The sequence below is a fragment of the Poecilia reticulata genome, linkage group LG7, assembly GCF_000633615.1.
Source record: "Poecilia reticulata strain Guanapo linkage group LG7, Guppy_female_1.0+MT, whole genome shotgun sequence".
NCBI lineage: Eukaryota > Metazoa > Chordata > Actinopteri > Cyprinodontiformes > Poeciliidae > Poecilia > Poecilia reticulata.
Genome location: NC_024337.1, coordinates 14,224,950 through 14,276,230, shown reverse-complemented (window position 1 = coordinate 14,276,230; position 51,281 = coordinate 14,224,950). Strand labels below are relative to the sequence as shown.

At 38.5% G+C, this 51,281-nt stretch overlaps 1 protein-coding gene across 3 annotated transcripts; it reads left to right on the top strand.

The window, feature by feature from the left end:
• The first annotated feature begins 999 nt into the window (after positions 1–999).
• On the top strand, positions 1,000–31,287 carry nfatc2a (nuclear factor of activated T cells 2a). 3 transcript variants are annotated; one of them, XM_008414569.2, is made up of 10 exons: positions 1,000–1,397; positions 5,786–6,707; positions 6,788–6,956; positions 11,245–11,447; positions 11,532–11,704; positions 13,800–13,940; positions 17,928–17,983; positions 18,182–18,314; positions 18,394–19,113; positions 28,611–31,287. In XM_008414569.2, the coding sequence occupies exons 1-10, from the start codon at positions 1,340–1,342 to the stop codon at positions 28,664–28,666; spliced, it is 2,631 nt and encodes an 876-aa protein (XP_008412791.1). In that variant the 5' UTR covers positions 1,000–1,339; the 3' UTR covers positions 28,667–31,287. The 3 variants fall into 3 exon arrangements, with proteins under 3 accessions (XP_008412791.1, XP_008412790.1, XP_008412789.1); XM_008414568.2 differs by lacking the exon at positions 1,000–1,397 and adding an exon at positions 3,038–4,617 and having other exon boundaries at positions 18,394–19,107; XM_008414567.2 differs by lacking the exon at positions 1,000–1,397 and adding an exon at positions 3,038–4,617.
• The last annotated feature ends 19,994 nt before the right edge of the window (positions 31,288–51,281 follow it).

Genomic DNA, 51,281 nt, shown 5'->3' with positions numbered 1-51,281 from the left:
GATAGATAGATAGATAGATAGATAGATAGATAGATAGATAGATAGATAGATAGATAGATAGATAGATAGATAGATAGATAGATAGATAGATAGATCGATCAATAACGTTCTCTTGTGGCCTTCAAAAGAATAATTTATACAGAGATATAAATCACATAAAAGTTCACTTTGTTTGTTAATTAGATGACTTATGAAAAATAAATATTTTATTTTGGGGTATCAAAGTAAAAGGGGGCTGAAAACAATGTACAGGATATTGCAGAATTGTATTTGTGAACGTGTAATATTCCTTCAGTTTCAGAATAATGTGTTGCTCTGGAGTATATGTATCTGATTAGGTGGAAAATTAAAAGAAATGTCACGTTAGGTGTGTTTGTTTGCAGCACTAAGCAGCTACGTTTTAAATCAAATGAAAAAAACACGGGCAAAACCTCCAGCTCAATCGGAAATGCCTTCATTCCCATTGAAAATCGGATTATACAACATTTTTTATGTGTCCTCTTCCTGGCTGGGGTCAGGTCTTGTTCAGGTTTTATTCCAGTCCAATTATTAAGATGATGTCCAACACGGTCATGGAAAAAAACCCATAAGTTTTTCCTTGAATGGAAACAATCCAAAGCTTGTTGCTCAGACTTTGCTTTTATTCAACATTTCAGTTCTGTTTGGACTTTTACTTTCACAAAAGGAAAAAAAAAAAAGAAGGAACAGAACTCCTAAAACTTTGTGATGATTTTATATCGTACGTTCCGTAATCAAACTTCTTTTTTTATTCTCTTTCCTTCAGTGTCCTAACAGTAATTTCTTCATCTCCTACAATGAAGTTCTTGTGTGCTACTGTCTGAGAGAAGCCGCAGAAATGCCTTGGCGCGGGAGCAGGAGACGTCATGGATTCCTGAGTGTGGGGCTTTGCAGGAAAGCCCTGAGTCTCGGACATGGACCGGCTCCAGGTTTCCATGGCAAACGCGCACAAACAGGAGGAAACACTGAGGGAATCCCGTTATTTTACAGCATGGGAGCATTATAAACACCCAGAGCGAGGAAGGAAGCCGCTCTCGATGCTTAAGTAATCCTCACAGAGTTCGAGGAAAGGGGGGACCTCAGAGCAGAACCGCTGCTGAAGCCGAGGCGGACGCACGCTCTTTAACTCTGAAAGGGAGTTTTGCGCCGCTTTAAGTTTTTAAACAACAAACGAAGATTTTTCTTTCCTTCTTTCTCTCCTCGAAACATCTAACCGAAGAACGTCTTCTGTGCTATGCTTTTTCAAGGAGAGTAATTTTTTTAACTGCTTATATATACCTTTTTTTAGTATTTTTCCTTTTTTTTCCGCTTTCTTCTCCAGATGTTTAGAGAGAATTGGAGGCTGGCGCAGTACCACATGATGAGGTCCATGGATCAAGGTACTGCTGAAGTGTTGTGATTATCTGGTAATCAATCAATTTGATTTTTTTTTTAAATCGTAAATGCCGCTTAGCATGACTGAAGTGATGAACTGGAATTTGTTTGTTGTATGAACAGTTTAAGGTTTAAAGACAGATTTTCTGCTTTTAACTGACTTTGGAGATAAGTTTCGCTTTGAATTGCTCTTGTTTTTGCACAAAATGCTTCAAAATAAACCAAAATAAAAATGAATGAGAATATTAAATATAAGTATATTCACAGATAGGAGTTATTGCTGACAGAGCACATACCTCTGCAGCCATGGGTGTAAGGGGTGTAGCTGCGTTGTTGCGTCGTGCGTAAATCCGGGGATACCCCGAGGAGAACCCGGGGTTCTCCTCTGTCAACAAGGAGCGTCTGACTAGGAAATCCAATCCAAACGAAGACATTCATGTTTGGAAAAGTTAAGAAACTGAAAAGTTTTAAGGTTATGACTATATTTGTGGGTTGTAATTCCCTTACAGACGTCTTTTTAGTTGTGCAACAGGTGAATGACACGCGATAAGCTCCGCTGATTGCCGCTGCAACCCGTCAGACACCCGGGGGCAGCACCAGGCCGTGCGTCAAACGGCGCAGATCGCTCCTCTGGTGACCAGAGGTGTTAATTCGCTTCCTGGTGTTCTGTGTCGAGCAGAGTTCAATCGTTCAACCTTTTCCCCACCAACCCGACTCTGCCGACAAAGTCCTTGCCCATCTAGACGATGTTTTATGACTCCACGCAGCAAAGGCATGGTGCATTCAAGTACACCTTGCACATAATAAATTCAAAAATAGTTCTAAAATGGTTTGATCGACTTTTATTACCAATCTCAACAAGGTCTCAGACAAGCTTTTTAACATTCTTGATCTTTTTCAGGTAGTTTTACTGCTGTGGATTGGCTTAATAAAATAAAATCTGAAACATCAATCAGTTCTATGCTTTTAAAAAAATCTTTTTTTATTGCTTTTTACTGTAAAAGCAAAATGTAAAAATGAAATCAGAGTTATCAGAAAACTCCCAATTAAGAAATCCTATATAAACATTAAATGAAAGCACATATAAATTGAGCAAGTCAATGTTTTTGTTGCATTTCTGTTTAAAAGTATGAAGATTTATGTGGCTCTATTTTACCATGTTGGCAAAGCTTAAGTTTTATTTATAGGAAGAAAAAATATCATGACATAAGAAGCAAATCAGCAGATCACATTACATTTTCAGTAATATTCAGTGTTTTTGTTTCAGACACACAATATATTAGGGTAGGTGTCCATTCTAAATCAATGTGATGGACCGAGTTAAAAACAGGAGGAGTCACAAGATATTAATTAGAAAAATAGGGTTTTTTATTTTAACCCAAAGATTATAAAATGACAAAAAGATGAACTGAGCTCATAAAAGAGGTCAAAGAAACAAAACTGAACTCAGGCAAAAATGTAAACAAACTGGCTGCACAAACAAACATAACTGACCTAACAAAGAAATGACACACAGGGGTTTATATACTGGCTGATCAGACCGATTAAGACACAATAGGGGTAACGAAACAGAATACAATTACAAACACAAAAACAAATAACAGTACAGCTAAGTTTGGCTAAACTAAAGACTCACAAAATGAAAATCAAAAATATTCAAGTTTAAATACTAATATTTACTTAAATACAAAACTTATCTAAACAAAGAAACTACAAATTTCCCCTGCCAGCAGGAACTAGTGGTGTAGTCCAATCAGCATTTAAGCCTGCTGAGCCCCGGCCCCCATTTTTTGTCTGGCCACTCCAAGGCAGGTAAGTACCGGCAAAACACAAACAAAAGATCAGTCTCAAGCAACAAATTAAACTTAAGTTGATATAAATACACATGCTAACTAAATGTATGCGCCAACATAAAGAACAAATGTATCCAAATCAACTAATAAATGTTTTACTGAAACTAAAGTGTTGTGTTTGAATGAAAAAATAAATTGTGCATAAAAGAGTTACTGACTTCAGAGTGTGGCCATGGATTTGGTCATCACAATCAAAAAAGCAACACTACTGGCAACAATAGTTGCTCAAGTTTTAAAACTTTGCTTAAAGCGGTGTAGATTACAAACATGTTAAGAGTTATTATGCAGTATTTCAAGTGTAATTGATTTTAAACAGTGACCTAAATAGACAGTATGACCGCTCAAAGTGCTTCACATGAGAAGCCATTGGTATGAGGAACACATTCTGCCAAGGACCTATGAGTGCAGAAACCCTCTGATGGAATGCAAAGAGCTCTCCTAGTAAATTAAATACAATTTAATTGCACTCCAAAATTAACAGGAAGTCATATGTCAAAACTTGTGGGAATTTAGTTGGAAGCCTGGCAGCAGCATTTGGATCAAAATGTTAAGTTTTACTTCAACACGTGCATTGTAGTAACCCAATAGTGGAGAAAAACAAAAGTATGAATAATTATTTCCAGCTTCCTGCTTGAGATAGCAGAGCGTTTGGTAATATGTTTCAAGAACGAATCAGAGACTTGAAATGTGCCTTTATAGTACGATTAGAACAAGATCCAAGAGTGTTACGTAAGATGTGCTGAATACCATTCAATTATATTTCATTATGTGAAACGACGTTCAATCATTTTTAAGGCGTTTTAATGTAGAGTCCCCCAATGTCCGGCTTACTTTGAATGCACCATCTCTTTAAATACTGCCGTAAATCACAGAATAGACGCGCATTTCGACAGGGAAGGGGAAGTCGACGCGACACACCTGTTTGCACTTTTGCTCTTTGCTGCTCGACGCATCTTCTGAGGCGGGGGTGGCGTGATAGGGGCCGCGGTGATGCACTGAAACTTAAAAAAAAAAAAAAAAAAAACTCACACTCTGTTGCTCAGTTCGTAAATAGACCCGCCTTCCTTCTGAAAATAACCGCGGAGAACTGAAACAGGAAACTTGTGCGCTGCTTCACCTTATTACAGCTCACCCGATGCGGGATTTGACGCTCAAACACCGAATTGGCATCAGCCGCGCACATCCCTAGCTCTGCTCCCGGAGGAGTCGGTAGATAATAAAAAAAAAAAAATCAGACAGATGACCTCCTTCTACGACGAAAAGGATCTGGAGGAAGACCTCAGTCGAGCCAATTGCCCTGATGAGGATTTGCAGTTTGAGTACTTGTTTGAATATGAGCCGCCTTGCAGCGACTTTGCAGGAGGAGATCAAGGTTTGTCCGATGGTTTTTGTTGACCTGAACTGACCTCTGCTTCTTCTGGGTTTGTTTTGCTTGAAGCTGATTACCATATGGCCTGAAAAGTCTGTTCATTAGAATATAAAAATAGACCAGGAAGCAAATTTGACACGCTTGTTGTTGATGTGGGATCAGATAAGAAGCCATGTGAGAGAAAATGCCAGAAAGTTCTCGTGCTTTCAGCTAATAAGTACACATTCATGTATTTACTTTTTGTTTAGTTGGAGAGGAAGAAATATTATATTTTTTGGTTTTTCAGAAAAGTAGTTTGTTTTGGAAAATATATAGTATTTGGAAAACATGAAATAACATCTTCCTCACGACTCTTTTTTTTCTCCATCACTATAATCCTCCCATCACGCTTCCTGACATTTAGCATCTTATTCACAAAGATGAAGTATCAGCTGGCCAAATTTACTGTTGGCAAGCAGAGTCTGAATGCACACATTAAATGTATTAGTTACCGTAGACGGCATGAGACAGGCCAATACATCGAGATATTACTCATTAAGGCAGCAACTAACGATTTTTTTAGGAACCGAGTATTAATCGGATAAAAAAAAAACGGGCACAACTGCAGATTTTTCACTTAACTGCTTGAGCTTATTTTGTACAATATCAGTAAAAATACAACTAAAGAAATATGTCAATTCATTTTTAAAATAAGAAAGTGAACATTTTATATCCTAAAAGGCAATAACTCAGCATTCCTTTAGTGTATGCTTGATCATTTGAAGCAAAGGATGCGTCTACAGCTAAAATATCTTTTGGATTAACTGCTTAATAATTTGATAGCAAAAGGTGTTTAATGGGTGATTAAAAAATTAACCAGGTGAAGCTAAAACTATGCCACTTGCATTTTGCATTTATCTTATCTGCATAATTTATATATTGTTTTATATTTTCATATAATTTTGGATTAATTACTGCTCTGAGCGTGTTGTTCTTTGAGAAGTTGACTTTTTAATGAGTCTGTAATATGAGTAGTTAACAATTTCAAGAATTGATTCATCACCATAAATTGTTTCAACCCTATTGCGCATTTTAATTTTGCAGTGAAGATTGAGATTCAATAAATTGTACAGCTCTAATCTGATATTTGTTTCTGAATGTTCTTAATATCTTGTGATCCTTTTTTCTCCAGATGACCCTGGCCTTGCCACTCACAAGGTCCTCAGTCCTGAATCTGAACAAGTTTTCCCTTTGGATGAGCAGTACAGGATCAAGTCCTGCAACTCCCCTTACTCCAACCTCAACCCCGAAGTTCTTTCAGGGTACGAAAACCAGGAGGCCAGAAACTACCTGGACAACACCCGGCCCCCAGGTCTGGCCCTGAGCCCCCGGATCGAGATCACCCCGTCCCGAGAGCACTACAGTCATGGCCGGGACTCGCTGCCGAACCAGCACCTGAACCTCAGCCCCAGACCCACCCTCACTGTGCCCGGCCATGAGAACCTCGCCTACCGTGAGCCCCAGTGCCTGAGTCCTGCCAGCAGCAACTCCTCCACCAGCTGGCACTCTGAGAGCTACTCGCCCTGGGCGTCCCCCTGTGTTTCACCCAGTAGCGGCCCAAATCCAGCAGATCTCTGCCCCCGCATGCAGAACATCCACACCGGCTCCCCGCGCACCTCCCCGGGTACCTCCCCTCACACCAGCCTCGGAGAAGACGGCGGCCTGGGAGCACGCTCGCCCTCGCCCCGGCCACGCTCCACCTCCCCGCAGGGCAAGCGCACCTACGAAATGTACCGGAATCCGGGACTGATGCTTGGGCAGCGGTCCCGCAGTCCATCCCCGCACAGCGGCCAAGAGGACCCCAACACGGGCGCTCATTTCACACACGCCGGCCTTGTTGAGGGCGTGAATGGATTTGGCAGCAGTCAGCCAGGCATGGTGCCCACCAAAATAGTCAAGACCTCCAACCAACTTTATGCTTTAATCCCAGAGAATCACGGAGACGGGAACTACTTGGTGTCCTGTGATCAGGACATTAAAACCAAACCTGCTGCAGAGCCTTTCTATGTCATCCCATCAATCTGGCCCAAGCCGCTGGTTCCCAATCTCTGCAAGTAAGTTGGTGGAAAAACCAGGAACTTTTGAAGCTCATGTCTTTCAGCATGAATAACTAATCATCTTTGTCCATTTGCAGCCTCCCATTGGCTACAGCCCCACCACTGGAGTGGCCCCTTCCCAGGCGCACAGACCAGTATGAGCTCCACATTGAGGTGCAGCCCAAGCCGCACCACAGGGCTCACTATGAGACGGAGGGAAGCAGGGGCGCAGTTAAAGCCCCCACAGGAGGACATCCAGTGGTGCAGGTATGTCCCAAAGCTTGAGTACACCAATACAACTCCATTTAGCAGAAAATGTTCATTGTGAAAGTTTTTTTTGCTCTTATTTGAAGTAAAAGGACAATTATTTTTTAGATTTTTATTTCAGATTCTGTAACCTGTAATTTAAAAATCAAACAGTTCTTTGAGCAAAGCTTTATCATGGAGACCAAGCAGACAAGTCAGGGAGAAAGTTTACACCAGGGTCAGGTTTTAAAGCAGTATCCCAAGCTTTGAACATTTTGTATATCGCTATCAATTCTTCCGTCCGAAAGTGAAAACCAATGCAAACATACCAAGACATTGGGTGTGTCCAAATTCAAGGCCTTTTGTTAACCGCGAAGACCAGGAGTTGGAAATTTGACTGTCTGGACTTCAGATTTATTCATGCCCCTACCCCCAGTGTATGTCCCGTTGCCTAGCAACGATGGTGGTGCTAAATACAAGGTGGTAAAAATGGATCTTGAAATCTTGCTGAGTGTTTTTATGGCTGGTTTAATCTTTTTAATTGTACAGGCGATATTATGTATTTTCCAGACACATAGTCCCATTCTGTAGCACAATCAAGTACCATCAAGTTACCTTCAGTTCTTATAAAAATACTATATGCATCAAAAAAATTTAAAGCAAATTTGACCTTGCAAGGTAACACCTTGAAATTGGCTTCTGTCTCTTTAAGAAGCTTCGTCTTTTATAGACACTCTTCGACTTTTTCCGTTTTGTTGAGAACGGAGCTTGTATGATAAGCTCAGCAGATTCGCAGTTCCACCAGGTGTTTGCAACTTGCTGCTGCCGCTAGTCTGGAGGAGCTGAGTGAGGATGGGGTGCTCTGTGGGACAGAAGTTTGGTTTGGGGACTGCAGCTCAGAGGAGGGACTTTGTGGAAGTGGGTGGAGCTTTGTGAGAGCAAGCGTGGAAACTCCTTCCCAAAATGGTTGCCATGGGAGACTCGAAGATTTCTCAAACATGCATCAAAGAATCAAAGCAACACTCCCTTTTTATTCTTGAAGGGATCATTTTACATAATACCGCTGCAACCTTTAATTAAATGAATTAATTGATTATTTAAAAAAAACTAAATAAAACATCTATTAAAATGACAAAAGCAAAATGGCGTTAAGCTTTTCATTTTTGCATCGCTGTACTTTAGTATGTTATAATCTGTAGTCCTCGCCTGTGCTATCTCCTGCTTCCTCCGCCATTTTTACAAGAACAAAAATCTACCATTCATCCCTCAATGTATCTTGGGACAGGGTGGGCAGCAAAGGTCACACCAGACCTGACCTTCAGGTCTGTGTGTCTGTGGAGGACCCTTCGAATTTGGAAAGCCATCCTCGCCGTGGCGAAATGAGTTTCAAATGCGACCGTCGAAGGATGCAGCCCCTGAATTTGTATACAACCATGGCAACCTAAACTGGCAGCCTGGACAAGGAGAGCATTTATCAGAGAAGAAGCCACGAGACCCACGGTCTCTCTGGAAGAGCTGCAGAGCTCCAGCCCAGGGGGAAGAGTTTGTTGACTTTACCTTCATTAGTCATGCACTCCACAAGGTTGGCCACCATGCAAGAGTGGCAAGATTGTTGAATTGTTGAAAGAAAGCCATACAAGTTTCTGTTCCCTGCAGTTTACCATTAGTAGTGGATACAGCAAACATGTGGAAGAAGGTGTTCTGTTCCGATGTGAGCAAAATTAAACTTAACGACCTGTGCAGGAAAGTTACCAGTGCACGTCACCTTGAGCACATGAGCCCCGACATTAAACATGGTGGCACTATTATGCTGTGATGATGCCTGTATGCAGCAGGGAAGACTTCAAAGGAGGTTCACCTTCCAGCAGGATGATTATCCCAAAACCTACAGCCAGAGCTGAAATGTAATTACCTAAACTAAAGCTTATGCATGTGTTAAACTGGCCTAGTCAAAAATCCAGACAAGAAATCTTATTGTTTACGGTTGTTTTTTATTCAGTCTGACTAAGCTTGAGCTGTTTTAAATGAAGAACAAGTAAAGGTTTCAGTCTGTGAATGTTCAAAGCTGGTAGAGGCATAAACTCTAAAAGATGTGCTGCTTTAACCGCAGCTAGATGGTTCTACCAAGTGTCGGATCAGGAGGGCTGAGTACAAATGCAAAAACATTTTAATGTTTCCCTCCACTTTGCGGCTATGTGTTACTCCTTGGTCTAAAATCTAAAAGAATCAACTAAGGTTTCTGTTTCTAACCTGTCAAATTCTGAACAAATTTAAAGGAGTTTCATCTTTTTTCAAGTTTTCAAGTTGCACAACTCTTTGATTCAGTGTGTCGTTACTTCCTACTTCATGATGTGGTGTGTGTGTTTGTGTGTTTATTGAAATGTATGAGCAATGTGCGACTCAGGCAGCGTTGCTGTGGCAACTCGTTATGCATCAGTATTGCCCAGCTGTATGAAAACACAAGACGCCATTTCTCACTTCCTTAAACAAATCATATATGGACGCTCTAACCTCAGATACACAGTATGACACATAGTAACCAACTCAGGACAACCCTGAAGACTGAACCAAGACTCTGTTCCTCGCTGACCTGCTTTCTCTTTTTTTTCTACTTTCCAGCCTAAAATAGCCGTCTGTGTTGCATCCTCGTCTCATGGGTTTTAACCACACACACGGATCTGTGTTTATGTAGTTCTGAGTTCCTCTTCCACACTGTTTCGTTTACTGTGCAGCTCTTGTATTAGGAAGCAAAGTTGAGGTACTGGAAAGCTGTCGAGGCATGAGAAAATAAAAAAAGAAGAAAAAAAATACAGAAACAGTTCCTGTCGTTAGGGTAATTGCAGTTCAAGAGGAAAGAAAAAGTTTTCTTAATGTCGGTCACGGTCCTAATGCTGAAGGAAAACACAAATTGGTTGTGGCACAGTTTCAGCCGGCCGTAGTGGCCGTAAATAGTTTCAGCTTCCTTCTTCTTTGCGTTACTGTGGCAACTTTTTTATACTGTTTTGCTCCTTTTCCATTTTCTGCCCAGTCCCTGAAGAACTCGCCTGAGGTCAGAGCTGCCAGGTTTGCCAGAACAGCCGGACCTGGCTATCCGTGGCCGTTCACTTTGCCTAAACTTTCCTTTACCTCTCTCCCACTCCCTCTGCTGCCTTTTTCTCTGAGCAGTTCACTTTACTTTTCCTCCACTCGCTCGCTGCCGTGACTCACTGCTCCTGCCGTTGCCATGCCAACCGGCCGACTCCTGCACGCCGTGTTGTGTGTCCACCTGGAGATGGAGGGAATGTGCGCTTTCACGTTGCCATAGTTTCTGCAGACACTGAGCCCCTCTTTGAAGTTTCATGGTTACAACCTCCAGAGCAAATGGTAGTTTGGAGAGATTGTTTCTAAAATTAAGAGAACTTGAAATAAAACTTTTCGTTTTGGTTTGATGACATTTTTCTTGTAAGGCAGCGTTGCTTCAACATTTAGAATCTAGTTCACACGTTCTTTCTGCACCAAGGGTCATGCTCTATACAGTTTGCACAAAAACAGCATTCTGATGCAAGTTGACACCTTGTGGTTTTTGCAGGTTTCCTCAGAAAATACTCAGGTTAAAAGTAGCATCTTTGTCAGTACGGCGTTATCTACTTTACCAAGTCTGCAAGTTAGGCATGGTTATGATAAAGATTATGATCTCGTTACATCTTCCATCCAGTGTAAATTACTTGAATGTAAGGTTGGAATCAAAGTACAAACGCAAGTGTAATTTCTTGCTCTTCTTAAATTTTAATAAACATCGCAACATGAATAATTTAGGTAAAAGAACAGGTAGTGATCAGGTACAGATTAAATGCATTGACTAGTAAATCCCTAATTAGAGTTAAAACCTTTGTAAAAGCATGAATTATAGCAGTCTAACACAATGCAATAACCTCAGATCAGTTTCAAAAAGTTGTATGGCGTCACCTCATACCAAATGTCAGGCATGGTGGTCGATGGATGGGTTTTTTTGAGCTTGTTTTGTACTGACAGGACTTCGAAATCTCACAACTATTAAGCAAATCATAAAATACCATGTATAGAGAATTACCCAGTAAATTGTGAGGCCATCTGACAGCTGCAGTTTGATGCAAAATTGGTCATCAAGAAGTCACAAATATCAAACATAACAACAGATCTGCTTCTCTTTATTGACAAAGGCTTGCTATCTAATCATAAGAGGAAAAAGAGCAATCAGGCTCAGATGTTTTCTTATTACTGTTGAGTTTCATCAGTTAACAAAAGAAGTGGCAACGGTTTAGTGTTGACTGTGTGTGTTCTGTGTCTGTAGTTGCACGGCTACAGAGGCAAAGATCCAGTTGGCCTCCAGATTTTTATTGGTACCGCAGACGAGCGCATCCTGAAGCCTCACGCCTTTTATCAAGTTCACCGGATCACCGGCAAGACGGTCACCACCAACAGCTACGAGAGGATCATCAACGGCACCAAAGTCCTGGAGATCCCGCTGGAGCCAAAGAACAACATGAAAGCCATGTGAGATGAACCCAACAGTATCGGTATTAAAATGCCTCTCCCAGGTTTTCTCACAATGGCGTCGTTTCATTTTCCCTCCCACAGAATCGACTGCGCTGGCATCCTGAAGCTCAGGAACGCCGACATCGAGCTGAGGAAAGGCGAGACGGATGTCGGCCGGAAAAACACCCGGGTCCGACTTGTGTTTCGCGTGCACATATTTCAGCCTGGAGGTCAGGATGTCTGTCTGCAAGTGGCCTCTCATCCCATCGAGTGTTGTAAGTTATCAATAAATGTATTATTTATGCTTTAATGGGTTTTCTGCTGGTTCTTAAAACCTGCCCAGTGAGGTATAGCTAAAACTCAAAAGTAAACCTCATTACCTGCATTCAGATGAAGTTGGATTGGGGCTGATAGCCCAGGATCCTGAGAGTAAAACCTCTCTTTATGCAGCCAGGGCTTCCATCCAGCTGGTGGTGGCTGCAGGTACCTGTTTGTATTTACTCAGTTCTGAAGTCTGTGTTTGGGTACATTAATGCATGTGTACACAGAGTTATTAAGGTGCTGGATGTAATATCAACTCAAACAAAAAGGTCCCCTTATCCACCTTTGGTCAACAACTTGTCAGGTGTGATGAACTGCCTGCGATGTGCTTCTGTTACTGACAAAAGTCATGACTCAAAAATCTCTTTGCACTGCTTGCGTCTCATTTCGTGGAACAATTGTTGCAATGCTGTGTTTTCTGCAAAACAGATGAGGAGTGATGGAGCTGCTTGAGTCTGGCAGATAAACACACCGAGTCAGAGCAAGCCCGCCCGTGTCATCTTCTTTGTTTTTTGTAACATTGTAAGGGGAACAAATTTATTCAAAGATCACATGGTTGTCACTAAATACAACTTCCTTTAAAGAGTATGAAGTTTCGCTATGTAACCAGGTAATAAAGTCTGAATGGACTTTTCGGATACTGTGGATTTAAAAACTGTGTAATGCTCAGCGTAGCGTAAGAGAAAAAAAAAAAGAAAACTTGTAGTGTTTTCTTCTGTTGAAACTATTCTATTTTTTATTTAAATGTATGGCTGGACTCGGTGTAGTGCTGGAAGATGAAACCCTGCTTCACCTCACAAGCAGTTTGAATTTAAAGAAACGGGAAACGGTGCTGCCACCACCATGTTTTACAACGGCCTTGGGCTTTATTTAGTGATGTTCCATATTATTTTTGCTGCATATTAACTTTTTGTCAACTCCAGGCCACCTTCTTCTTTGTACCTTTGTTCATTGAGATCGCTTGTAGCTTCTCTTCAGATTTAGATTTTTTTGCTAAATAATATCAGGAAAATCCACTGAATCTTTTTATATCAGACTAATCAAATAATCTATAAATGATAGTGACACAAAGAAAATGTACTAGTTCATAGAATTAGCTTGGGGAATGGCTGTTTTCAACTTTGTCATTTAAGATGAACAGAATATTTTTACATTAACTGTAGAAATAGTTTTAAGAGGATTTGTTTTTTTCTCACTGAACAAGACTGTCAGAGGTTAAATATAAAGAACATAAAGTTTCTATACTAGAAGCTAGAGCTAGTTAAATATATAGCTATAGCTTATCTAGCTGTACCTAAGCTAACCCTAATTAAGCTAGCTCTAGCTAGTTTACATTTATCAGATTTACAAAATACTTCTGCAGATTATTAGCTTATGTGGGGCTTTTTCATTTAAGATTTTCATTTTATTTTCATCTGAGTTGTACAAACTATTTGTGACATTAACTGTTCTTTTTGTTAAAAGGATTTATTTTTCCTCACTGGGTAACCATGACTAGGTTAAAGAATATAGACAAGTGTTTTGTGTGGCGTGTTTAGACTTTTTAAAAAGACTTGTCAGACTTTCTTTAGCCCCTTCCTATAAAACAGTTCAACATCTAAACTGCAGACTCCTCTTGATAAGCTGCACAAGTTATGATTTGACTCATTTAAATTGCTACTAACAGTAACAGCGATGGCTTTGATTATTGAATGACTCAGCATAATCTCTTTATTGTAAACCACCACCACTTCTGGGTAAATCTGTAGATAGAAACCAGCATTGAACATGTTAAAATACTGTCACTCAGATCACTATATAGAGTATTTTAATCAATAGTTTATGCTTARATTAGTTTTTAATGCACTGCATATTAGTGTGGTCAAAATTAATAAAATAAAAATGCTTTGTTCAGATGTGCTCTCATGTTTGATCTGTCCGCAGACATGAATGATATCTAATATGCAGTCGTATAAATCAGGGAAGCAAAGGAAATCCTCCCACTGGAGAAAGTGACTGTAGTGGAAAGGCAGTAAAAGTTCCACACCACCCCTCTGTGTGTCCCTGCAGCTCAGCGTTCTGCACACGAGCTTCCCATGGTGGAGAAGCAGGACATGGACAGCTGCTCCGTCCTGGGCGGCCAGCAGATGATCCTGACTGGGCAGAACTTCAGCTCCGACTCAAAGGTCATCTTTCTGGAGAAGACCCACGGTGAGTGTCCGAGAAAAACCAGCTCCATGGCGGAGTCTGTAAAATCTTTACGGCCCTTCTCTGTGCTAGTTACACAACGTTGTGTCACAGTAACGCCGCAGCCAGCAAGCATAATTAACGAGTCATTGCGTTTGTGCAATAAGTTCCTCGCTGTTGCATTTCTTTTCATACCCGTCGTTGTGTAAAGGATAGCATCAGTTATTTGCATGATCAAGAGGATGATGCTGCAGCCTCGCTTCCCACTACCCTTCAATGACTTCCATGATGTCTTATCACTCAAAGGGGCCTTTTGTTGCACGGTTCGTGATTCTGTGTCATGTAAAACCCGCCACCTACATTTCTGATGAAAAGGATTTCAGTTGGTTTTTATGAGCAGCGAAGATCAGTCGTAATGTCGTTGTTCCCTTTACTCTAACGAGCACCAGCATATGTTTTGAACTTTGTTTAGAATTAGGTTTCCTTGTTTCAGCTTGCATTGCTCTGGGCTGTGTCTCTATTTAGCACAGTCTGTTTACCTTTAGGTGACAATAGAACAATTTGCAGGTCTGAACAGGAGTTTACATATGTTGATCATTGCTTTGATTGTCAAATTAATATTGGTATTTTTTTTTACAATATATTTCTCATGTTCTTGTTTAAAAGGACATAATTTTCTATGGTTTTAGTTGTAAATATAAGAATTTGATGAGCAGGTTTAAATTAATCTTGATTCAGTTCCAGACTCTCTCAAACCTAAACCCTACCCAAGCAAGTTGCACCTTGATTGCAAACTTTGTACCCATAGTCAAGCTTTTGAAAAAGTYCTGGCTCAAAAGCTAAGAATAAGCAGCACTGGTAGGTTATTGAAATGTGATTCCATATTTTAAGCATAATTGACACATTTTCAGTCGAGTTAAGGTCAGGATTTATCCAGACATTTAATGCTGTTTGATAAGGATCAGACAAAGGGCAGGTCCCACACATCCTGTGGGACCTGCAGCAAACTGTTTTGATTTTAACCTTCAGGTCAGCAAACTTGGCTTCCACAGAAACCATTTCACCCAGAAAGAATGACAAGAAACACTTTAAATCAGAAGCTACTCCACTGGAAATCAGTTGRATGAATGACAAATAGGCCGACATATTTTCGTGTACACATTCATTCCTTTTATTTTTTTAGCCTTTGATGAGGTTTCTATTAGCCATTTGGTAAAATACTTGTACATTGTTGATGCAATTCACACTATCTGTCTGACACTCACACACAGTTCCTCATCTTTCATCTGCTTAGAAAAATCTGCTTTTTCATGTAATTTCAAGTAGTTGACCTGAAATGTAAAAAGTTAGTGCAGAGCACAGAGTTGATTTATCTATAAGCTGACTAGTTGGTACAAACTATGGCAGTTTTGTTAAAGTGAATGAAGCCTGATTTCAGAAAAGCATAGTGCAGGCAAATATTAACCATCTGGAATGACTTCACCAAAGTCCCAACCTCAACACCATTGATGTTGACTATGCTTAATGTATTTTTAGTTTTTGCAACAAACCGAAATGATTTGAGAGGATTCTGATATCCAGCCAAAGTGGTACCAGTAGCTTATTAAAGCATGGCTACAAAAGGCATGCAGTTTAGTTGCAACTTCTTAATGGAAAGTGAACCATAATGTCAGGTGGGCGTATGCATAATTTGGGCCCGGTGTGTTTTATGAATTAATCAATCGTGCAGTTTCTTGTTGTAAAACATTCTTGCAGTTATTTGCAGATTGTATATTCATACCTTTAAAAAGTGAACCCCAAATTAATATGACATATATATGCTCATGATAAGTCTTCGTATATTTTTCATAAAATTTTTGATTATTTTAGTTAGTTATCAGATTGCTGTGGCATGTTTTTTTTGTTTTTTTTTTACATCCAGTAACTTTTCAGTAAACCTTATGTCCTAGTTACTGTTTTTTTGGCGAGGGGGGGTTTGTCTTGTCTGGGAATCCCTTCTGCTGTTTTGCAAGACTCCACAGACACTGTGAGAGGAAATCAGAAGAGAAAGCTTGCAGAGAGGGATTACCTTTGTTTTGGAGATTTTCTCTATGACACAAAGCTCTGAATAAGTCCAGCTGTGAAATCCCTCTGAATGACTGACAGCCGCATCTGGCTGGAGCTCCCCTGACTCTTGTCTTTGGACGGAGAGAGCTTTATTTGGGAAATAACTACATCCCGAGCCAAACCAAAGCAACTCGGCCTCTTTCTCCAGGTCCATCAGCCCTCCTCCCATCAGAGGTAATTGTTCGCGGAGGAGGGAAGGATCGGGGTCTCCCTTAGAGAAGAACTGCAACAGAACGCAAACAATTCCCAACGCCAACAGAGCAGTAGCGTCATCACATTTTGCAGAAGAAACAGAGAAGGTTTCTCATAAAAAAAATAAGACCAAGAAAAAAAAAGTTGGCAGTGTGTGTGGAATCCCCTTCTCTTGCTGACTCATTTAATCCATGTGTTTTCAATCTGTAGCTTGAGGGTTTCCCACCTAAACCTGCAACACTTCTGTGTGTTTGCACTCAAATGCACCACTTGTTTTATAGATTAAATCTCCTGTGTAAAATCAACTGTTGCTACATTAAAGCCTGCAGTTTTTCTTTTCTGCTAGCTAACATTGGCAGCAAACAAACACATCTTCTTTAGTCATATTGCTGAATGAGTGCGTTTCAGATGACCTACAAATTCTGCTTCTAAGTGTGCTGGTTGGTGGGACAGGAAGTGGTTTCGTCTATATTTTATCTACAAGCACAAGCTGCATCTTGAAGCTAACGTATAACCAAAACAATATGCAGTTTTTAATGGAGGATTTTATTTATTAAGGGAAAAGAAAAAGCTTTCCAAACCAACTTGGTCCTCTGTGGAAAAAGTAATTGTCCCATAAATGTAAAAACTGGTTGTCCCACCCCTGCAAGCAGCAACTACCATCAAATCTTTGCAAAACACTGGCAATTAGTCTCAGTGTGGAGCAATTTTGGCCAATTTTTCTCTGCAGAATAGTTTTAATTTGACCACATCAGTGGGTTTCCAACGTCAATGATTTTTCTGATGCTGAAAACCACCTCCAAACAATTTTGTTGTTTGGAGGTGGATTTGTTGGTGTGCTTTAGATCCTTGTCCAGCTGTATAAGATTGAGCTTTAGGTCACAAAGTGATGGCTGGGCTCTTCCTTCCCAAACTATCGCCACCATTTTTGATTCCTGGAATGACGTTCTGATAGTTTTATGGAAGACATAAATTCTACGTTAATCTCAACACTCTACAGACTGTCATTTTGATCATCTAGATTATTTTTAGGAAATGTGTTTCGTTTTATTCAGCCGTGGTTTTTACTTCTGACCTCCCTCAAGGATGTTATTGTCGCATCACATTTAATGTTAAACACCTAACTTGAGTTTAGATGTCGTTTGGATTATTTTACGACCTCCTGGATGTACCATACCCTCATCTAGTTAATTTGCCAAACCAACCAACCCTGGGGAGGAACACCACTGTTGTATATTTTGTTTATTTGTTGGTAATTCACTGTGGTCCACTGGAGTCCCCAAGTCATGGAAAGAACTTTGTAATCATTCCCAGACTGAAAAATGTAGTGTTAAGTGGCATGAAGTGTTTTCATCATGCCCTAGCAGGGCATGTTGCCAGAACGGCTCTGTTAGGTAATTTTTTGATTCTATAAGTCTGATAATAGGACTGCGTGTGGCTTGTGAAAAAGGCCCCAAAAATGAGTGATTTAATGACATAACAAGAAGGAGAAGCACTTTTTTTTCAAATGTGGCCATGTTAGTTTTGGTATCTTTGTCAAACTGATTTTTTTTATTTTATTTACTTGGTTATCTGTGACTTATGTGTGACATTAGCTTGATCTGGAACATTTAGATGTGATAAAAGAGGCAAATGTTTTTTCCCACCACTGTAGAACTACTTTACAGAGAACAAACTTCACAAACTCTCTTCCTACTTTCTCTTCTGTCCCAGATGGCCAGCAACTCTGGGAAATGGAAGCAACAGTGGACAAAGACAAGAGCCAACCTGTACGTATTATACATCTGTTAAATAAATAATTCTTCCAYCTATAGGACATTTTCTGTCGGAGCTCAGCTTGAAWATCTTTGTCATTTAAAGRGATGGTTCACAATTTATGAACCATCTGGATTTATGCTAAAGAAAGAGGCCAATAGACTCGTCTAACGTTTGTAAGACATTAACCGTATTTAAAAATAATTTTGCAGAGCATGCTGTTCGTGGAAGTGCCATCTTACCGGGATACATCCATATGCCAACCTGTCAAAGTGAAYTTCTATGTTATTAACGGCAAACGGAAGCGCAGTCAACCTCAGCATTTCACCTTCACTCCACTGACATGTAAGGATCTGGGGCTTCGGGTTCTTTTCTTGTTTTGGAGACATTTCATTGTCTCATTTGTTTTTTCTTTATCTTTCAGCTCCTGCCATAAAGACAGAACCTCTAGATGAATATGAAGCACAAAATATGGGCTTTGGTATTCCTCAGATCTTGGGCTTATCGCCTCAGTCCTACTACCACAACCCTCGCGGCATCCTTCACCCAGACAATGGCCTAATGTCCAGCATGGCTTCCTGTCAGCGTTTCAGCCCCAACCTTCCAAACCAAGACTCGCGTTTCCAGCAGCAAAGCCCGGCTATTGTCTACTCTCGAGGTGGGAAGAGCCTCAGTAGCAGCCCAGGCACGTGGCACTCCGGCGGGGTCATGCCTGACCCCCACCGGTCGGTGCTGGTCCACACAGGCTCACCAGCTCAGTCTGTAGGTCCCATCAGTTCAGGCCAGCACCAGTCTATCATCCAGTTCTCCCCTACCAACCACCACCTGCTCAGGGCTGGAGATGCGGAGACACTCCCTCCACCTCAGCCTGATAACCAGCAGATCCTTTTCTGCGATGACTACCCTCCGCAGGCTGGATCCCACTCACCTGGACACCCCCAAGCCCAGGCAGCGGTGACCCACCAGCAGCCCTGTCCCACCGTCATCCAGCAGCAGCAGCAGCAGCAGCCGTTTGGGCAGAAGGAGCCCCAAAAGGTCCGGGTGTCGCCCGAGACACAGCCGATGGAGGTTACCGAAGAGGCACAGAGGAGGGTGACGGTCAAGGAGGAGAACTTGGACCAGGCCTACCTAGATGATGGTGAGTGTAAGTTATTGCCTTTACGCTTCCTGTATGGCTGCACGATGCTGCTGGAAAAACGATGTGTGTCATGTCTGTTGATATCATTAATTATTGATTTGTTTTTTGTTTTAAATATTTAAAATACTACCAATCTGGTGGCGTGACCTTTCCTGTTTCATCCAGTTTTCCATGCTGTTGTTTATTTTTAAGCCATTATGAGACGTGGTGGCAAAACCTTAAACTGCTGCTGCACCAGTTGCGCAACAAGTTGTTGCTAGGTAACCAAAGAGTGAGTGAGTTGATGCCACCCACCTAGCCTAGCTGGCTGTGAGACGTCGAGCGGCTTTAATCTGCCTACATCCCCCAGAATGCTGTGCGGCTCTGAATCAGAATTCAGTGAAATTATTGAACATTATATTGATATTGATTATGATGCACATTGTTATAGATTAACTGTCCAACCTTTTGCTCCCTGTGGGTGTTGTAATGAGAAGCTCAAGTGAAATGATGCCGGCGGACAAAGCCACTGAAAGAAATGGATGATAAGAACCAGAAGCGGAGATATGAGTTCTCTTAAGAACAATTCAAGGATATTTACAGTATCTGCACCATCTGTCGCTCCAATCTGTGCTCCATAGTATCCTCTGAACAAAGCCAAAAAAAAAAAAAAAGAACTGTTAAAACAATCCATCTAAAGTGGAAATAATGGCGGGTTTGAGTCATATGTTTATACTTACGCTTGTCAACCCTGTTTCCTTCTGGCTGAATTAATGTCTGGCCTCATCCAGCAGCAGGCAGAAGGTGGAGCCTTTCCTTGTTTTGGTGTTAAAGGTTCATTATCTTTGAAAGGAAAGTGACAAAACTCTGGAAAGCAGGACACCATCTACTTTATCAGTCAGTTGAGATGGAAAGTGTCTTAATAGGATTTAGGTTTTTCATCTACCGCATATTAATCTCAGGCAAAATGAGAAACCACAGCAGATGGATCAGGGTAGGATTATAAAACAATATCTAAAGCTTTAGACATTCAATTCAACATCAAAGATACTTTATTAGTCTTATAGGGAAATTAAATGTTGCAACTTAATTTTCCGTAAAGTGTTGTTGTAGATGCTGATGGCTGTGGACAGGAAGGATCTCCTGTAGCAGTCTGTGTTACATCGATTGTAAATAGGCATCTGACTGAAGACACTCTGGTTTTGCAAAACAGTCTTGTGGGAACGATGCTTAGGGTTGTTGAAGCATGTTCTGCATGGTTACATAGGAGGACCTGCACAAATATTAGCTAAAACTTGACAGAAGTGGCGTTATTGTTGTAGTCAGAAACTAGAAGTTTAAAGAACTCCTCTCTGCAGTTTGCTACAAGCCATGCAGGTTCTGTCATAAATGAGCAGAAGGAGGTGCTCTGGAAAGATGCTAGAGGTGAAACGCCAGTGGCAAATTAGTTGAGGAAGAATGATGGAATTATACAAAAGGAAATCAAGGAAGAAAACCAGTTAAAGACTGCTAAAAACTCAAGTAGCCATTCAGAGCTACTATGGAATGSTTTGGATCAAATTGAGGTCTAGGGCTAAATCAAATTTTTGGTAAGACTTGAAAACTCCCCATCCTTTACAAATCTTGCAGTTTTGTAAATAAACTTTTGTATAATACAAAACCTTTTGTTTCTATGATCTATTAAATCGGGAAGCTGAGTCGGTCACACTTTCCAGATGTTTACTTTTTGAAACTATTTAACATTTTTTGTCCCTCCTTAAAATGATACTTTTTTGTTGTCCACAAATAATTCAAACATCTGCTTATATGGATGTTTGTGGATGCGAAGAGCCAAAATCTAAATAACACTTTTCGTTTTTGGTTGCCATCCTCCTCTGATCACTCTGCTGGTTGCGCGGGTTCACCTGACACCAACACACATCAGGTCAGGAAATGAGCTTTTCTTTTTTTTTTTCTAACCAAAGACTGAGCCATTGGGAGAAAAAAAGTGTCACTCTGCTGACCGCCTGGACATGTTGACACTGTTATGAAGTGAAAAACAACTTCCATGGCAACCATTGTCAAACAGTGGAACGTGCTGCCTGGGAGAACTGGGGAAAGCCTCCCTGTTTGTTATAGTTGGCCCGGATTTCTCCTTGGCCTTACGCCCCTCTGTCCTGTGGGGGAGCCCACCAGAGAATTCGCTTTTTTTCCGACCACAGGATTCTGCCAATCTGGCACAAGAAATTCTTATTTGCAGCTGCTGCCCTCTCAAAATCCAGGCCGTTCCCTGTAAGATAGCAGGGAGGGCGGAGGGTGGTTTGCAGGAAAAGGGAAGGAGCTGTGTGTATTTGTGTGCTTCAGTGGAAAAAGTGAAACGGCATTAAAAAAAAGAAAGAAAGAAAGAAAGCCAGCAGTGGAATTTGTGTTTTTTGGATGGGGCTTGCAGGGCTTCCCTCCACAGTAAACAGCAACAGAACTGTGTGCCTGTGAATTAACAAGGAGTTGGAGAAACAGTAAAACTGGGTCTCCCCTTTGATCCTTCCATCTAATTTTCCAAAGCCTCAATTCCTTCCGTTTGACTAAATTCAAAAAACATTGACACCTGTCCTGGAGAACTCTGGAAAACTACTTCTTAAAACGGCAGCAATAATCAACAGGGGTAATAAGTATTAAACACATCAACGTCACATTGGTACCGATCACAGCAATACGCCCATACAAAGATCAAGCTGTGTAATTAAGTATGACACAGGGAAAATTATTATTAAACAAACTTTCTGAAACATGTTTAATACTTTTTTTAAATGATTTTGAGTCGTATTCAAATTCATCAGACTCAGTTGTCTGGGCCGTTCGTTGCAGCTGCTATATTTTCTTGCTCTGAGCCCAGCTCAGAATTTCCTTGGCTCCGTTTGGGATAATCGTCTTGTTAAAAAAAATAAATAAAAAAAATACAAATCCCGGGACATTTCTCCATTTCCAGTCTGCCAGAACCATGTGCTAAAACACAGACGCTCCGGCCTGGACATGACCCTTGTCGCGTATGCTGGTTTTAGGGGGTTGTAAGGATTTTTCTTCTGGAAAAAAAGATTAACCAAACCTACAAACCCAGTATTTCATGGGTTTATCATGGGTTATGCTGCTAGTCTTAAAAAAGCTTTAACATGTCTTTTCTTCAGGAGTGGAGTCTTGCGCAGTTAGCATGTAGAGCTAAAATGATGTACTTTGTTTTGCYCTTGACCAACTCTTTTGATTAATCTTTGCACTTTTCTGTTACAAACCTGGAGAGAAGCACCTGATTATGACTGATTATTGTTGCTCTGGATTTCCATATTATTGCCCAAATGAAATATTAAGACGTTTATGCTTAGGTCAGTAGCCACGGCCATCAAAAATGTTGTCTTATATAAATTTCTACTAATAGGGTTTAGATCTACTTTCTACATGCAGACTCATTTAATCTGTTTTCATGACTCTTTTCTGTTATTTTGTTCAAGTGTTTCACTTTGTGAYTTATATTTTGACTTGCTGACTAATTTGGTTTCATTTTGTGTGAATTTCATGTCAATAGGCCCATTAGAAATCTATTTACTGAAAATACGYAWCTTCCCCRCAGTAGCATGACAGCATATAATACCTCATGCAACAACAGTAGCAGCTGGATGGCTGCACCTTATCTCTCTGCTGTYGGTGCTGCTTTAATGAGAAAGATTAGAGGGACTTCCCAATATTAAAAACAATAATCAGGAAAATCCCCCTTCTGTTTGGCCAGAAGGTGTCAAGGTTTGATCCTAGAACCATCAAAGACGTTKTCACCAAAGTGAAATTGTCAACATTGCTCATCAAGACAAGTGTCGCAGCCTTTAGTCATTTTAGAAAGAGAAAAAAGAAGAAAGCAGAGATGCCACATCCTGGTATCGTCACAGTACTGTGGTTGAAAAACTGTCACATCTTCTATGAGGCTGATTGTGATTCTTAAGTGTTAAAAAGTTCGGTTTTTCGTTCTGAACCCCAGTTTCTCCCCACGTCTCCCACTCAGAGGGTGTTTTACCTGCAGCCCCCGCGCCGGTTCCCATCCCTTCGGCTGCTTCTCAGAACAGACCACATGGYTAGCAGCATTTGTTACAATCGGTCACCAAAATAAAACATTTAGAAGCCTGACTTCCCTTCACATTATTAATTCAAGGATGTGTGGCATTGCCAAGAAAAAAAATGTGATAATTGACAGGTTACAAAGGCTGGGAGTGACAGGTTTAGTGGGTGTGGAATAAAGCCGGGAGGCAGTGGAGCAGGTGAAATCRTTCCAGCAAGTGGAGATSAGGGCAGAAAGATAAAGCACACAGCAACAGTCCGGCGGGCCGACATTAGTCTCACCTCACTTCCGTCCCATTTGGGCGGTTTTCTCAGCTACAYATCACAGCCGGACTTAGATTGGTGACGATCTCACTGACTGGTGCACRCATGCTTTCAGGCATCCTGTGAATTAGTTTTTATAGCTTTACTTCTTGCTGCGAGAAGTTATTTTCTTCAAAGACTTTTTGCAGCTGGGCTAGCTGTTGATTCTGTGGAGGAAAATGGCAAAATTGTTGCATTTCATCCAGTTTTGTTCCATTTGGTTTTGATCTTGTTGCAGAATTTTAACCTCAAATTAAAGAAGTAAGAATATAGCAGTTAAAACAATAAAATTAGTTGCATTTTTCACTTTTACTGCGCTCCTTCAGTGTTAGACGCTGCATCCTAGATGCACAAAGTTGACTCTTTCACAGATCCTTCCTCCCAGTAGCTATAAAGCTTTATAATCATGAGTCTTAATGACTTTGCTGTTATTTGCATGTCCCTCTTCTTGTAAATAGTCTGTTATGATGTGCACATGTATACATGCACATTTTTCTTTCTCTAAATGAACCTATTCAGTTGCTCAAAACTTCTAATCTGGGTATGTATTTTCAATAACTGCACAGTATAATTTTTCTGATCTTGTAAATGTGTCCTTACTGTACAGTCTTTTATTTTTATACATGTTTTACCTTTTGTGTGAATATGCATGCTCCCACTTCTTCAGCACCTTAGCCTTGTGTGATGATACAGAATATTTTCATTCTTCTTTAAGAAATTAAATGTACTGCAACTCTTTTAATAGCTAAGATTATTTTTGATCTATTCAATCTAGTTTATTTATATGGTTCCAGTTTGCAACAAGTGTTCAACAAGACAGAAAGGTTGTTGAATATCAGTTGATCACCTTATGAGGTTTTATTTCTGATAGAAAATGTTTTAAAAATAAAGAATCAAATTAAGTTGCTACTGCTGAGAGCTGAAGAAAAGCACAGCTTATCAGAGCTGATCTGTCTGAATACTGTACTAAACATTCAATCTCCTCTATGAATGAATAACATGTTGTTCTAACTTTAGATGTTTCTGAAGGAAATCTGAGGAAAATTAAAACTGTACATTTGTAAAAAGTTCTCTGTGTTTCACATTTTCATTCATGTAAAGCTACAATCTTGTTTAAATATATCTGTTTACAGGAATATAAACACACAGCAGCAGCGTTGGGTCTAAACTCTGCCCTTTAGATGTCGACACCAGATTTGTGGTTTTACTGTCCTTTATCTCCCTTATCTCTGCTTTTCTCTCCTTTAGTTTCAGCGCTCGGCCACCTTCACACTGCCTCATAAAGCTTTCTCACATTGATCGAGTCATACTTGACCTATGAATCTGCCACACATACTAATAGCGCAGCATGTAGCTTGAAAACCTGCACGCATACACACACACACGCACACACACACACACTCCAGCTTGTGCCAGGCAGTAGACAGCAACTGAGTCGGCTTCTGTCCAGGGCGTCCCTCTCTACCCAGCCTTGGTTTGTAAACAGCGCAGCTATTTGGTTCATAACCCAGCAGCCAGACACTCGCCTATTGAACAGAGCAGCATTCCCCCTGGCTTCCCTCAAATAGTTGCTCCGTGCCAACTGTTCATTAGGGCCAGTAAAGCCCCACTGTGTGCTGCCCGTCTGCAGCGGTCCTGTTGCTTCTCGAAGGCCCGCTTCTCACTCAGGAAAAAAATCCTGTGGCCCGGCTGCGGAGATGAAAGTTCCTTTAAGGCATTGGGTGTCACAGGGAATTCCACCCTGCTCTAAAATAAACAGGGATGCTGATGTTGTGACGACAGCAGAGCGCCCAGTTTGGCTGTCACKGCAGTCTCTGAGATTCTCAGATGCTGCTGGTGTTATAAAGTGAGCTCTGTGTTCAGTTTCCCATCTGCAAAAGATCAGCAAACCAAGGAGATGCTGAAGGACAGCAAGACTAATATTAGCCTGGTGAATGGAGCCTTCATTAGTTTTTTTTAAAAGACGATTTTTTTTTTGTTATATTTTACTTCATATTTGGAGTTGGGCTTGTATTGGATACCTATAAGCAATCAGAGCAACATTTGTTTGGAAAATTAAATATTATACTATTAAAGTCAAGCTAACAGTAATCCTGATCCTGGACTGTTCAAAGTATTTCAATCCCAAGTCTAAAAGACTTCAGACTCCACTTAGACTTGTGCTTTGAAGTTGCAGTATGTAACTTTTACAGAAATGTTTTTTTTTTTTTATTTTTTTTTTTTTACATATTTGTTAAAACTGTCATGATGGTAAAATGTGAGTAATAATCTGAAAAGATCAATTTCTGTGCTACTATAGCTGAAGAAATGTACAGCAGAAATGCTCCCAGTCAGAAACAGCCAATCAGAGCCAGGAGGTGTGTCTTAGCGCTGTCAGTCAATCTTGTGTACGTGCTGCTCAAAGTGTTAATGTCGGGAAAAACAATTTACCATTCCAATGAGGACAGTGTGAATGTTTCTTCAAAAAAAAAAACACTGAGTTTGGATAGTTTCCGTACAAAATATAGTGTAAAAGATAAAATAACTGGAGAAATCAGGAAAAGACACTCAAAACCGTCAGAACAATTAAATAGTGGTTTTATAAGTTAAGATGTTCAAAAACTGAATTATTAAATGTTGTGACTGGTTTATAGCTTGGCATTTCTAGCTAAAGGTAGGGTGAGGTGGTTAGCCTTAAAGTCCACAAAGTTTGACCATTTGAAATCATGTATTTTAATTGTGAAAAGAGGTTTAATAAAACCCATTTTTCAAAGTGTAAATTATAAATACCACATAACAAAGCACATATCTACTGAATAAGCTGAATTTTGTAAAAGTTGAATGCTTCAACTGGCACAAAGTTTAGGGAAAGAGAAACATTAGTAGCATAAAGGACAACATACTAGAAATTTAAAGTTCTTGACAGTTTTCTACGTCGGACATTTACTCTTCAATGGTCTGTGTTATGGTTGGGTTAATTGTAGCTGAAATTATCCCTAGATTTTCTTTTCTTTTAAATATGGATAAGTGGCTCTGTAAGGGTGTGTAGCTACTGGAAACATCATTTTCTTTCCCAGAGTTGACGTATTAAACTTGTTTCATGAAGTGCAAACTTCACAGCATTCTCCTGCCACAGTGACAGATCATACCTAATTTGCATGAGTGTTGATAGTTGCACTCTTTGCCTCTTCGATATGGAAATCAGGGCTTTAAATAAAGCGTACACAAGCTCGTTGAATTCCTCTGCCTTGAGAAAAAAAAACATGAAAGCAGTGAGTGAAATGACTCACTGTTGCTTCCTTATCGCTTTGAATTTTAACAAAATGACTCATCTCTAACTTAACCAAAATTCACATCAGATGGGGAAAAATCTATGTTTCTCTATTGCATACGAGGCTTTGACTATACAACCTGTAAAAGAAGTGGAAGCTGTAAGAATAATGTCGGTGTTGGCATTTCTGGCTTTGCTTTTGAGCATAAMATTTAAATCTTGKCCTTCCAGTTTTCTGTTTGTTCCCTTTGTAGAAACATTTGCAGCAGACAGTCGTAACTGGTTAGATGGACTTTTTTCAGTTGTTTGCTAAAGTTTGTGAAACTGGATTTTAATTTTAATTTATGTTTGGGGGCCGTATTAAACCAAACCCAAGAATGTCCTTATGAGCATCTTGAGAGGCATTTGTTGATCAAAATAATCTGGTCCTTTAATGAACAAAGTAAAACCAGCAGTGAATCTTTGTTGAGATGTTTCAGTTATTGTTTTCAGTTATTTTAGCTATTTCAGTGGAGTGATTATTTGATAAGAACTTTTGCTAGTTTGTATTTTGCACCAGAATAATAACAAATATTGATTTAAAAACCACTTTATGCCTTTTTTGCATCACTTTCTTAATCCTTATTGAATTTGAATTCCAGTCAAAAAGCTGCAGGCTGGTGAAATGGAAGGGAAAAAAATCTAATTACATTTTTTTTGAACTATCAACCAGAGCTAATCAAGAGAAAAACGGCAGATTTTATTGATGTTTACATATTAAACCTTCATGTAATATGTAAAATTAATAAATTCCATGTTTCCCTAAGTGACGTAGACATATTTATGTCATAAATCCTAAGTGGATTTATGACAAAATCCAAAATCTGGGTACAGGAAAATATAGATAGCTTAGACAAACTATTTATACTGAAAATGTTGTATGTTTATATGTTTAACACCTACAGGAGATGGCAATTATTTGTCTTATTTTGCAATATTGGTAAGCTGTAAAGTTGTGAATTTATAAATTAGTGTATCTTTGAACACATGAGGATGAAGATTTATTAAGTATATGTAATCTTTTCCTATTTTCAAATGTTACATATATCATGTTTCAGTATGGGAATTGCATTTTAACAATTCAGCTGCCGGTGTGCAAATGTTGCTCATCTCTATGGTTACAAAACCAGGATATGCGTTTATAAAGGCTCCAGTTCCTGCCAAAAAGCCTTTTTGGCCCGTTTTGAAATACTTGTATTACTCATCTGACCTAATGAGTTTTCCGAAGTAAACTGGGAGCATTGGCACSAGTCTCACATTTCTGAAAACACAGACGGCTCTGAAACGTCAGAGATTGACGGGGCGACATGTGACACATTGTTGGCATTCTTTGTTGCTCAGTCCAGAACTACCTGAGCAGGCAAACTGTCTGAGGAAGGAAGAGCGGCGTGTTGCAGGTTGTTCCCCTTTCCTGTTCTTTCTTCTGTGGAAGTCGTGGGTTAATTTTACCAACAAGAATACATCACAAAAAAAAAAATCCCCGTTAAACAAGAAAAACATGTAGTTGTTTGTTGGCATGTACCCTATACAAGATCAACCCGCCCCCACACACAAACACACCCACACACACACACACATGTTGTGCTCCTATTTTTAGAACTGCGACACTATAAAACTTTCCATTTCAACCCCCTTCCTCTTGTGTTGATGCATTTGTAATCGGCTGAGCAACAGCCGGTTGCCTCCAGAGGTTCCTCAACGTAAACGCAGTTTTTGTTTCGTCTGAACCGAACCGTCAGACTGGATTACTTGTCTGGCAGCATATTTCAAGAATGAAATCATGTGATGTTGTCCGAGGGGACGTGTTTTGAAGTCGATTACCTAAGATAACATTKTCCTGTCTTTATCTGCTTTGCAGTGAATGAAATCATCAGAAAGGATCTGACGGGGGTTCAGGCCAGAGGTCAGACATAGACAACAGAGCGAAGCAGGAAGCGAAGGCCTATTCCTCTTCCTGTGCTACCCACAGACAGACACGCATCAATGCAATCATCTACTCTCCAGCAAGGTGGCGCTCATCTCCCTGAAATCTCATTTTCTGGCCATTGTTTTTTTTTTTTTAAACATAGAGACCGGAACGTCAGCTCCTGGTTGCTGTGTTTGCTTTGGATGGTTTGCTGCAATAAACACTTTGTAAACAGAGGAGCTCATTTTACCAGTAACATCTGCCACCAGCACCACGAGGGATTACTGAGAAAACACAGGGACATGCACCTTATTTTGATGAAAATCTTCACAAGTATAACCTCAGAAACCATCTAAAAAAGAGAAATGAGTGGTATAAAGGGAATAATTTCTTAAACACGTCTTTAAAAAAAGCTTTATCCGCTCTGTTCCGGCAATAAACTCACACCTCTTGCCTTATAATAGCAAAGATCTGGTTTGTAGCATGCAGCTGTTTCACCAAAAATGTCTAACAGGTTCTTGCAAAACCAAAAACAAAGCACAAATCAATGTTCTCTTACGSCTTGTTATATTTTTCAGCCCTACTTGCACAAGGTTTGTAAGTTTCTTTCTGTTGCTTTTCCAAAGCGTTCATGCTCATCATCTCATTTTAAGTGCAGTTTTGTGCTGGAAGACAAAAGCACACAGCCTTAAACTTAATCTGTAAATGAACTATTGAGACACTGCCTGTTATGCACTGTTTTCAAACGGAGTGGTTGATGTTATGGATTCTTATATCATTTGAGTCATCAGAGTAAATGAATATTTTATGCTTGTTTTGCAATAGTAATTGTTACAGTAACTGGTGATGATGCAATATTGCATGTATCTCTGCACATATCAAGAGCCAACAGTGCCACAATCTAGTAAATAACTTTTAAACATTAATGTATGCAATCATTTAAATAAGATTGTAATAACTACATTAAATAATACATTAATATTGGTTTTAATTTGTGGTAAAATTATATGCAATAATTCAGTATGTTTTTGTATCCTCTATTGTCTGCAACTTTAATCCAGACAGAAGCTTTTTGCCATTAGTCCTGCTAAATAAACTMATTTAGAGCCTTAAATGTTATGACCTTTTGAAAAAAGACAGATTATAATTTTCTAAAAATATCTACAACAAAAAATATGCCGAGTTTTAATAATCACCTTTTAGTTATTTATTTAGGTTTTAAAATAAAAAAAAAAAAAAAACTTTGTAAAACAAAAAAACAAAAATAATTATAAATTTTCTTCTGTATGTTGATATTTGTAGAAAATTATGTAAAACATAATGACAAAGTTGGATCTAAAAGAATTTTACTGGTGCTTTTAGTATCATCCTGTTGTAAAAATTTAATGCAAATATTCCATGAAAAAACGCAACGCTGCCAAAAACATGTCATTGCATCTATATTTTAACGTATTACTCAGCTATCATGAGTCCAGCTCAGAGGTTCCCTGTAATAAATCATCTGATTGGATAACCTGGGCAGCAACTCGGCTGCAGACCAATCATATTGTCTGTAGCAAAATCATCTTCTATGGCGACATAAAACTTAAACATAAAACCACAACCAAATTCTATACGCTTTCTACTTATAATTAATATTGATTTAAATTATTTACACTTTCATTAACTATATTTATACATATGTGTATACATTTAGCTGATATTATTTATTTGGATTGTGGCATTTTTCAGCCCTTGATATTCACATGCTCTATTCTGGTCTTATAATTTTCTTTGTGAAATAAAATAAAAATGGACATCTTTCTTTTTTTCACAGTAATCTCTGTGGTTTTGTCCACAGTCTAAAGACAAAAACTGTGTATATTGATTGCTCTGTGTATTTGTTGCTTTTCTTTGCAGTCATAACCATTGTACTAAAAGCTGCCTATGCAAAGCTTCTTGCTTTCAGATGTAAAGAATGTGTGTATCATTATTATTATCATTATCTGTAAGCAACAGCATCATGTTAAGGGGGTAGTGCTGCAAGACTCTGTCGCACAGTAACAGTTTGTTTTCATGATATTTTATTTTTTGGAACATGATATTTTACTGAGTTGCAGGAGGAGCAAAGTGCGAGAAATGTCAGTACAATGAACACTCCAAAGTGAAATAGAAGACATTGTCTTTGATATGTTCCATATTGAAGATTATCACAGTAGAATGTAATATTATTACATTTAAAATTTGATATTTAACATTTCTCATTGAGCCAGTGGAGCACAAATGTATTTGACTTTTACTGAATGTAATCTGTATTAAATAGTTCCCCCTTTTCTGTAAATAATAGATGCATTTTTATTAATGTGTCCAGAGTCTGAAATAGGAGCTAAATGCTGTTTTTATATCTGTTATCTATAATAAAGTTTAGTTATGATTATGTTCTTAATTCTCTGAATTATCAATCCATCCATAATAGTTTCTTATGTTTATTATTTCACAATATTGAAACCTTTATTACTAACTGATGGATTATTAATGCTGTACTATTTCATTTTTTTTTTTGTAGATGTCTTTACTTTTATGTTGAAGTATGACTTTTTGTGCCTCTTCAAAAACCTCTTCTTATGGTATTTTTGTATTAAGAGAAGCAATAAATAACAATCATACATGCTAATAAGGTGTTTTCATTGTTTCTGGCATGTGAATTTTTCTTTGGTTTCTAGCGCTAAATAAAAAAATATATATATACATAAAACTTCAAGTATAGAAAAGAGGGAGAATATTTGTACATCCAAGATGTGATCCKGGTTTTATTTTCTAAAATTTAACCTCTAAATTCAGGAAAATACCAGATTTTAAAATAAACCACCATCATAATGGGCTACAGTATTACACCAGTTTCATTATATATTGCAGCTGTACTGGTAAACAAAGCCTAATTCCTTTGAATTACACTTTGAATAGTAAACACAGCATTTTTTTGATTATTTATTGGAATCCAAAGTGGAAAAATATTTTGAACATCAAAAGCCATAACCCAAAAAATACAAGAAGTTTTGCAAACATTTTCAAATAAGCGTTAGTTATTGTTATTAACCCATCCAGGGTCCCAATCTGCAGCAGCATATGGGCAAAAGGTAGGAGACGACCTGGACAGGTCACCAGTATGTCACATGACTACAGAGACAATCAGCCATGCACACACACACACACACACACCCCCACACACGCACACACACACACACACGCACACACACACATACACACACACACACACACACACACACACACACACACACACATGGTGTTAAATTGGGTAGACCAGTGAACCAGAAGGTAACTGGACCAGGATGTGAACCCAGAACCTTCTTGTTGCAAGACAACATTGATAAGACGTATTTACCAAGGGACGACTAACTTATTACAAAATGTTTTCTTTTTCTTTTTTTTTTTTACATGAATACATCATAATAATTTCTAGTTTTGTTTTTTTTTCCACACCTGTTGTTCATTTCTTCATCAAGCTGCCGTCAATCCTCCTGGATCACCAGAGTGGTAATATTAACCCTTTACTGGTTCCTGGTGTTTATCTCCATCTCTGTGCTCCTAAGGACAGAAAAATCCTGGAACTTTTCAAAGAACCTGTAAGAAAAGAGAAACTTTACCTGAATCATATATCTGATTGCAGCGCTCGCCATTTGTGTTCCCAAAACACAGAGGCTTTCTGGAAAGACCACCTAATCTAGCAGTCACGTTTTTTTTTTGGAATGTGGGACGATGTTGGAGTATCTGCAGGGAGCAGGGAGAACGCAAACTACATGAAGAAAGAGCCGAGACCAGGACTGAAAGGAAAAGCTGCTACTGAACCAAGCAGCTCCAGAAGCTTGGCTGTTTGAACGAAATGGAAATGTTTAATTTGTCTTAAACTTCTTTAGATTGATCAAATAACATCTCAATCAGATCTCTGGCTCTTAAATGACAAAGTGTTGAATGCACACTGCCTGACTCAAAAAAAAGGTCACACGCGCTGAGATTTGTTGGACCACCGTTGCCTTTGAGTAAAGCACACATTGTTACGATAAGCTTCGCTTCTGCAACGTCACAAGATTTCATTCTACCCACTGTGGCTTTCATTTTTCCCCAAGATGTTGTACTGATGATGAAATAAAATAAAAATGGACATTGAAAAAGTCCAACCAATGTGCAAAACATTCTCCAGAGCTTCCCAAAGATTCTCAATGGGGTTAAAATCTGAGCTCTGGTTAAAATGTTATGAAATTGTAAGAAAGTGGTTCAGGGAGACACCGAGCTTCACTTTGCCTGTCTTCTTACCCTGAGTCGCCCTTTATCCTGGAAGAGGAAAAATCCAGATTCATGAGATCACATGACCTTCTTCCATCACGCTAAAGTCTAATCTTTATGCTCCCTTGCAAATTGCTGTCTTTCTCTGGTTTTCCTCACTGATTAGTGGTTTTCTTCTGGCTACACAGATGTTCAGTCCCAATCCCTTCATTTCCCTTTACATTGTGAGAGTGTAAATGCTCTTACTCTCACTATTAAGCAACCCTCAGTTCTACTGTTCTTTTTTATTTTGATTTAATGTCACCAAATGTTAAAGTGACCATAGATCACGATGATTCAAGGTTTTTATCTGACCACATTTCTTCCTTAAAGATGATGGTTGCCTGCTATACTTCCAGTTTTTGCTCATGCTTTGGACAGTTCTCAACCCAAGTCTAATCATTTCAGAGATCTTCTTCATTGTTTTCTTTGCTTCCTCTTTTTCACAACTGCAGGACTTGTCTTTCCTGTGGTTGTTAAAGACGTGAGAAACTACTCCTTGCATCAGTTGGGGTTAAATAACTTGTTGCTAGCTGGAAGACAGTCTTTTTTGAGCAGGCAGTGTAAAGGTGACTTAATCTTGAAACATCCAATTTGTCCTTCAGTTCCTTTTCCACAGGATGGTGCATATTTCCAGTGGCTAGTACCCTGGACACAGTCCATCACAGGGACCCATTCATTTACTTTACATTAAATGTTTATCTGTTATTTATGTTTGGAACATTCAGATTACAGGCTAGCTCTCACACAAAGTTTAATATTTGTTTTAAACATGAAAATATCCCAAAAATGGGCGTGAACTTTGCATCGCAGAACTTTATGAAGATGCACTTCTCTGGGTGTAAAGCAGAAACCGCTGAAAGGTGCCTCTTCTCTCTCTGTAGAGCACGTTAACAGGAAAATTATTGGAGCAGACGGTGACTCATTCTTGCACTTCCCTCCTGCTCCGAGACACCAGCAGATGTACTCATGGGAGACTTAATCTGTTTGTTTATAATTCATGCAACATGGTAATAATCAGGCCTTTAATCTCCAAATGTTGTGTGCTGTTGACATGGACACACGTGGTCGTGAACTGAACACAGACAGCCTCAGATCTCCCCTCCTTCCCCCCAAACATCATTGAGAGGAGACCTCACATGGCCAGAGGCTACGGTTGCCAAGGAAACGGCTTGTTTGGTGCAGTGTCCCGTGTCAGAAGGAGGGCTCTGTGAATGAACCCTGTGTTCAGGAAGTCTCTGGCTATGACATCATCGTTTTGGGTGAAAAAGCACCAAGTGGGCGTCGCCAGCGCGGCTCACACAGATATGCCTTGATGAGTCATTCGGCCTTTAGCGGCGCTGTGGTGTGGTGGCTTTGGAGTGCACACAGATTCGCTGCGTGGAATCGGACAAGAATGAAAGTGAGTGACGACCGTGGCATTTCATTCAGATCACGTCTGTGTCGCTTACAACAAAAACAAACACACGCAGGAACTCCGAAGTAACAGATTCTGCAGGAAGCAGAACAGCAGTTTTCCTCTGAAAACTGAGCATCGGTTTCTCAGAGGCATGAGTTGGTTTCATTGGCTTCTGGTGGGTAAACACTTTCCATACTCACCAGATGGAGCATAAAACCCCAATCCAAATAAACGCAATAATGTTTGGTTTAAAACTGCTGTTTCTTATGCCTTTCAGATGTCTTTTTCAAGCAATAAAACCAGAAACAGCCTTAAACCCGAAACTACGCAGGGCTCAACGCACATGTGAGAATGTGGGGTTCATTTAGTGACGGATTAAACTCGGGTTGTAGAAATACTGAACGCACAGAGCTGCAGTGAGGAAGCCACGGTGGGGCGGTGAGCTCTGCCGACGCCCAGCAGAGGGAGACAAAAACATGTGAATGAGAGTCAGAAGCACAGGGAGCCGTTCAGCAGCACTCCACCAGAATCAAGAGACAGCTAATGAAGTAAGTAGGAAACACAAGAGCTCCCTCTGAGGAATAATGGGAACACTGAGTACTTTTCTTTTTATCCACTGGACTGGAAAACTCAGACACATTACAGAACTGAGAGGGAATCTAAAGATGGATAGATTAGAAAAGTCCTTTCTGGCTTTTATAAGACATTTTAGCATTTCAATGAATTTAATAGATTTGACAGCAAATCATTTGCTTTGTTTGATACCATCCATTCAAACATCCACCCCCTTCTCACTGATCTTCAAAACTATCCACTCCTCTTTTCTGAATCCCATCTTGATTAAGCATCATCTGTTAATGCTTTCTCCAGAGGCGGAACTTTGACTCTAAATCTTTTTTCCTCCAATCTAAAGAGGTTTTCAATGAGCCCTAAATCATTCCCCCAGATCTTCTTTGCTAATTTTAAGCACTTTGACTTTTTAGTAACACAGTAAAAAGCAGTGGTTCTATTCCGAGCTCCCCTTTTGATGATGGAAACTTTTCCATCACTTTCTTGTGGGATCCCCCAAGGCTTTGTTCTTGGTCCTTATGGGCTCTATTTAAAAAATAAAACCATGATGTCTCATTTTGTTGTTACGCAGATGACTTGCAGATTTATCCTATACTGAAATGTAAATCTATGACTTCTCTGAAGGCTTGACTAGATTGACTGGAGGATTGTAGTATATAAATGGCTTTAAACTTTCTTATTCTAACTGAACAGGAAACTGAGGTCATTGTGTTTGGTCGCTTTGACCCTCACAACTTTGTAAAAACAATAAAACATTTTAAAAAGCCTTTTCTAGAAGTGGATTAGGAGAGATTTTTGACATTAATTTAACTTTTGATAAGCAGGTGAAATAATCTTGTTTATTTAACCTCTGGCTACTTGCAAAAGTTAAGCTACTCCTCAGTTTCTGAAACTTTTAAAGGAGCTATTCATGCATTAATCTCATCTTTCCTTGACTATTGTAATACACTTACTTCAAGTGTTACTTTCAATGGTCAATTGACTGCAACTGGTCCAAAATAGGGGCTGCACAGTGGTGCAGYTGGTAGAGCTGTTGCCTTGCAGCAAGAAGGTTCTGGGTTCAATTCCCAGCCCCGGTCTTTCTGCATGGAGTTTGCATGTTCTCCCTGTGCATGCGTGGGCCTTCTCCGGGTACTCCGGTTTCCTCCCACAGTCCAAAAATATGACTGTCAGGTTAATTGGTCTGTCTAAATTGCCCCTAGGTGTGAGTGTGTGTGTGCATCGTTGTTTGTCCTGTGTGTCTCTGTGTTGCCCTGCGACAGACTGCCGACCTGTCCAGTCTGTCGCAGGGCAGTCGCCCAGAACATTAGCTGGAGATGGGCACCAGCAACCCTCTCAACCCCACTGAGGGACAAGGGTGTCAAGAAAATGGATGGATGGATGGTCCATAATAGCAGGTGATGTGCATCCATGTAATGAGGGTGGGTGTGGTCTAAGGGGGTCAAAGCCCTGTATCAAGGTGTGCATAATTATTTGTCAGTTTCTTTTCAATGAGCCAAAAAAGGAAATGAGCCGACTGTTTAAAGTTTCTCAGTGGGATGCAGCACACTTAGAATTGCTAAGATATTGGGACGAGATCACAGAAGCATGAACCGTTTTATTGCAAATAGAAAATAAAGTAGCAAGAAACGTGTTGAGAAAAAAAGATTCAAATTAACTGGCAAATTAATTTGCATGACAAAACATGTTTTTCATTTAGCTGTTATAATTTTACACAGTCCTTGCCCAACAATTCTGCACAAAAAGGTATTATCCTAAGAAAGCCAAAACCTGACTTTTACATTCTAAATTAACAGCTTAGGTTGACTAAGAGTACTGGGGTCGATGATTAATAAAAATAAAAAAAATCCACAAAAATAAGACTGGCCTGGTAATTGTGCACACTGTTTTCAGAAAAACACAAGAGTCTTTGAGTTCATGGCCATTAAAGCTAGTAATTGCTAAACTCTGGTCAAAGGCCAGATTTATATTTATTTCTCCACTTTCAAAATGCTATACGGAAGAAATGATAGAGAAAAGAAATACTGATAAAGCATGTAAAATGTGTGCCAATAAAAAAAAGGCACTTCTGAGTAAATATATTCTACTTAAGTGTTTATTTTGATTAAACAGACCATCAACAGGTAGAGAAATTATCTGTACAGTATTTGAAGTAATATTCTTTGCAGATTCTCATTTCTTCTGTTTTTTTGACAACAAAACCAAGAGTAACCTTCCACAAGCTCGCCTTTTTTCCTCAAAGTGACCTCTCACAATCCAGTATCTAACAAAAGAAAGTTTGCTGATGAAAAGACGACCAAAGCTTTGATACAACCATCCCTGAATCAAAAAGGTCAGTTGTGTCCAGTCTAAATGACCACAGCCCAGGAAGATGACCTCAGTTCTGGTCTGCGGCTTTGGAAGTTCGATTTCACAGAATATCAAAAGTTACATCAGTCTTGCTCCTCGGCCTTCTCTTCATGCCACCTTTGAAGTTCTCCGCTTTGTCTTCACCTGCCTTTCAAACACCTTCTGGATTAGAAGTCTGTGTGTTTTGAGTTCAGCTCACCAAAATACAGTTATGTTCAAAAAACTGGAATATCTTATTCTAGTTTAATTGCACACAGGTTGAGGTCTTAGTTGTAATGATAAACCACGTTATGCCAATTATACCAGACGAATAAAATACATTTTAATACAGACATATGGGATTAATGAAAACTACATTTAAAATTTGCTGAAATGTTGTTTTGTTTTTATTCTGGAACAAAATTTCAGTAAGTAGAAAATATACTCCATTGCACATGTGTCAAACTCGGGGTCCGTGGGCCAAATCTGGTCCGCCATAAACTTTTATGAAAATAACCGTTGTATATTTAAATAATATTTTATCAATCAAATGGAAGCAGTTTTCAACAGAAGAAGATTACGGCCATGGAATTTATCAGAATAATTCCGAATTTAAGATCAAAAGTTAGAATTCTGAGAAAAAAAGTCTAAATCTTTTCTCAGAATTATGACTTTTGATCTCAGAAGATTAAAGACAGATTTATTTTCAGTGCCAAATTAGATCAATGTGAAATGATGTTCAGTATTACTAAAATTTAAGAAGTGCTCGTTGAATGCAGACGCAGCTATTCATTCAAATTTTAGGGGTTTGTTAATGAGATTTATCAATATGTTTTACCACAACAGGCCCTTTGAGGACTTTCATAATCTTATAGACCAAAATAAAAGTGAGTTTGACATCATTGCTCTAACGTATTTAATAACTTATTAAATGCATTATGACTGAAGTCAAAATGTACAGAACTTTGTAAAGTTTTCTAACACTTTATAAACAAATCCTCGTATGGACTTGGCGCCACTCCTCATTTAATCAATGTGTCAAAACTCTGAAAATCATCTGCAGCAATTGCTCAAGTGAGATGAAAAAAAAATGCTGCAATTTTTCTATTTTTAAAATTAGAAAAGAAGAAAGTTTACTCTTCTACCACTAAAATTCAAGTATGTCCAAAGGAAATCCAGAATCATTTACAAATCATTTGAAATTAATAGCTCCTAATAGTTAATTTAAATAAGTTGGGCGAAGAATATGATTCTTAATGAACTGTGAAACTTTAAGTGCACAAATATATTACCTCAAAGTCTGAGTACAAGAGGAGCTATAAAGAGTGGAACAAGTTGTTTAAGTTGCAGAACACTTTTTATCACCAGGTGGTGAAATCCCACTCTCTTGTTTTGAGGTGAGCGGTGACATCAGCGCTGCAGTGGACCTGCTGCTCATTAAATCAGAGGAAACAGCCTCCACTGGTAAATACAGCAGCCGCCCACCAACAGTACAAGCAACAACTGCTCCATGGATCATTTCTGTGCTTCTATGCTTCCCACCATCAGAAATGTCAAAGGTCTTCTGTTTGCGTAATCCCCTGACAGTGGAATAATTGGGAAGATATATATAAACGTAGGTTTATATAAGACACAGCTATAATGATAAATGCATTACTATGTATTTTATGTAACTTTGTAGGTCATTTATGCAGTAAAGCGGTTTGTCTGAAAAGTAGTTCGACTTACAGCATGAAACACAAAGATTCATAAAAGTTACCAGAGCAAGATTCAGGTTGTTTTTCTGCACAAACAGGTTTCATTTCGTTACTTCACTTTGTTCTGGTATTTCTTGTTTCCCACGTTTGACTTTAAGCCCCACCAGTGGGTGGGAATTTGTTTCGTCTGTTAAAAGTAAGCAGATGAGTGGGTGAAGGGTAAGGCAGTCAACGAGGTTGTGAACACAACCTCATATTTATGATAAGACCCCACCATCACCGCCGCCCCCACCTCTAACCAGTTCCTCTGGTTAAATGCACAATGTGAGCTGTGACAACTTTAAAGCTGCAATACCCAGACAACCATATCTAACCTGATCTTACAATTTGGAAATTAATACAAACACACTTTTATATGAACCAATAAACTCAAGCAAGTTGGCAAAGAGGAAAAGAGTAACCAAAAGATTTAAAAAGTACATTGGACACTTCACACCTGTCTATTAGCGGGTTAGCATTCTCCTACTTGCACATTTTCCTGTGGAAAGTAATTCCAAATTCTTTGCAGAAAATTACAGCTATGCAATTCATTTATTATTATGTATTCTTCATAATTGTATAGACAATATTTTTCTATATAATCTGTGTCAAGACTTGAAAATTGATGTTTCAAGTCTCTCTCTAGCTAAGTTTGAACTGTTTTACTAAACATAATGAGCAAAAACATCAGTTTGCAGATTAATAAGTTGGTAGATCAATACCTCCAAAATATTTTTGCTGGAAATTCATTGTCTGAAAATACATTGTCTGGCTGAAGGAGGCTAAATACAAATGCATGCCACACTTTTCAGATTACTAATAGAAAAATAAAAAAGTTAGAAACATCTGTTGATGGTTTTTCAGAAAAAATTAAAATAAATATTTTGAAGTTTGTAACATGAGAAAATATGAAGAGTTTCAAAAGCAATTAAGACTTTTGTAAACAACTGTCATAAAGCATTTAAAGTAAATTTTATTTAACGTGTTTCTTGTTGCTCCTTATAATGAGATGATACCTCATTGCATCACAGGTTGTCTAAAGATTAATACTTTAAATCTTAATGGAAGAGAAAGTGGTGACCTCATGATGACCTCATGGAGCAGTAACAAACACAATTTCCTCTCTTTTATTTACCTTTTAGCAACACAGATTATGGTGCAGAGTGGACAATAAAGTACATAGCTTGTTCCATCTTCTTTGTAACTGTTTTATATTATTTACTTCTGTACAGCTAATTGGTTTTTGTCTGAAGTTGGCAGAGTAACATCACTCACTGTTTGTTTTTAATGCAGCTTTTGCTCTCTAACCGGCATCTAAAAGCATTAAGTGCTGCCAGTAATTCAAATGACAATGATTCTCACATTTCACTTGAGGTTATTTAAAGCGATGCTTCCAAGGCGAGAGAAAACGGTCTTATTCGTTTCATTTTAGAAGTGAAACTCTTTTCTTCAAACACCTTCATTCTGTCTCTTTCTGTTTCAGTTGCCACTCATAAGGGAGTGCACAGAGAAGTATGCAGAAGCAAAGAGTAACATAAAATGTGTTACTTTCTTCATTTGCAAGTTTGATGCTAGTTGCAGTCTGTCGTGTTTCTGTTCTGTTGAAGATTTATGAAAGTGAAATTCGGTCATCTACTGCCTGATGATTCTGATACTGCAGATATTATCTCCTTGCAAGCTGCAGAAGACGGTGTGCAATCCAGATTTGTCTGAACAAGATGACTGTGCTAAACTAGGAGCTTCTGTGAGGTTTTTGCACACAAAAAAAACACTTCATGATTTCATTTGTTCAAAATTAATTGTGGGTTTATGATTTAATTTAGCTTAATCAGACTTCAATATTTGCATTGCACAATCTCTGTAGACCATCAAATGTTCTTGGTTCTCTTGTGTCTAAATTTTCACCCCACAACATTCTGCATATGATTCATACCTGCAGACTGAGCTAGACATGGACATAAATAATTGATTTAGTAAAAATGAAACAAAAAAAACTGTTAATTCTCAGTGTGCGAATTATTCGCGTCACCAAATATGTGGTTTGGATTTTTTTAAAACTATGTCTCAATTTGAGTCACATAAAATATAATTTCCTTTTAACTTTTAAGTGTAGAATTGTCTCTAAAATTGTTTCTGCTTAACTATTGGAACTAATTTTGAATCTTAATGACTTTAAAAACCATCCATCCATTTTCTTTACACCCTTGTCCCTTGGTGGGGTCGGAAGGGTTGCTGGTGCATCTCCAGCTAACGTTCCAGGCGAGAGGCGGGGTCACCCTGGACAGGTCGCCAGTCTGTCACAGACTTTAAAAACCAAACTTGGTAAATATCTTAATTCAAACATGTTAAGATGAGACATACAGACCAAACTGGACTTGACATAAATGCCACTTTTTATATTTATTTTTGCAGAACTTGTTCATTCATCTCAAGATTGCAATACTGACTTTCAAATAGCATAAACTCTTTTTTTCCCCACTCAAATAATTGTCCTAATCTGTCTTTTAAGAGGGAAATATCCAATCTACCAAGTGAAGAAGCAGCAGCCAAAACATCCTGTTAATTAATCACACTTAGGCATGAAGTCTAAGACATAATGTGCAACCAGCTCAGTGTTTAATTGCATTAATCCTATGAAACCACCAGGCTGTAAAGTTCAGATTTAGAAACATATATATCACAGATTTTTCTTTAAATGCTGAGTCACGGTAAATATTTATGTAATGCCTGTCATTATTCCAGTACATAAAAAAGACACATCTTCAGTTTTTTTCTTCTGATTGAAAGGATATAACAGACATAATAATGGCCCAAAAAAAAACAAGATCCTAAAGAATACAAAGCAGAGTGGATTGTTTTTAGAAGGAAGCTGTTATTTTCCACACCTATAATCAAAGTCTTGATATTCAGCTTTATAACGCTGAAAGGAGTTGTTGACTTATAAAGCAGAGTAGATTTAGAGAGCAACAGAAAATAGGATTGGCATTTTAGAGTTTTTCATCCTGTAATTCACCTTTTTTTAAAATTATTTAACATTCATTTCTTATGAAATATAATCACAAAACACAGACGCCCCTGAAAGAATCCAGGAAAAAAAAAAAGAAACATGCTGCCTGATGGAACTAATGAGGCTCGTCTAATTGGGTATTCAGTTATTCTAAGCCCTTTGACAAACAGGTCATGCTCAGTGTTCCGCCTGGAGGGAACGGTTAATCATCCTAAATACACTGGGTCTAATTAAAAATATCCACCATGGGGTAACATAATGCAAAACTCAGCCTGACTGGATTTCACACTATGAACATCACTAAAAGAGAAAATATGCAAAGCTTTCTGTTTGGATTTTTTTTATCCAATAAACATTTTCCCCCTTTTTTTGTTTTTTCACATTGCAATAAATACATCTTTACATACAACACCCAGCCTCTGACTCATGTTTCAATTCTTACATAGCGACAATGTGGTATCCATGGAAACTGAATTAAACTTCAGACAAAGGATATTTATATCATATATCAGTAACAGAATGCAATCATTCTTTAAATAGTAATGATTTCCTCTGATATTTTTGATTTGCAATTTGAGGCACTCCAACAGGCTCTTACCACTTAATCACGAAACGATTGCAAAGTGATTTTTTAATTGATAAATCTTTATAGTGCATGCACCCTTTCAGTTTTTTACTTTCTTTCTGAGGCAAAATGTTCCAGTTGTAAATCTTAAAAACCTCTCTCTGTTAAGTATATTCCTGGCTTGTTAAATGGGAACAAATAATTTTAAACGCATGAATAATCAAAAGGATAGTTTCGTTTTATCAAAAATGGAAAATGTTTACTGGAAAATGTTTTTAAAAAGTCAAACAAATCAGTTTAAAATGGGCAAAACAACCAGTGGTGGGAGAGTATTCAAATATTTTACTCAAGAAAAGTATTTACGATCAAGTAAAAGTAAAGAGCAGGTGTCCAAAGATTTACTCGAGTAAAAGTAACTTGTGGGTACAATGTTTTTGTTACTAAAATACATAATCCAAATTTACTTACAAGGAAACAATAGATCTTATATTGAGAGTGAAAAAGGCAACAAAGGAATATGACAATAAACCAGGTTTGGTTTAACAGTTTAATCATAAATGTGGCTAAATGTATCCAGAAACCTGGATAATGAAAGTGGAACCAACAGAGAAGTTGTCAAGATAACACACTAAATCTTAAATATTAGCATGATATATAAAATAAAAGGTAACTGCAATGCTTTGCAATTAACTGTTAATACTACAATAACTAAACATCAAGGTCCAAGCGTCAGGAAAAAGGTTAATTAAAAAAACAACAAGAGAGTGGGAAATAGGCTATGCTAGCTTGACTTTGACAACTTTAACATGTAGATGTGCTGCAGAACTCGGTGTGTTTCAGATCAGCAAATAAAAAGGCGAACCACACACTAACTGTCTGATCATCAGCACAGCTGGTGTTTAATTAACCACTGCTGGGTTCAGACGATCACTTATTTATAATCACAAACTAAACATCAAGTCTCAAAAAGGAATAACTCTAAAGGACTGAATGTTCAGTTTTTGTGTGGGAAAAGTTTGGTATTTTTTTGGTGTTGAATTCTGATACTATTGTAGAGCTGTTGTCAGCCAGTTTCCATGGCAACTAGTCTGTATGTAGCTTAGCTGACACTGAGCGTGAGAAGAAAGAAGAATACAGTTTTTCTGAGTTATTTTTCTCTTTTATGTGGCACACTGCACTAAATTAATAATACCCACATCTCCAGGTTTCATTTTGTAAACAGATTTGTTAAACTGTGGCAGCGCGGCTACAAATGGCAAGTAAACGAATCGTCTTTTTGCCTTCCAGCATTGTGATGTAAACAGATGTAAACAATAACATGCAACGTGTCTCTACTCGCTTTTAGCCTCTGAGTGGCCAGACTGAACTTTCACTGCTTTTAAAACACCGATGAACAGTATTTGTTTGTCATTTCACAACTCTTGCAGTTATCAGATGGCGCAGTTTTCACAGCCATGAGTCTTGCTGCTGTCCTCAAAGCCAAAAGTCATCAGCAGCTCCTTTCCAGCAGGATGACTCCTAAAACCTGCCTGCACAGTTGGAATTCACACATTCCTAATTTCCTAACAGGAAATAATTGTTTTTTTCTTACAAAAATTGCTGAATGAAAAATGAAAACTAGAAGTTACCAAACTCAGTTAGGATTAATAAAGATTCACAGTTTTTTCAGATTAATAATGAGAGAGAGGTTTTTATGCCTTTCTTCAGATGATGATGTCACGGCTTTGTAAGTCTCTGATAGGGTAAGCACAACACTTGAGTTAATTATGGTTTTATACTGTGGATGTATTCTAAGGTAGCATCTCAAACCCACTTATTCTTTGTGTGACATCATGAGAAATGAAAATGAAATTGGTCAATCAAGACAACAGGAAGAGAGTTATAGATCTCCTTATAATTTCCAGATGCCTGGAGGTGAAGCGCATCCTGAACTATAAGCAGCCTGGGAATATCCAGCCGTCATTCCTTTCAGAAAGGTGACATGTCCCAGACATGAATATAGTTTTATGTGACAAATTTATTTATTTTTTATCCCAAAAGCCAAAAACAATTTTCAGAGAGTGTCATTATCCACAGTGAAACAAGTCCACCAAATAAATAGGAAATGTAAATTTCCAAATTTGAAGAACACTTAATGCATTTTTAAACAAATGGCTTCTGTCATTATTCTGGAATTCATCCATCCATTTTCTTACACCCTTGTCCCTCAGTGGGGTTGGGAGGGTTGCTGGTGCCCATCTCCAGCTGGCGTACCGGGCACACCCTGGACAGGTTGCCAGTCTGTTGCAGGGCAACACAAAGACACACAACCATGCACACACACACAATTTGGAGAGACCAATTAACCTAACAACATGTTTTTGGACTGTGGGAGGAAACCAGAGTACCTGGAGAAAACCCACGCATGCACAGGGAGAACATGCAAACTCCATGCAGAAAGACCGGGGCCGGGAATCGAACCCAGAACCTTCTTGCTGCAAGGCAACAGCTCTACCAACTGCGCCACTATGCAGCCCATTCTGGAATTCAGCGAACATAAATAATTTTAGGAATCCTAAATTACCGAAACCAGCAAAGATTTCCATGTGTGTGCAGTTAATCTACATTATGTGTTTCACTTGGTGAGGAAGTTTCTAAAATAAATGTATTTCTCATCTGAAATTCATACTCAACATTAGAAGCTCAATATAAGAATGCAGATTGATCTCGCACAGTTCAAACTAAATATCTTGAGATAATGGGAGGCAAAGACGGTTAAACTACTTACACAATCAAAAGTAAAAATCTTCATTCTGCAGCAGCTAAAGCATCACAGAAATGTTAAGCATGAGGCTGAGACCTTGAGCTATTTTTAGAAACTCTTCCATGTGAACTCCTGACATATGAACGTGTGAATCTGCAAAAAGAGTCTTTATTACTGCACTGCTGCTGTTTCCTGCTTTGTTTTAAGGAAGGAGGTGATTTCTGTCACCAAAAGCTGTCTCTCTCTAACGGTAACATGTCAGCTGGATGTTTGTCTTTTTTGTTTTTTGTTTTTTTTTACAAGACAAAAAAAAATCACGCTTGTAATATATTTTTGATTTCTTCTGCTCTTTTTCTTTTAATTTGCTTTTCTTTGATTGTCAACTTGTAAATTTTTGCTTTGGGCAAACGCTTTGTATTTACACCAAAGTGAAGTTGTATCTGAAACATAAATCCTGATAGTCGTACAGCTGCAGGAAGAAACTACAGAAAGCAAGAACAAACAAGTTCTTTAGTAAATCGTGCTTTGAATGTTTCAAACGTGCCTAAGTAACTATCTCAAGGTACTTAAAATTGAGGGTATTTATTAATATCTGATAGTTTTTGATGTACATACACATTAATAAAACCCATTTGTCAGGTGAAAACAAGGACAAAGGGAGATAAAGTGTTGGAAATCTGCAGCCTTCCTCTGAAAAGCAGAATTATGAGAAATCTAATTTAGCTGTAAGCTTTGCCTGGATTTACTGTTATAGGTTGAGATGGATTTCTGCAAAACCTTTTACTGATGCAGCTCTTTACGTGAACTGCATAAGACTCTCACTAAAAGCTGTAAAAAGAGTCTTATTATGACTTCACTCCACCGTTCATGCTGTATTTCTGAGCTTACATCTATTTCCCCTCAGAGCTCCAGGTATGATCTGCCCTAATACCTTTTTTTTTTTTTTTTGACGGCAAAATCAAAGGGCGTCAGAAAAAGAAAGCAATAATGCAGAAGTCTTCACGCCTTCGGAGGTGTGTTTACCGAGCTTCCAGCCCGGGTGTCAAGAGACAGAGGTGTGCTCCATCATACAGGAAAGCTAAGGAGCTGCAGGTCTGCTGCAAAACTGTGACTAATCTTCTGAACTTCTCTCTCAAAACAAGCTATTTCAGGCTCGCTTGACATAAAATACCTGTCAGCTTTTAAAGCTACTGAATAGTGAGCAACTGTTTACTGATTTCAACTTGATTTGCTTTTCATTTATCGTAGATAAACAGTCATAATCAATAAGTTAAATTATCTGTTCCAATTACACTGAACTTCCTTTAAGCTGGTACTAAATATACTTTTCATAACGCCCACATTTCTAAATATGCTTTTTTTTATCATTTTGTTGTAATATTCTAACCTTAAATGTCATGTTTTGTTTAGCTAATAGAGGAAAATAATCATAATTGACAGAAATAAAGGATGAAAACATAAGTCTCTGTGAAATTTAGATATATAATATATTATATGAATTGAGCTACTACTGAAAACGGCCTTAAGATATTTCTGTTTGACAAAATATTTGATTAATTTTCTTGGATATTGGTTTAATCTCGTTTATTTATTTATTTTTAGCCATTACAATTACTTAAGACACATCTATTATTATTACTACTGAAATAAAATAACTTTTGAGTAATGTTCTAATTTACTGAATGTGTCTTTATGTAAAAATGTACCAGGAAATTACCTTACAAAGAATAGAAATGGAGACAATTAGCTTTCCGACTAAACAAATGCACACTTTGTCCTTTTGTCAAGCAAACTCAATTGCTCTGAGTTATGTATATTACTGAGCTACGTTTTAAAATATACTCTAACAAATTAGAGTGGTAGCTTTGCAGTTGTCCTGCTCTTTCCATTTTCAGATCATGAACTGAACAGTTCTTAATGAGATGTTCAAAGCTTGGGAAATTGTGTCATAATTTACATTACACTGCAGTGGTTGGTAATATAAAATCCCAATAAAATACATTAAAGAATACATTGAAGTTTGTGTTTACTTGGGATCTGAATACTTTTGCAAGATATTGTTGATAAAAATAATCTACTTTTTTTTAGATGCAGCCTTTCCTCAGGTTCTCCATTTTCAGACGCACCGGCTGTTCCTCGTAATGTGTTAATATATGTTAAATATGGGCTGTGATGTTGCTTAGTGAACCATGTGAGAATACTACAGCGTTGATCCTCGCTGCTGGGATCTGTGGATGTGACCTACAACTAAAAGACCCAATAAAAGCTGATCTAAAAGCTCTGAGATCATCTGAGTTTGAGTCAGTGTAATTAAGCAGCTCCTTACTGCCATTATGTGGACCTTCATGTCTTCGTATTGCTGCATAATTTGCTTTGAGTGAAGACTGGGAAAAGTGAGCTTCTTTTTTAGGAATGATCGCACCACAGATGGACCGGTCCACCTGCCAAAGGAGGTTTCTAAATAGATTCCTGAGCAACTACTGGGTGGAATTGGTTGAGCATCCAGGTGGGTAATTTGACATTTAAAGGGCTTCAGGCTGAGCTGTAAAGTTTCAAAGGAATCAATTTGGCTACATGGACTCACTGAAAACATGACAAACCCGACTAAGATCATTTTCCTCTAACATCTGACATCAGATGGATTGTTTTTAGTACCCATCTCCCGTAGAGCTTCAGTGTATTTTGAGGCTCTCAGTGTGGCACTGATTGCACAGATCTTAAAGTCGAAGAAAAAAGTACAATATTTTCCGCACTATAAGGCGCACCGGATTATAAGAGGCACCTTAAATGAATGGCCTATTTTAAAACTATTTTCATATATAAGGCGCATAGAATAAATAGACCCTTCAGTTTGCCAATTTATTCCATACTCCACTATTACACATCCACATTTGTAAAGAAGTGGTCCCCGAGTACTTTATATAGTAGGCTGCCCCAGTCGTTGTTTCACTCACGGTGTTGGTGTTGAGATATTGTGCCCAACTGCTTTCTGGGTAACACAGACCAACCGACACGCTGCCGCCGCAGTCTCTGTCTCTCTTCCCCCGCCTCTCCGCCCCCCTGGCTTCTAATGTATTATCAAACTTTATTAACAAATCAGCGTTCTGACAACTATCCCAGCATGCACCGCGCACTTCTTCTTCTATGGGCGAAAATGAAGTCGGCGGCTGCTTACCGTAGTTGCTAGACCTGTTGTGGCTCAATATTGATCCATATATAAGGCGCACCGGATTATAAGGCGCACTATCGGCTTTTGAGAAAATTGAAGGTTTTTATCTGCGCCTTATAGTGCGGAAAATACGATATATATATATATTTAAAATCAATATTTAGTTATTTGCAGTGACTCTGTCTTGCTTTTTCTGTATGTGGAGCTTGATGTTGGAAACATTTTGACCTGGCAGCTGTCAGAAATAGGCTTAAGTCACAGACACCTCCCACTCATTTCCACGCCGTCACCCACCGTGTTCTAACTTCCCTGCTCTGTAACTCTTGCTTTATAGAATAGACAGTGCTGGGAAAGAGCTTTTGCCCCTTACAGATTTATTTTTTCACACCTACATCATTATTTTTTAAGTACCAGACAAAAGCAACCTTAAAAGGTACAGCATGTAGTTTTTAAATAATGATTTCATCTATCATTTGGGGAAAAACATTACAAACTAAATGTAATAATTGGCTATGCCACCTTTCGTTTTAGTACAGACCCACTTAATAAATCAGGATAATCTTAAAAAGTCAATTTATTTCATTAACTCGTATATAGATTAGAGAAAGACCAACGTATTATCACCTTTATTTTTCTTTTAATCATCGTGATTTTCTGCTAACAGCTAATGAAACATATACAACAGATCAATATCAGAAATGGAAAAAAAGAAGCAATTTTTTTTTGCAAAACCTTTTCAAATTACCAGCTGTTTCCATTGACCATAAAATTGCACAAATAGCATTTAAGAAAAAATGGAATCGTGGCAATTTAGAAAAAAATCTTAATTTTTTTTGATAAAACGTTTTAGCCCTATAGGATGAGGTGGTTTTTCAAAACTATTACAAGGAAACACATTTTCCCATTACAACATGTCATGTTATAAACAATTGGATGTCACAACTGACTGAAAAGACGAGGAAGACAACAGGAAGTGGTAGGAAGATAATGATGTTTTCTAATGACTTATCTCATGAACAAACTTATTCACGTGTGATTTTAATTCCGTCTCTTACTTAATAGAAGCACCACAACTGCAAAGTTATGTTTTTTGACATTACTGGAATATCAACAACATGTTTCCATTTGTAATGGGAACACAGTAACTGATCTTCATTCACACTCAAAGAAATCCTGTCATTTGCACTTTCATGTGAGTTCAGCTGCAGAGGATTAGGACTAATCTCACAGTAAAACAGACACAGCTGGTGTCATTTCTTCCAGTTCTCTCTTTGGATCAATAGCACATTGCTATTGAGTTTTCTCAACAAAAAATGCTAAATACATAAAATGTGTCACATAACTTCAGTTTTGTTCTGCTTTAACTAATTGTTTGTCATTTAAATGCATGTGAAACTTAAAAAAGGCACCGGTTGATCCCAAATAGGCTGATGCAACTGAATCACTTTAGGCTGTCTTCGCTCATTTACACACTTACAGCTATGTCAACACTTCACCCCTGCTAAAGGTGTGTGAAAATTCTTAGAATAAATTCATCTTCTGTTGCAGGAACATAATGTGAAATTATCGAAAAATATATTCAGACTGAGAGAAAAAATATATGTGTCAAATAACTGTTTTTAACAAAATCACTGGTGTTATTTCCTTCGCAGATAATAACTTTGGCAACCATCTTTTGTTTTTTCCGACAGCACTGAGAAAGAGAGGTTAGCTATTTCTCTGCATAATCTGTCTAGATTATCCAGAGTCTGAGTTGGACATGAATTGCATAGTGAAACTTATTCATCCTTTACTTCAAATTAGTCAAAAACACATTAATCAACATGTTCTATATTATTATTTTTTGCCTCATATGTTGATGAAGATAAATGAAGTTGTATCACCTGAGTGGATGATTTTTAATTGGTGCAAATCAGTGTCTACATAACTTTGTACAAGTCTAGGTGACATTTTTGTCAGGTCATCGCTGCCATGGTAACACTTTATTTGAAGGGGCCTGCATAAAACTGACATGACATGACAACAACTGTGATGAACAGGAAGAAGTCTTTATGAATGTTTATGACTGTATTGAGGTGTTATTCTGTAAATAATTACATTTGTGGTCCAAAGTTGACACTTTCAATGGACTTTTAATGCAATTTTTTATGCAACTTTGCTTTAAAAGTGTCATTATTTACCAAATACTGCAAAGTTGACACTTTTTCATGTACTTTTACTGCAACTTTCCATCACAAATGTCATTATTTACCAAACTTCATGGTAACAGTTATAAACATTTAAAAACATAAAGACTCCTTCATATTTATGTCAGTCTTATGCACACTCCTTCAAATAAATGTTACTGTTTCAAAGCAGGTACATTTCCTGACTCATGAATATCAGCACAGACATGATTTAGATGAATTTCATGTTCTGGTGTCTTTCCTATTTTGAACAGCTGCTCAGAAATTTGTGTCACATTGTATTCATACAAAAGAGGAACAGGCAGTCATAAATTACTAAATGTCTTCAAGAATACAATTAAAATAAAGTAGAGGGAGATGTTTTGGGGGGCTGCACAGTGGCGCAGTTGGTAGAGCTGTTGCCTTGCAGCAAGAAAGTTTTAATGCATGGAGTTTGCATGTTCTCCCTGTGCATGCATGGGTTTTCTCTGGGTACTCCGGTTTCCTCCCACAGTCCAAAAACATGACTGTCAGGTTAATTGGTCTGTCTAAATTGCCCCTATGTGTGAGTGTGTGTGTGTGTGCATGGTTGTGTGTCCTGTGTGTCTCTGTGTTGACCTG